Raw genomic sequence first — 71,201 nt, 5'->3', positions numbered from 1 at the left:
CCAAAAGAGAATCGCCCAAGATGCATTTGGAAGCCTCACTGGCAGAGCCGCAGACCCAGGCTGGGCCGTAACGCTGCCTGGGCGGGGGGTGGGCGTCAGCGGTTTGAAAGCCCCTCGGCGGTTCCAGTATGTAGCCAACGTTGAGAACCCCTGGTCTAGGGGAGCCGAGAGCTCGCATTTCCTGAAAGTCTGCCAGCCGCCTTCCCTGCCCTGTCTCTGGCCATCTTCGCAACAACCCTGCGGCAGAGACGTCACAGGTGCGCAGTGTTTTATCTAGAATTCTGAAATCCAAGGATCTCTGAGAAAGGAGAGCCTTTCCATAAATTTGCAGAAACTGATGCCACGTCAAAAAACCCTGACGGAACCTACAGAAGGCTACTTACAGTCTCTCCTAATGGCACATAATAGGAATATTCAGATCGCACCGCAGAAATCATTACGTGTTTGTTTCCAGGCTGCTCTCCTTACCTCGCGGCAGGGGCTTTATGAAGGAGAGCATGCATCTTACTTTCTAAAAATCTGAACCATTCTGACTTCCAAAGCACATTTGGCTCCAAACATGTCAGATAAGGGACGATGAACCTACATTTGTTTCCATTTTACAGAGAGAGAAGAAACTGAGTCTGAAAGGTAAGAGAAGCTGCCTGAAGTCCCAGAGAAAGGACTCTTGCCTTAGCTGTCCCACGTAGCCAGGAACACCCTCTGTGCCTCGGGGCAGCCTTCCCTGCCATCCTCGCTGGCCTGCGGCACGCACTGGCTCCTACGTGGCCTGTGCCCCCCTGCCGCTCCAAGCCCATCGCAGGCCAGCTCCTGGCAGTCTCTCACCCACACATGAGGGGCCTGCCCTGCCCGAGCGGGAGCTGGAACCCGAGCCGGCTTTGTAATTTGCTCTGCCAGCCACCCTCCCAGCTGCAAACGGAAAATCCAAGAAGGTGGTCTGCTTTTCTGGCAGATGTCAGCCCCAGCCGGCCGGAGACGGTGCAGCTCGGCGGGGAAAGGCCTGCTGCAGAGTCTGGCAGGGCGACTGTGGCTAGGCTGGAAACACGTTTTGGTGGAATTAGCAGAGGCGAAGACGGTTCATTCTGCAACACCAAGACTGCTACTAAATATCTTGTCTGCAAGAAACAACAGGAAAGGTGACAGATTGAGGGCCGCTCCTCTCACTCCTCCCACCCGCCAGTGGCATCTGTTAACCTAACCAACGGCCATAATAGAAGCTACTATGTAAGAGTCCCGGCTCTGGGCCAGGGGTTGGACTCAGCCCTTTTCAGGCATTGACATGCCCTGGGGTGTGAAATACTATTGTTCCATTTTTCAGAACCAAAACCAAGGCTCCAAGAGATGGTGTGCATTGTCCGAGGTTACAAAGCAAGGACACACCGGAGCAGGACTGGACCCACCTCCTCCTGACTGAAGATCAGCTTTTGTCCCCCACCCACACATGGAGGGTCACTTTGGCCAAAGGCTATAAAGAAGTCGAAGTCCATCTTTCCCCAAGTCAGACTTATCCGGGGCAAGCGGTAGGGCAGCTTTAATTCAGTTTGCTTCCCTCCCTCATACATTCCTCTGCAACTTTTCTCTCAAGAAGCTTCAGAGATGAGTTACCTGGCCCATTTCACAGAGAAGGAGACTGAGGCCCGCAGAGAGGACGCAGTTACACCAGGCCCAAACCCAGGTGTTTCTCCTCCCCGTGTGATGACTGTGTGCTCTCGGCTGGATACCAGTTCCCTGAAGCTCCAAAGCGGGGAGAAGCCGGCACTGGAGGAACCGCAGTCCCTTTTCTTTGGTGGACGGAAAGACAGTCTAAGACTACAGGAGTCCCAGGAACGCATGATGTGCAGGGATCTCACTCATTCATGCATTCAAGGAGCCTGGACACGCGCCTTCTCTGAGCTCCAGCTGGGCACTAGGGACACAGCAAGGGAGCAGTCTCTGACTTCCGGGAGCTCAGAATCTAGGGGAACAACCTGCAAACCCACCATTCCAGCCCCACACAGTACAAACTGCAGTGGGGTCCTCTAACACAGAAGGAGCCCCCAGCCCCCAGATGCCAGCGGGAGCCAGGGAAGGCTTCTCAGAGGAGGAAGCCTTTTGGCTGAGAGCTGATGGATGGATAGGCTTTGGTCAGGCGCCTGCAAAAAGGCTCCTCAGGCCGAGGGCACAGCATATGCCATGGTCCAGAGGTGGGAAAGACAGCAGGGTCCCCTACGCAGGTTGGGGTGGCTGAGGCATAGAGCAGACTTCCACCAAGGTCTGGGGACCCTCTCCTCTCCTCAGATAGCCACGGAGAGGCCATGGCCAGAAGGACCCCACAGGAGGGGCAGGGTTTGAGAGCGGCTATTGCTCAGGGCACCAACGGCCTAAGTGAATGGCCCCATCGAGGAGAGAACCCTACCCTGAGCTCCGAAGTCCGGGCAGCCGCTGTGGCTTTGGACCAGCCAGTGACAACGTCTCTTGGTCATTAATGGCAGCATGTGCTAATGTTTGATGAATTGCCCAACAGTTGCATTAGCTAATAACTCCCCGAACAAAACCAGAGAGTTCATCTGTTTTTATAAGACGCCCAAGAGCATCCTGGGAACAGGCACGGTGGTCGTGAATAAAAGAGAAACATTCATTTATGGTAATTGGTTTCAGCTCCTCACTTGGCTGCTTGTCCTGACCTAAATGTATCCAGTTGTTCCCTTTGCCTGGCTCTGGTTTGGGGGTCACTCCTAATGGTTTAATTCAACAAAAAATGTCTGCCATTTCCTGTAACCTCTGTCTTTTTTCACCCTCCTCCCAAACGGTTTTCTTGCAGGCAGCATCTCTGCAAGGCCCTCCCAGAGCTGTTTCCTTCTCAGGGAACAAAGTCAAGATTGTTGACAGAGAAAAAAGGTCTTAACTCCAGGCCAAGAAAAGAAGGTGGGGGGAGGGGTGAATGAAGGTAATAATCATTTGTTTGTCTTTTACCCCGACTTCACAAAGCAGGTTTTGTCCGAGGCCGGTGGTCAGGGACTCTGACACAGAACATGGCCCTGGTGACCAGGGGCAATTTATGGGAGGGAACGAACACAAATCCTCATTCATGGAGCCGCCGGCCACGGAGGAAGTGCCTGGGGAGGTGCGTTCCCGCCGGGCAGCCGGGCCCTCCCGCGGCCCCTCCCGCCCGTCTGAGGCTGTGCAGGGCTGCGGAGAGGCTTGCTGGGTGCTGTGAGTCTTGGCCAAACTTCAAAACCCCGGTGTGGCCCTGTGTCTCCCCCGGAGAGCGTTCCTACCCCAGTCAGGAGCATCGATGAGCCCCGCAGGAGCCGGGGAGGCGGTGAGAGCGGCTGGGCCGCGGCCGTGGGCTCCGGCCTCAGGTGGATTCGAGTCCTGCGGGCATCTGGGACCCGCGCGGCGGGGGCGGGGCCGGAGGGATCTGGAATACGTTGCGCCGTCAGCGGGGACAGCTTGTAAACTTTGTTGGGATGCATCTGGTAGAAAGGCGTTGTATAAATATTAGATCATTATCAGCGGATTGTGTTTCCCGCCTGGGCGGAGGAGGGGCTGGCGGGCCCCAGATGCCATTCGTCAAGAAGACAAGGATGGCACCGAGGAGGCCTCTGAAGGTCACCACGTGCCAGCCGGTGGCCCTCAGAGTCAGGGCTCAGGACCCCAGGGAGGGCAGAGGGGACTGGCAGCACGGCCGGCCCAGGCTCTGCCAGGGGAGGACTGTGGGCACCAGGCTGAAGGCGGAACAGGAGCCAGACCGGGTGGGTGGAACAGACGGGGCCAGCTGGTATGGGGGGGGGGGGACTGCTTTGTCACTGTGACAACCTGTCCCTCTGAAGGGGGTCCCTTTCTCCATCGGAATGGCCATGAGGGGCTCTGATTTTATGACATTTATGAATACCTGCTCAGTGCCACCATAGATCAGGCACAGGGGACACAGAGGTGGACACAGCTCCGTAGCGGGAAACTCAGCAACCTCAGGCCTTGCCCGGCTGGCATGCAGGCACAGGGCATCCTGGTTGTAGAGCTCCTTTCTGATTACCTAGAGCCCCGAGGGGCACCACTTTCCAGGGTCTGCACATCCCGACCTGAGGGAAGATGTGCCAGGAGATTGCAGGCAGCAGTCTGCGGGAAGCAGGCCTGAACAGCGGCACCCACAACATCGAATCACTGTCACACAGTCTTCATCATCATCATCATCACCAAAACCCTGCCCCTCCTGCGGGGCCCTTCTGGCCATGGCCTCTCCGTGGCTATCTGGGGAGAGGAGAGGGTCCCCAGACCTTGGTGGAAGTCTGCTCTATGCCTCAGCCACCCCAACCTGCCTAGGGGACCCCGCTGTCTTTCCCACCTCTGGACCATGGCATATGCTGTGCCCTCGGCCTGGGGAGCCTTTTTGCAGGCGCCTGACCAAAGCCTATCCAGCAGCTCTCAGCCACAAGGCTTCCTCCTCTGAGAAGCCTTCCCTGGCTCCCGCTGGCAGTCTGGGGGCTGGGGGCTCCTTCTGTGTTAGAGGACCCCACTGCAGTTTGTACTGTGTGGGGCTGGAATGGTGGGTTTGCAGGTTGTTCCCCTAGATTCTGAGCTCCCGGAAGTCAGAGACTGCTCCCTTGCTGTGTCCCTAGTGCCCAGCTGGAGCTCAGAGAAGGCGCGTGTCCAGGCCCCTTGAATGAATGAATGAATGAATGAATGAATGAGTAAATGAATGTCATCCTCATCATCACAGGGGCTACCATTTGTTTTACCCATTCTCAATATTAAGCCAAACACTTTATTTTCACTGCATATCCATGAGGTTGACTCTGTGGGTGCCTATTTTGCAGTTGAGAAAACTAAGGCCCAGGTTCATACGGCTAGGAAGGCATTCAGACCCACATATTTGTCCCCCACAGTCTGAAGAAGAGTTTCTGTCTGCAGGCATCACAAAGTGCAGGGAGCCAGAGAAGGGGTCAGGGGGGCTGCTTGTAGCTCAAGGAGGACTTCTAGAAGAGGCCCCCTTGAGCTAAGACCTGCAGGACGAGTGAGAACTTGACAAGGAGGCCTGCTGAAGACAGACGTTATTCCCTGCCCTCTCCTCGAAGCCCTGCCGAAGTCCTGCTGACTTCCCAGCCCCGTGCACCTGCAGACGCAGCTCTCCGGCCCACCCGCCCTGCGCTGCCACCTCCCCACGTGATCACATCGGATCGCCTCAGCCACCTGGCAGGTGCACATCACGATGTACTGAGAGGAGAACTAAAGCACAGAAGCGCAGAGCCAGGAAGTGACGACACAGCCTCGGGTTCCTAATCGTGCGGTCAGACCTCTTTGGTACCGGCATGTGCTCCGAGCACAAGACTGGACGCCAACAAACCTAGCTTCGAGAGCGGGCTCTGCCGCCATGCCATCTGTGGCCCTGAGCCTGTCCCCTCTCCCTGGACCTCGGCCTATCCTCTCCTCCATAGGAGAATCACTGGAGGGGAATTGGACTTCGTGGTTTCCGAGGTGTCTGTGGGTGAGGTCATCTTGTCCCGACACTGCTCCTCCAAGCTGGGGTGCCAGGCGTTGGCATCTCCATTTCGCAGGTGGGAAACTGAGGCCCCGGGGGCTTACATGCCTAGAAAAGGAGGCCCGGGTATGGCGAGGACTGGACCCTGGGCACTGAGGTGCAGTGAAGGTGCTGAGGCTGTCTGCTCTAGAGCACTGCAGAAAAGCCAGGGGCAGAGTCTGCCTCAGCTCTGGACAAGCCATATCCGCAGTAGAGGGAGCAGGTGACGTGTCTCTCTAGACAGATGACACTGCGGGTCAGGAAGTTCAGCAGCATCTAGTCTAAGCCATAGATGATTTCCCAGCCAGGTGTTGTCAGACTCTGTCTTGAATACCTTCAGTGACAGAAAGCTCACTATCTGTCAATGCAGCTCATTCCATACTTGGACTGTTCTGATTTTAGCTCATTGGAAGGAAGCATTTTCTATTAAGAAGCAACAGAGAACACCTAGAAGAGGCTGGGAGCCACAGGAAGGCATTGGAAACCGTGAACTCCGCAGAGAGAGCTTAGGCTTGTCCCAAACATGCAGACACTATGGTGAAATCTACCCCCCCCCCCCAGAGTGCCCTCCCTTTTGCAGTGACAACAGACATGTATGCAGCACCTGACAGTTTACATTTGCCTAAATGCCTCCTCCTAACCACCTTGCCAGATGGCCAGGGCAGGAATGACCATGCAGCCAGGGCAAGAGGAACAGTAGGAGTCCAGGGACGGTGTGGGAGGAGGCTGCACCCAGACGTGGCCCTGGAGCTTCCCTGCCCAGCGCTCCTGCCACGGTGGTGCCCGCCCAGTCACTGCAAAGCCACCCACGTAGGGTGCCTGCTGCAAAGAACACTCCGGGCCACTTCCAAATTTGGAATGTGGCACCCTGGAGCCCCTAGAAATTCCAAGCTATGCTATTTTTAGGCTGATCAGCTGTTCCACCTCTGCTCCCCTACCCCAGGCCCCCCAAGCAGATTTCCCAAGCAATCAAATCCATGTGTCGCCTGTTCCGGCCCTGGAGCTCTGCGAGGTGAGTGCTGAATATGCCAGTGCCACCGAAGGATGCAGGCCCTGCCCAGACTTTCCTGATGGTCCATTCCCCAGAATCCCCTGCCTTCCTCGATCTTGGGGCCAGGCTCTGGATACACCCAAAGCCCCACCGTACCTCCCAGAAATCTCCAGAAACTACTCTGTTGGACAGAGCAGCTGACTGAGGACCAGAGAGAGGTCTCAGGCCCTGCTGCCCTGATCCAAGTTCGCCCATGCCCTACAAGGCCCATATAATTGCTTCCTGTCTGAGCCGGGCTGGGAAGGGCCACTGGTGGCTTCTGCCCCCCCTGCTTCCCCGGAAGTGGCCTGGCACCAAGAGAGTAGCACACCACTCTGGGATCAAATCCCTGCTTGGCCACTTGTGCTCAGAAGACCTTGAGTCAGGGCCTCTACCCCAGGGAACCCATTTCTCTCATCTCTAAAATGTGGATGATAACAGGACCTCGTCCACAATGTGGTTGCAAGGTCTCAGTGACAACATGTGTATAGAAGACTGACACAGGACACGGCAAGAAGCCGGCCCCCTGGCTATTATTATTACCTGATGATAATTGATTATCACAAAAAGGGGAGAGAAACAGCAAGTTTGTTTCTACAGTTTTGCAGGGGTAGGGATATCTACATGACCCCCATCGCCCTCAGCACTGCCCTCGTGATTCTTGTCTGGAACCCCACTCCCTGGCATGCAGTCCCTGGGGACTCAGGCTGTGCCCGATCCCACAGGCACGAGACCCCAGCCTGGTGGTACTGACTGCCCTCGTTCAATGAGGGCAGGGACCTGCCCCCAGCCCCACAGGGTTGGGTATACAGCAGGCACTCAAGACTTGTAGGACACTGGACTTCTAGAAGGGCACAGAGAAGTTGAAATATCATGGGCTTATTAATATGACAGAACTGCTACGCCATTTTCTAGCTGTGGGAACTCCCAGCATGACCTTTATTCCGAGACTCTGTCTCCTTATCTGTAAAGTGGGTGTAAGAAAACCAACAGACAGAATCTGGAAGCTATTCCAGATGTCGTGGGTAAAAAGAGCAGATGCGAGGCTCTTCATAATCGGTGAAGATCTCCATGCCGGGAGGTAGACGCAATGACTTTCAGGACCACAGCAGCCCCACAAGGAAACGTGGAGACGAGAGGGCGCCTCCAACGTCACACAGAGAATCATCAGCAGAGAACCCAAGAACTACATCCCACACTTGACCCCTTCCACACGCAGAGTAGAAACTACCGGAGGTTTCTCCCTGGTCTAGAAAGGCTATGAGGCCAGTCAGGGAGGAAGGCTTTCTGGGCAGACCCTGCCTGCAGAGTCCCCTGGACAGGACCCACACTGCCAGCACCCACTTCCTGCAGCCAGCGCGCATACGCCGTGCCAATGTGTTAGGACTTATGCATGGTCCCCGCCATGGGAACCAGCCACCTCCCTTTGCCAGCCGCCCCTAATTCTTCCAATGTGGCTGAGAGCTAGCAAGACTCTGAGGAGGGAGGGGGGCAGAGCAGGAGGAGCGAGAGACCACCGCTGCTGACAGCTCGTTTACAGCCCGCCCATCAAGGGCACTTTCCCTGCGGGGACTGGCCCCTGGGAGTAGAGAAGCTGGGGGGCCAGCTCTCAGCTACCAATGACACGTTGCAGGCACCAGGGGAATGCCTGGTGCCCCATCATTCAGAGTGGCCCAGGGGACCGCCATCGCTGGCCAGAACCAGGAAAGAATGGGCTAGTCCAGCCAGCCAGAGGAGGCCTGGTGGCTCTGAACCAGGCCTGAGTCAGAAAATAAGAAACTCCGCACGCTCCCATCCCCACCCAGCCCCGGTGTCTGGCCAGCACGGCCAGCAGGCCTTGGTACTCCAGGCTTAGCTGGGCTGGCTGGGCAGGTCGGGGGAGGGAAAGATGGACCGGGAGATCAATGATTCAGAGCCGGCCGGCCATGTGTCAGGTCTCATGGGCAGCTCCTGAGCAAGTGAGGCCATGTGGGTAACCAGCTGGCACAAGAAGTTCGGGCTTCTGGCCCAAGGTTCCCTTTGCTGGAGAACTCTAGGTTGGATGCAGTCTCTCTGGATCTCTGAAAGGGGACCGACGTCTCTCTCTTAGAAGAATAAGATTATGATTCCGAAGAGAAGAGGCTACCAGAGGCAACTGTCAGCCATGCAGATACTCAGGCTCCTTACCCGGTTCAAACGATCCCAGAGAGCTGAGGATGAATTAGGATTCAGGTTGGGATGGGCTCAATGCTATGAAAAGCGGGAGGGAGGGAGGGAGGGAGGGAGGAGAAGGCAGAGAAGGTTCACTGATGCTGAGGGCTGGACAACGTTGAGGACGCTGACAGATCAGCCACAGTCCTCGTCCCTCAGGACCTCCCTGTCTGGGTAAGGACTCATTAGGACAAAAGGCAGACTGGAGAGTGTGATACTGGAGAGCCAGACATTGTCAGGGAGGAAAGAGGGATGGGTAGTCAGTTTCCACAGAGGAAGGTGGGAACTCACCTGGAGGTGATTAAGCTGGGCCTTGAATGGTCTGGTCCTTCTCTTGTTGTGCAAGGCACACAGCAGGGACACAGATGGAGGGATGGGCGGTTGGGGGGATGCATGGAAAGAAGGATGGAAGGAGGGGAAGGAGGGGAAGGAAGGAAGGGAGGGAGGAAGGAAGGAAGGAAGGAAGGAAGGAAGGAAGGAAGGAAGGAAGGAAGGAAAAGCGGGAGGGAGGGAGGGAGGAGAAGGCAGGAAGGGAGGGTATTAGTTGGTCAGATGTGAGAACAAAGAAATGTTTCATTGAATTAATTCTAACAATAAGTCTGCCAAGTAAAAGGCTGGAAGTGGCAGCCGCCTTCCCCAAATTATAAATATGAACACCTGAGGCCGAGAGGGGAAAAGTGAATTACATAAGGTGACACGGTAAATTAATGACATATCCAGGACCAGAATTCAAGGCTCCTGACTCCTACCCAGGAATCTCTCCACTTCACAATGCCCACCTAGTCTATTCTCCTATTCCCTCCATCCTCCACGTAAATACTTGTGGAAAGAAGGAAGGAAAGGCAAAGAGAGGGAGGGAGGGGGGAGGCGGTCATGATTTTGTAGTAAGGGTCCTGAGCTCTGGTCCTTGGTCTTGCACAAGCCATTCACCTGGCTTGGCCTTTTTCTCCATCAGTAAAATGGGCTGTGAAAGCCTTCTAGATCACAGGCAGGAAAAGTGCTGTGACAAACAGGAGAAGCCCTTACAGCTGAGGGGAGGGAAGAGAGTCATTTTGTCAGGGCTCCTCACAGACTAAGCGATGCCCCCTGGCTTCCGGATAGAATGAGTCTGAAGATCAAGTCAGAAGACCCAGCCCAATAACTCTGCATCCAGGCCCCTGAACCGGCATGGGGTTGATGGGGTTGGGGGTTTGCGGACAGGAGACTGAGGTGCAGGGAGATTTCGGGCACTGGCCAGGGACTGGCACTGGACTGTGTGCTCCTCGGGGAAGCCAGGGAACAGGGTGGAGCAGAAGCCACCAGCTCTCGCAGGTGGGGCAGAGCAGGAAAAGCCCTCCCCCATTCCTAGGCGACTTCTACACTCACTCACTCACTCATCTGCTCACTCACTCGTTTCCTGAAGGAAGGGAAGGAGTGTCCCGCCACTGAGCAGGCGCCGTGAGCCGGCCTGGCGCTGGAGGTTGAACAAAGGCTTTCCCGCCCGATTCTGACCCCGTGGCAGCGCCCAGGCGTCGGCGATGATGGCCAGCACCACCAGCAGGGAGACACCCCGGCCTCCGAGTCCAGAATCTCAGCTCCCAATTGCTATTTCGGAGACTGGTCCTTTACTCTCTTGCTGGTCTCCGTTCCTTCCCCTGCAAAGTGAAAAGAATGCCTCCCTGCCGGCCTCAAAGTGGCACCTGTCGCCAAGAGGCAGGGCTTGCCCAGCCACCACTGCCCAGACGGGGCCCCATCACCCTGGCAGAGCAGGAGGGGCCCAGGTGCGCCCCACACAGAGATGGCCTTCCCTGTCCTGGGCAGGGTAGAGCCGGAGCAAACATTTCCCAACCCGGGAGGACCGGGAGAGTATTGCCCTGTTCACTGGAGCATGGAGGGATGAGGGCATCCACCCTTGTTTTGTTAAACACGGTGAGCTTTGTCCCAGAGTCTAAGTGGGCCCTGCCCTCCCCCGTGCCCCCATCCCCCACTGCTCTTCCCCTTCTTATAATAGCAAAGTGGCTAGAGTGTGGATGCTGGGGCCAAGTGCCTGGGTTAGACTCCAGGCTTTGCCCCTCCTTAGCTGTGTGACCCTAAGCAAGTTACCTAATCTCTCTGTGCCTCAGTTTCCTAATGTGTAAAATGGGGATAGTGAGCCTCCCAGAGCTATTGCAAGGATTAAAGAGGCTTAACGTGTGCAAAGGGCCTGGAGCAGCGCCCTGCACACAGTAAGCACAATGTTCAGTGCTAGCAGACAGCACCACCGTCCCAGGCTCGCCCTTGGTGTTAGTCCTCCGGGAAGCTTCTCGGCCCCACAGGCTGCTTACATGCCTCTTTGGAGCCCTGCCAGACGCTAAGCGGCCCTCAAACCAGCTGTCTCTTCTTATAGTTAGGTCCTCTACTCCAGCCCACCTTACAGAAGGGGAAACTGAGGAGCATAGAAGTGAAGTGATTTGTCTCCCTGCCCTGCTCTGCTGTCCTTGGCTTACATAGCTCCAAGAGCAGGAAACTCCATCCCCAGCCAGCCTGGGGAGGCGGTACCAGCTGGGCCCGGTTTTGAGGGTAAGCGTTAACCAGGAGAAGTCGGGGTGGGAAAGGCAGCATTGCAGGCAGAGGGGGCATGATAAGGTCATGAGGTGAGGAACGCCTGGAGGCTCAGTAGTGGGGAGCACAGAGCGAGGCAGGCAGTCAAGGACTCAGAGAGAGGCTCTACCACACCACGAGGGCCCTGAATCCCAGGCCAGGAGGCTCAGACATGAAGCTCCAGCCACAGGGAAGCCATTAGACCATTTTCAGCAGACATGGAAATGGCCAGATTTCCATGTGGGGCCCTCAGTGAGCTATAAACACCGTGCAAAGCTAACTATTATGGCTAATAATGGTTTAGCACCCTGAGCCATAATTGCCGTTCACATGTCTGTCTCCCACGGGATCATGAAGCCCGTTAGAGCGGGATCTGTGTGTCTTGGTCATCCCTGTGTCCCCAGGCATGGCACAGAGCAGACACTCGAAACGTGGTCTGTGAAATTCATTAATCAAAATAACGTACGTGACCCCAACTGTCGTGAATCCCTCATGGAAGGAAACCCTTGGAGTCGGGCAGCCCTCAACCCAAACCCCAATGCCAGCTCTCACAGGAGCAGCCTTGGCAAGTCCCATGACGGCTCTGGGTCTCAGCTTCCTCCTCCTCAAAATAACCCCAATCGTTCCTTCCCCCGGGCTCGCGCCGGAGTTCCCAGCACCGTGCCCCCCTGCGTGGAGGTCTTCAATAAACGGCGGCAGAAGAACACCGCGAAGATGCCCGTGCATAAACTGCAAACGGCTGCAGAGCGCAACGTGAGCCAGCCAGAGGGACGGCGCGAAGGCACAGAAACTTAAACCTGAGGACCTGGATTTGAATCCCAGCCCTTCCCTGCCCCCAGCTGTGCAACCTCAGGGAAGTAGATCAACCTCTCTGGTGTCTTCATCCACTCAGTCAGGGTATTAACAATAATACCAACCTCAAGGATTTGTCACGTGGACCAAAGGAGATAACAGATGTGAAAGTGCTTCGTGTATACAAGCCTGGGCGATGATTATTATTATCATGACAGCTCATAAAACCTGGGTGGAGCTTCCTATTACAAACAAGCTCTCCCTCACCCCACCCGCAGACCCAGGGGCTGGCTCGATGCTTTGTTCCCAGGAAGGGCATAGCTGGAGGGGCCTGCTGGGCTGGGGCAGAGGCCAGGGCAGGCTCCTCGCTCCCACCATCTGCGCTGTGGGGTCGGCCCATCTGTCCAGCAGTGGGCACACATGTGGCGTCCTCTGAGGGCGCAGGGTCGTTGGGGTCAAGCAGGAGAAAATTGGGGGCAGATGAGGGGAAGGTTCCAGCTTATTTTTAGAAAAGGGGGAAAGAGAAGAAGACAGGAAGGCCCTTGTTCCTTGGCGTTTGCGCCATGTGGATGGCAGGCGGGAAGGCCGGGAGGCGGGCAGGTGGCCAGGAGGGACTAGAGGCAAAGATGCAGCCACTTCTGCGCCTGTCACACGGTCGCCGCAGGGCCTCAGATGACTACACGGCCCAGCCGGTCAGCAGAGCCTTCTCCCTTGCAGCCCTGGCTGCCCCCAGTGGGAATGCTCATCGCGTGAAGCCCAGGACCCTGAAGGAGGCCACGCCAGCCCAGAGGGCCTGAGCCCTCGGGGCCACATTTGGGCATTAGGAGAGACCCTGCATCTGCGGGGTGGAGGAGAGCTTGTGGGGCGCAATCTGATGGCAGAGGGGCCACTGCGTACTCTAGAATACGGCCCAGCACACAGTAGGCCCACACATCCTCTCCTCCTGGTCTCCCCTGGAGGTCTGAGGTCCTGGCACCTCTCCAGGTTACCCTGCCCTGTGTCCCAAGACACAGCACAGTGGAACGATGAAGATAGTGACTGCCAGCCTATTGCTGGTACAGGAATCCTGGCTCTTCCACTTCCTGGCTGTGTGACTTAGGGCCAGTTGCTTTACCTTTCTGTGCCTCCATTTCTTTGTCTGTAAGTCGGACACAGCCATAGTTCACACTGCATAGGTTTGTTGTGAAAACACGTCGATATATGCAAAGCACTTAGAACACTCTGCCTGCCCTCGGTGCTCGGCACTTAGCAAGAACTCGGCAGCAGATGCTGTCATTGTCAACATACAGTCAGAAGTGTGCAGCTGGGGTGGCCTTGTCTGGGGAGGAGCCAGCTGAGTGTGCACAGAGCTCTCCGGCAGGACCCCGTGGTGGGTGTGCAGCAACCAGGACCGGGGGTGGAGGCTTGGTGTCAGCAAAGACACTGGGCCGGGCCAGGGGGAGGCAGGAGGCCCGCTCTGCAGCAGTGGGGCCGGCCCAAGGCTGGACATCACAGACCCCGCTTCTGCTCTCGTCGGTGTCTTTGGAAAGAACTCAAAAATGACAGGAATTTTCCAAATTGCCTGTTTTTCCATTCTCAGGTCCCCCAGCCCCCCACCCTTAGCTCTAATTCTGAAAAGAACTTTGAAATGTGTCAGGAACAAAAAGGTAAAAGTCTAAAACCCAGAAAGAACTGTTAATCCTGAGTCTGGGTGGCAACAGGCCTGCCAGGGCTGCCAGTGGAAGCAGGCGCGAGGGCGTGCCTGTGCAGGGGGGGCACGTCCGCAGGTGTACGTGGGAGCACATGTGTGTCCTCCGACGGGAGCATGCCCAGACACAGGGCACTGACGGGCAGGTCGAGTGGCTGCAGGTATTGAGGGCCACACTGTGTGCACCTGTGACCGTGTGCTCGTCTCAGCACACACGTGCCTGCAGCCATCACAGACGGGCTCCGCGTGAACAGCAGGCATGAGAGCCAGCACGTGCTGGGCATTGACCAGCCTGACGCAAAGTAGGCTTCTCAGCCGTCCTCCCTCTGTGCATTCACCTAAGCGTGGACGTGCCGGGAATGCACCTGCCCGTGGATATGGTTTGGCAATGGCTGGTAGAAGTGCCACGGCAGTGGCTGGGTCCTGGCCAAGACGAGAAGAAGTGAGCCCTGCCCTGTTGGAGTCCTTTCCGGAGCGTGTAGCCAGCCCGGGGCTAGGTCCAGCTCTGGGTCCGCATGGTCTTGGACAGAGGGCTGAGAATGTGTCACAGGCTGGGGCCCAAGACATGAGAGTCCCATAAAGTCAGGCAGACAGGGGAGGGTGTGTAGAAGGGCATCTGGGCCACGGCTCAGCCACAGTGGAGGGATCCTCGAGTGGGCAGCAAACTCAGCATCCCAAGAGCCTAGAGAGCCCTTGGAGACCACCCACAGCAGCCCAGAAAGGCCAGGACCTGCCTGGGGTCTCACAACAAGTTCAGGGCTGGAGCTAGAAAAAGAGGTCATGATGAAGAACAGACTTTGAAATCCGACAAGCCTGGGCTTCATCTGGGCTCTCCTACGGACTGGCTGAGTGACCTTGGGCAAGTCACTTCACCACTCCTAACCTGTTTCCTCATCTCGAAATGAGCATTCCACAACTCAAAGGAGTGTGGCCAGGATCTTCAGTCAGGGATGGGTTGATTATCAGGTCCCCTGACTCCTCTTCCAGTGCTCCTTGATGGGTGCAAAGGAACCTCCGCTGGGGAAGCAGAAGGCAAAGAGGCACAGTCGCAGGTCTCTCTTCTCCAGACCACCCTGGGAGGGGTCCAGAGCCCTGTCTTGGGAGGCTAGAGACTAAGCTTCTAGTCCTGTCTGGCAATGGCTATCTGGCCTTAAGCAAGTGTCTACGCCTCTCTGGGCCTCAGTTTCCCTGTCCCTGCCAAGAGGGGTAGCTGGGGGATCTCTCAGGAATCTCCCCACTCCAAAGACCCCTGGCTCCACAGGGGAAGGTAATTGAGAGCAGCTGCCACCAGAGAAGCATGGGGGCACTGGGGAGGGGGGCCTCTGGGCTTCCCCAGCCACCGGACACTGCCCTATGGTTTATGTCAAAGTGTCAGCCCCAATCCTGCTTTCCTCCTGGTCAGGGCCACCTTCAGTGGGCCTCAGGAGAGGTGGCCTGTCCAGCCGCTGTGTTTACAGTGCTCAGACGCCACCGGGAACCTGATCTGGGCAGACCAGGGTGGGCCGCCCCGCTGGGCCCACGCCGTGTCCACACTCATTTCCCGGAGACTGAACACCGCCGGCCCGCCTGCCTCGCTGAGTCCAGCGGCCCGGCCACCCGCCCGTCGAGGGCCCAGCTTCTTGTAGGCAAGCACCCTGGAAAGCTGTGGCATGCAGCAGGGCCCAGGGAGCCAGAGCCGGGCCAGCAGGAGCCGGGTGCAGGGGGAGAGAGGAAGGGGTGTCCTCCCTCTAGACAGGTTCATGCTGTGCTCCCCGGGCAAGTGTGCATTCCGTCCCCCTCTGTCCAGGTGCAGGGACCCTCCCGACTTGTATCGATGGACTGGCTCGTCCACGCGCTCAGCCGTGTGTATCAGCGCCAGCCAATGATGGCCCCCGGGCCAAATCCAGCCACCACCTGAGAGTGAAGATTGCCTTTTACATTTTTAAGTGGTTGGGGGGAAAAAATCAAGACCATTTTAAGACACACGAAAATCATATAAAATTTCAATTTGTGTCCATAAATAAAGTTTTATTGGAACACACCCACACTTGTCCGTGTGTGGGTGGCTGTGGCTGCCGTGGCCTGACGGTGGCAGGGGTACACAGTAATGACGGAGACAGCATGGCCCACAAGGCTGAGACTGTTTACTCTCTGACCCTTTCGAGAAAACATTCGCCGACCTCTGATCTGAATCATGCATGAGTGGCAGTATAAACCTCAGGTCTCAATCTGGGGACTCTCTTACCCCAAGTTATCAGGGTGATTCCCTACTTGGGGAACCCTACATGACATTAAGGTGTTGGATTGGGGTCAGGTCACTTAGCCCCTGAGCACTGCTCCAAACCAGTCACACCTGAAGTTCCCCCCAACACCAGACTCTGCCCGCCTGGCCGCCCTCCACCACCCCCTGCACTGGGTCCTCGGTGCACCCCACAGCGCCACCTCCTGCGCGCCTCTCACCTCACCTAGGACGCGTAGGCCTGGTCACGCCCCTCCTCTCCTCCCCCTGACGCTTCCTCAAGACCCTGAGCTTAGCCTTCTTCTCCCCTTCACTTGCGCTGGAAACACTCTCAACTCCAAAGCTCAGAGATTTGGAGGACGAAGGCCAGAAAGGCTTGTGTGTTCTGTGTTCTGCCCCGTCACGTACCTCCCGGGGACAGTGAGCACAGGGCCAGGGGCCTGGGAGCAGGAGGAGGTCCCGGGAGGAAGGACAGGCATAGGTGGCACGCCGGTCCAGCCAGACATGCATGCCTTCCCCGCTCTGCCCACCGTCCTAAGCACACTCGCTCTCAGTAGGCCGTGCCTTGTGGAACAGCCATTCCTTGCCAGACACCGTGGAAGACAGAAGTGGGGCCCACATGCTGTCCCCTCTCCGGGGCGATGGCTGGTGGCAAGGCTTTAAAACCGCCTCTGTGGGAGGAAAACAGCCCCCGCCCATAGGGCTTGCTGCTCTCTGGGATGTAAATATTCCTACCCTGGTCAATTTTCAAGTCGCCCGCGTGACGCCACGAGCATGGAACTGGGAAGAGACGCACACCATCAAGTGTCCCAAGCGGGTCGGAGCCAGATCCAGCCTACCCCGGCTCCCGGGCACTCAGGCACATAAACAGCCGTCACACACAGAGAAGTAGGTGTGAAACATGAAAAGCAAAAGGGCACAGGAGCACAGAGGAAGGGCACCAAAGCTGGCTTGGAGGGTAGATCCTGCAGGGCTTCTCGGAGGTGGCGCTTACATTTGGACCACAAAAGAAAAGGAGGAGTTTGCGGGGCTGGGGATAGAAGGAAGGGTCTCCTGACCGGCTCGCTCCCTCCTGCCCTCCTTTCTCTGCACTCCTATGTAGGCCCCACAGCCCGAGTCACACTTTTGATGTCCAGTTTGGGGATCTGTTTTCTCCACAGGCACCACAGATTCTTAAACTTAAAAAGCCTGTGTCCAGGCCACACAACTTTGATGGAGGGAGCTGGCTTCAGTCCGCCTGAGGGTCCTGAGCTGGGATAGGTTGTGTTCTCACTCTGGATTATTCATTCCCCTTTCCCCGTAAGAGGCTTTTCCACCTCCCCACGCCCGTGGGAGGTCTTACTTTGGACTCCACCGTGGGTCTTGCTTTGGTTGACGGAGTATGAGTGAAGGTGACATTAAGAGCTATTGTGTGGCTCAGTCATTTTTCTTTTTGCTCTCTGCCCGGAGTACATCTTGTCCCAAAGAGGGACAGCTGCTTCGCGAGGATCTTGGAATAGAGAGGACACACGGAGCAGAGCCACAGTCAACCCACAGCCACCACAGACAAAATATAATGTGGGGGGAAAGTAAACTTGTTATTGTAAAGCCCCTATTTGGGGCATGCTATGGTGTGTCTGTTACCACAACATAACCTAGAAAAAACTGACGAAGGTTCAGGCCATCCCATCTAGAACTGGCTCACGGCCCGACAACCCCCCGTGAGCCCCCAGAAACACACTGAGTCACTGTGCCTTCCCCAGTTTTAAGTGAAGATTGCCCAGCCCAGGCTGATGAGGCGAGCCTAGCATCCCTGAAATGTCCAAAATGCTCTACAGTTCTAGGGTAACCCTGTGGTCTTAAGGAAAGCAAAAGAAACCCCTTGTTAGCAGTGTCCCCAGCTCAGCTCCCCTGTCACACAGCAGCTATTTGGAAGTGTCTCTCTTGGCACCAAAAAAAATGCTCTTAATCTCAACTCGAAGTCACTCCAGACATGGAAATTCTCTCTTTGAGGAACAGGCCAAATGTAAGGATCTTTCTGTGTAAAAGAAGAGGCAAGGTGAGGGGGACAGGGAGCAGCCTCCGTGTCAGGCAACACCAGGGACAGAAAGCGTCAGGCCCGCTCTTGCCCTTGGCGAGCTCCCAGGCTGGTGGGCCGACGGGCTCCGTCCGGTGGTGGTGCTTGGCTGCAGGCAATGGGCCGTGGATCACAGAGGAGGCGGCGACAAATGACCTAGACAGCCAGAAATCCCTCTGGCACAAGTTATGGGAGAAAAGGATGGATGGCAGATGATGGATGATGGTAGATGGATGGATGGACAAAATAAAAGAAAATCTATCTGGAAGGGTCAAAGCATCTTTCACAAAGGACAGAGGAAGCAGACCTGAAAACAATGAGAATTTCACCAGGTAAAGGATATGGACAGAAGAGAGACAGAGAACAGAGAGAGAAGATGAGGAGGGCCGTGGCTCACAACATCTTGGGAAGAAGGGAGGCAAGAAATGCCAAGAGCCACGGTGGCACCTGCAGAGAAGTGACTGCAGAGCCCCATAGACTGTTGGGATCCCAACAGTACCACTCTCTGACTGCGACCTTGGGCAAGTCGCGTCAGCTCTCCGTGCCTGGGCTACTGCCATCCAACCCAACCCCAGCACAGGAAACCAGCCTCCCTTACAGTGTTATGGCAGCATCTCAGTGAGAGAACACAAGCGTGGCTCTGACACACTGAAATCATGCAGTTCGTGATGGTCTCCTCTTGTCTCCCTTCCACCACGGTCTGGGCCCACCCCGCGCTAACAGGGCTCTGCCTCCTGGCTAAGACACCACCTCCCCCTCTTCTGGGACTTTCCTTCACAAAGCTCTTACCTCAAGGGATTTCTCTGCCCTGCTGCCCTTCAACCACTCACTCCAGCCTCGGCTCAACTGTGCCCCGTGCACCAGCCAGCCCCTCTTGCGAACGGCCTGTCCTCTGGAGCGAACAGCCAGATGTGGGACCAAGCACAGAGACTGGTGAGGAGGGCAGCTCTGGGAGGCGTGAGGGGGCCGGCTCTCATATCCTTAGGGAGAGTGGCGTCCAGGGGAAAGGCCAGCTGGCCAGGCCGAGCCTGGTCTGCCACCCTTGCCGTCTCACTTGTCCTGGACTACAGGGTCCCTGATGCTATTCGCAGCCCGGAGGCCAGTTTCCTGTGCCAGCTCCCTCAAGTGCAGCTATCTCCATGGGAAGACAGGAGAAGCCAAACAGAAATTAACTAAATTTAGAAACCAGTTCTTCTTAGAACTGGTTTGGGCACACAGGCCAGAGCCTAGGAAGGAAAATGATTTGGGATTTGGGACTGCATTCAAGGCCTTTCACAATTTAGCCTGATGTTCAGTAGAGCGTCAATAAGTATTTTTGAGTGAAAGAATGCTTGTCCCTGCCCACCACCTCCGCCACTCACACACATGGTAGTGCCCACAGCACCCCCTGCAGCTCCCTACCTGCAACTCACTCCGTCTCCCACACCTGGGTCTTTGCTTATGCTGTTCCCTCTACCTGGAGCATTAACCCCACACACACACACCCACCCCATCCCCCTGCCCCGCCTGCCAAGCTCTGCCTCATCCTTCAGGATTGGGCTCAGACATCACTTTTTCCAGGAAGACTTACCAGGAAGGTTCCCCTGCATTCCCATGGGACCTCCACTACCCCAGTCACAACACATGCTGCCTTTGGGGGGTCTCCATGCATTTCTGCCCCCTGACTGGACTATGAGCTCCTCCAAGGGCAGGGATGGGTCCCCAGCACTCAGCAAGGGGACCGGCCCACAGGAGGGTGTATTTGGGAAGTGAATACACATGTTTTCAGATTAGATAATCCCCAGGAGCTGAGTACCAAGTACTGGAGGACACAGGAAGTCAGTCAGAACTGCAGTAACCCTCCAGGCCACCAGGGGGGTCAGAACAGAAGGCAAGCAGGAGTCATGCAGAATGCTCCCTCTCCCCCTGGTGGTCCAAGCGCATTACTGCAGCTTCCCGTGGGCCTGGCTCCCTCCACGGAGCAGTGGAGTCTAGGGAGAATTTGGGCTGAATTCTGGGACCACAGAATCCTAGAATATCGGAGCCAGAAGGGATTTTACATCTCGGAAAGCTTGAGCACCATGCCCGCCCTCATTTACAGATGGAAAAATTGAGGTCCAGAGAGAAGAGGTACACTACCAAAGGGAAAGACCTAGAACTAGAACCCAGAAGTCCTGAGGAATATAGAAAATATTTTGAGGACAAGAGTGTCCAAAGTGCTGGGCTACCAGCCTGCCTTGCTGTCTGGTTGATCCCTGGATTCTCTTTTATCTCTTCATCCAAACTCCATGCAGTCAGAGGTAAGCATGTGGTTCTTAATTATCAAATACTTGTTAAATAATCCATTCTAAGTCTTCCCCTTTAACCTCATTGTATGCTCTGGAAGGTGGGCTCCAGATCTCACTCTGGCCACGACTGGTGGTGTGACTTCAGCCAAGCTGCTTCTCTCCCCCTATGCTAGCGGTTTTCTCAATTGCAAACTAGAAGGTGGACTAGATCCGCAGTGGCCAATAGGCCTCCTGTCGCTGCTAACGTGGATGGGCCAGTAGTGGCTGCTGGGGAACTCGAAGGGCAGGAGCGCTGTGGCTCATTAGTGAGGCTCATCATGGGCTGGGAAGAGCCGAGCAGACACCAGAGGTCTGTGAACCCCGACCTAGGCTCCAAAGCCCCTGACGCCCTTCCAGCTCTAGCCACCTAGATTGCTTGTTTTTCCTGTCTCAGCTGTGACCATCAGCAGTCGTCTCAAGCTCTGTCCGGGGTACACAGTATTCCGAGATCATCAGACAAGATCCCTGCCTGTGAGAAGCTCACAGTTTGGTAAAGGATTCTTGCCCAGATTCACGCACAAACAAGTGGAGAAGTCGGAGCAGAGGTCTTAGGGAGAAAGGGGCTCTAGGGGTCCAGGGTCTGATGCCTCTGTGGCTGCAGGAACCCTCCAGACCAGCAGTGCGTCGTCGTCGACCGTCATCATCTGCTCTCTAACCTTACCGGCATCCCATCACTGAACACCCGTTTCTGCTGTCGGCACAAGCATCCCCCGACGGTGTGGTGGTGAATGCGGCAGGCCCTACAGCCTCGGTCCACGTGGCCCTGCCCCTTCCCCACAGATCAGGCTCCTCAAGCCCTCTGGCTCTGCATTTCCCTCTGTCCCGAGCCCTGCTGGGATTGCTGGGGAGGGGGGGGTGCAGACAAGTAAGTACTGGGAGATCATGTGGTACATAGAAGCCCCCAGGAAAGGTGGGCTGGTAGCAGGGCTCCGAATTAAAGCCCGCCTCCTTAGCTTTCCCCTGGCTTTGCACTCTGGGGAGACGCCGGCAGGTCTGTTCCCCTCCCAAGGACAGCTCTGTGGGGAAGTGAGGACATGAACAGGACCCCATCAGGTCTTCCCTTCTTGGGACCGGGCGTGGGCCCTTCCACCCACCATTCCTGACTCCAAAGCCAGCGCTGTGGGGCAGCCCCTCCAGGGAAGGTCCAGGTCCCCCCAAAGCAAAGGAAGGGACCATGGCCCCGAGCATGCTCCCTGCCTCCCAACCCTGGCTGCCACCCACCCTCCCGGAGGCCTGGCCTGGGACCTGTCCTTTCCCGCCCCAGGAGGGCCCACCTCTATGCAGCCGCTCCGCCCCCACCCCCATTCTGGTCTGAATGTTTGCTCTTCCACCTCTCCCGGAATCATTAAACATTCTGCAGTGGAAACACAGCCGGTCACGTGGCGAGCACGGCCCGCCAACCTTGGCACTTCTCCTCTGATCCCGTTTGTTTTTCTAATATAAAACTAATATGACATAATGTATAATCTAATTTGGAAATTACCATTTGTTTGGCTGGCCCACACTGCCAGCCAATACCAACAGCAAGAGAAATTATTTAAGAATGTTTCTTTTCCTTCGGAACACTGCTGATAATTTATTTTTCCGTCAGAAGATTACTTTTCTCTTTACGACATTTCCTGCCCCGGTGATTTGCGTTAGCGTTCAATAAAATGGTCTGTGCCTAATGTGGGGAGTGAGTCAACATGACTTTCCTTGAATGAAGGGAGGGTGTCAATTGTGGTCAGTAGTGGGCTCAGACCTGCTGCCCAGGTACCGGAGGCAGGCGCCAAGGGGCTTTTAGTGGGGAGGATCGGGCAGATCTCAGGAAGTCGCCTGCCCCCCCGTCCTCTTAGCCAAACCTCAAGGCCGCCTGTAGGTCCAGGTCCCCCAAGGCCCACCGGCCTCTGAGTGATACCTATTTGGCATTCCTGGGCAAGAGGGGTTAGCCCCAGGGCGGACTCGAAGGTGAGGGTGTGCTTTCCTGAAATTCAGGCTCCTGACCTGTCTACACCTGAGCCTCCACCAGAATGAAGGACCTCTTCTCTTACGGCCACCACCTAGACAGATGCATCCGGGGCTTCTAACGCACTTCCACCTTCGAGGGTGTGGCACCGTCACACCATCGGCATCCTGCAGCGCAAGCCGACTCCTTCCTTCACCCCTTCTTCCAGCAAGTGTGTTGAAGGGCTCCTAAAGTCTGAACTGGTTTCAAATCCTGGCCCTGCCACTCAATAGCTCTGTGACCCCAGTCAACTTTCTTTACCTCTGTGAGCCCCCATAACCTCATCAGTAAAATGGGAGTCATAACAGTGCTGACCTCATTGAGTTTTGTAAAGATAGCGTGTGCTGAAGTCTGCAAAGGACTTCTCAACCCAGGGCCTGGCAAGCAGGAGCAGCTCAGCGGTGTGACTGGCATTAGTAAGCCAGGCACGAGAGATGACCAGAGCTCCTGGAATTGATAGGAAAGTTCTGGTGCCAGTGAAGGGCTCTGGCCTTGGAAACCAAGCTCATGCCATGGGGCGAATGCCTCCTGGCTCTGAGAATTAACGACCCCAACACACTGGCCCATGGCTCACCACGAGGTCACTGCAGCAGTGGGCAGTCTCCCCCCTTGCCGGTTCAGCCCCTGGAGAAAAGTCTCCCTGTCCCAAACACTTTGCAACGAGGGACATGGGTAGGGGCTTTTTGCACCCTACTGCAGGCTGGGGGCAAGGACAGGAACAGTCTTCTCCAATCTTCTCCCCTCCACCCATTTCTCCCCAAGAAACCCAACTCCACGTCAGAAAGTTTATTTACCCAATCGAGGCACAGGTCTGATTTCTCTCTGGATGTTCTGAGACGGAACGGATGGGCGTGCGGGTGACGTCCAGACAAGTGAGCCCTCCGCTTGGCAGGGTCCACCCTCTTTTCTGGCGTCACTTGCCTGCGAATGCTGGACAGAGCAGAGGTGCTCTCTAAGTACTTGGCCTTGTCATTAATTCAACCAAGTTAAGTGGTTGTTTTGGTTTCACAGTATCGAGACAACTAGCTCTTCATAGAACTGACTGAATGTTTAGACACAGCCTCTCCCGCTTGAGAGGTTGTTTGACAGAATGGAGTGGGTGTTTTGTTACTGCTTGGTGACCAGTGTGACCTGTTGCTTTTGCTTCATTTGGGTTGACTGCTTGTTTGGCTGTGGTGATTGGTGGTTTCACCAAGCTGACCAGTTGTTCTGTCACGGCTCGCGCCGTCTGACTGTTTAAGTTGGATGGGTGTTTTGGCATCCATTAACTGAGTTGACTGGGTTTGCTCGAACTGACTGGATGTTTGAATGAATTAATCCAAATATTTTGACATTGTTTGAATCGGGAGATTGGCTGTTTACAGCAGACTCGGTGTGCTGCTATCATCTGACCCAGCTGACCTATTGTTCTGGAATTGTCTAACCCAATGGCTAGATACGGAGTTGGATCGGTGTTTTGGCTTCGTTTAGCTCTAAAGACAGATTGTTTGAGCGTTGTTTGATCAAGCTGATTGCTTGTTTGACTAAGTTGAACAATCGCTTTGGTATGATTTGGCTAAGTTGACTCGTTATTCAAACTGAATCGATGTTTTATTATCGTGTGACCCAGTTGCTTTGAAGGTACCCATTTCTGGGGCCATGTTAATGGGTTATTTTAGCACCATTTGGACCAGCTGACTGATATTTAACCAAGTTGACCAGGGGTTTGGGCTCTGCTTGCCCGTTTCAGCTGTTGTGCAGCCGGCTTGACTTAGCACCGACTGAATTAGCATTTAGACGGGGCTTCCGAAGCCCACCAGGTTTCCGCCGCATTGCCCAGCTGTTTGGTCTCTGAAGGACAGGCGCAGCAGTGGCCAACACAGGCCTGCATTTGCCAAGAAGCGACCCTAGGCAACTCCCTCGGGTGGGCATGGGAAGGAGAGGGGTTTGGGGGACCCCGAGTCTCGAGCTCACGTTGAGGCAGGTGACAGCAGAAGGGCTGGTGGTGATACAGCTGCCGTGTGCAAGAGTACTCAGGAGCTGCGGTCTCCCCAGCCGGGAGACGAATGCGTCTGGCAGAACACTTCAAGAATGCAACCTCTGGGTTAAGTGGTTGAAATTAGGCCCAACGGGGCTGTTTTACTGAGAATTTACAGTTGCTCATAGAACTCAGCCCTGATCAAGTAAGAGTCCCTCCTGCCAAGATGGAGATTTGCTCCCAGGCCAAGGGGATTCACCAGCGAAAGCACACGTCCCCCCGCCTTTGATTAGACCTAACTGCTGCTCCTCCGAGGGGTGAGCACGTGGATGCTAATGTTTGTTCTCCCCGTGGGCGGGTGCCTCTCCCTGAAATCTGCTGGGGGGGGGGGACTTTTCTCCCCATTGACCCCGATGAGCCTCCTCCACCGTGTGTGATGTGAGTGGTGCCACGTGCCACCCAAACACCGATCCTACTGGCGGGTCACGGGAGGGGGAATGCCCACATCTCACACTCGGCACATCAGATAGCAGGGCCAGGGGGTTCTGGAGGGGAGCCAGATGGGCCTCCTCATTTTCCAGGTGCGGAACTGAGTCCTAGAGAGAGAAAGTGACTTTCCGATCCCAGCCTCAGGGCACTCCAAGTAATTAACCCTTTTCAACGTAGACAGGTTAAAATTGGAAAGCCCTGATCAGTGTGTCAGAGGGAGGAACAGTTCTGGTACAACAGCAAGGAAGATGGGGAAAGGAAAGGCTGTAGCCAAGTTGAGGCTGAAAATGGAGCCCAGCTATCTAAATCACCGTGTGATTTTATGCAGGTCCCTTCAGGAAAGAATGAATAAGCCATTGCTTAAGAAAAATTTAGGGTCACAAGCTCTGGTCACTGAGGCTTAGGGATTCACAGTACTTGGGCCTCCCACCTCTGGTTGCATCAATAGGAGTATCATCATCAGAACAAGAGAGGTGGTGATCTCACCAGACTCCATATGGAGTTCAAGACAAAGATTAATGGGAGAATGATAATGTGGGTCACAAACAAAAAAGAAACATTTGCCAAGCCATGTCCTAGGAAAAACTGGTGAAGGAGGAAGGGCTGTCCTCCCTAAAGAAGAGAAGGCCTGAAAGATGGGATCACTGTTTAGAAAACAGAGGACTTTCAGAGAATAATAGAGCAAATAAGTTTAATGAGTGTCAGAGAGCAAAGATAAAAACAGTACGGCACCCAGTACATACTTGAAAAATATTATTGAATAAAATCACAAGGGGGCAGAATACAAGGATGAACTTTCTCACAGAGCCAGCTGGGGAGGGGGAGAACTCCCCATCATTGGAGGCTTGCAGGCAGAATTCCTATGTTGGGTAAACAGGGAGTCAGATGAGTCAGAACAACAGACTTGCCTCCTTGCTCAAGAAACCATAGCTACATTAATGCAACCTCGGTTGTGCTTCCTTGCCCTGGCACGGTCAGCTTGCACTGTGCTTGGATACCACTGTGACCTCCAGATTCTTTTCACACAAAGAACTACGAAACATACCTTGCCACCATACACTCAGGCAATCACTTTTCAAACCCGTGTTTTCAAACACTGAACCTTTCTAAATTTGGTTCTGCCAACCAGCATCTTCACTGTCCCTTCAGCTCCGTGAAATTAACAACTGAGAGTAACTTCCAGCCCTGGCTGAGGACAGAGCCTTGTAGCACCTCGCTGGAGACCTACCTTGGATACAGTCTTCAAGGCGCTGAAAAGCAGGGAGGCAGAGGAACACTCTGCAACCATCTGACAATTGTAAATTGTTGGTTTTAAGATGTTGCTGTCCATTTGGTGCTAAGTGGCCTGAGTCCCAGGGCTGGCTCTCAGAAAGCACTGGAGGCAGGCAGGAAGGGAAGTCAGAAAGACAGCTAGGGTATCAAGCCTCCCACTAGAGACCCCAAGAAAATACTGGTGGGGCATGTAATCAGCCTCCATGGTCCTCAGAAGCCCTGGCCAGACAAAGACATATTGTGCCTCTGCACTGTGGGTCCAAGGGCCACAGGCCACCCATCCAGGCAGCCTGGGGAGGCCGCACTGGAACTCACAGGATACCAGTGGGGCCTACTCACTGCTCCCTCCTTCAGGAAGATGCCTTTCCAAACAGCCAGTCCTCATCTCACACACACACACACACACACACACACACGCACGTATGCACACACAGCACCAAGGCCACCCAGGGGCTGAGAAGAGAGCATCAGAGGCAGGGATGTCAGGCTTGCTGGGGACCCAGTTAGGAGGCACTGCGGGCAAAGGAGTGATCACCGTGCAAGGAATGAGGGCTGCGTTCTCAGGCTCACTCCCTGCGTCACCCGGGCTGGGCCCCCAACCCAGGCTGGGCCCCCTCTTCACTTCTCCTAAGAAAGCACAGGTTAGAAATCTTGAACCCCCACTCTTTTGGTTCACAAGCAGGCAGGCGGAGCCCAACAAGTGAGTGGCAGCTCTGGGATCAGAGCTCCGTTCCTGCCCCCCGTCCACTCTTGCCGCCACAGTGTGCGGCCCCTTGCAAGCTTGCACGCAGTAGGTCCTCACCTCTAAAGCTCTCGAAGCCTGCAACCACAGCGTTGATTAGGTTCCCCAGGCCGCCACAACAAAACATCACTGAGTGGCTTCAACAGCAGAAATGTGTTGTCTCGCACTTCTGGAGCTCGAAGTCCGAAATCAAGGGGCCGGCACGGCTGCTTCTGACGGCTGTGAGGGAGAATCTGTCCCAGGGCCCCCTCTTGGCTTCCGGTGGTTTGCTGGCGACCCTGGCGCTCCTTGCCTTGTGGAAACATCACCCATGGCTGCCTTCATCTCCGTACGGTGTGAGCCTTCGTCCCCCGATTTTCCCCGCGCTGCGAGGACGCCAGTCAGATGGGACTGGGGCCCACCCTACCGACTTCACAGTAACCTAATCACCTCTGTGAAGACCCTCTCCCCACACGAGGCCACACTCTGAGGTAGCGAGCTTAGACTTCAATATACGAATCGTGGGAGGACGCAATTCAACCCACAGCAGAAGGGTTCTGCGGTTCCCGTCGGGACACGCGCGGACTCCCGCGCGCACGCACGCGCACGCACGCTCACGCGCGCACGCGCACACTGGCGCCTGGGTCAGAGAAGCGATGCCCGCCCCCACGTGGCTGCCGTGCTCCGTCGCCGAGCTCCGGCCGCGCAGACGCTGAGGGACAGCGCTTAGACCCGGATGCCGCCGGCGCAGGTGCTGACTCTGTGTGTGGCCGCCGGCGAGGCGCTTCCTCTCTCCGGCCGTGGGGTCCAGCCGTGAAAGGGAATGGCCATTTCTCTGCCCCGAGGGAGGGCCACGGGAGCTCAGGGATGAGAAAAGATCGTTCCTGCCAAGAAGGGCGTGGTTGGTGGCCTGGGTGGCTTGGTTGGTTAAACGTCTGCCTTCAGCTCAGGTCATGATCGCAGGGTCCTGGGATTGAGTCCCTCATCGGGCTCCTTACTCCGCAGGGAATCTGCTTCTCCCTCTGCCTCTCCCCCCACTCTCTCTCATTCAGATAAATAAATAAAATCTTAAAAGGGGGGGCATGAAGAAGACATTGGTGCCGTGCGGGCCTGGGAGAGGGTGTCCTTGGCCTCCCACCACCTTCAACCTGCTGGGGTGTGTGTCCTCCCCCCCAGTCTCTGACGGGCCGTAGGATGCTCCCTCGCTGAGGAGAGGGCTGACAGCACAAGCTCTGCTGAACTCCCACTGCACCATAGATGGACCCCACTTTATCCATCATCCCCCACGGGACCACCAGCGCCCTGAGTGTGGCGACGGGTCTGGCTCACTCAGCACGCCTTCTCAGAGAAGCTGGTCAGTGACGATTTTTCGGCTGTGTGAGCAATTCTTACAAACCTGCACTCACAACTAGGTGGCTGACAGGTGTGCCCTTCCCAGGAGAACTTTCCAATAGAAAATGCTCTGGTGGGAAAAGGAGCTGCTTTGAGGAGGAGAAGCCAAGGTCCAAAATCCGAACCTGCAGGCGCCACCCTGTGGGGCAGGAGGTCCCTCCTTGCTGACCTCCACCAAGAGGCGAGGGTCTGTCACAGCGCTGCACTCTGCCCCCGTCCCAGATCTCCAGGACCTCCCGTTCCAGCCCCCCGACACACACACACACTAAGGACCCTGCCTCACCTCCTGGGTTCCCATTCATAACTTCTCGACCTTTTGGCTAAGACCAAGTGCAGAAGGCCACTGTTGTGCCAAGGAGACAGTCAACTGTGTTGTGCACTGAATGTTCAAACAAGCCCACACCCCCATTCTCGTAGTCATTCACTGACTCCTTGCTTCCCTCACACATCTTCCCAGTCATTCATTCATTACAGATTTGCCAAAACCCACTCCCCCTTTAAATTCATTCAGATTTTTTACTTGCCAATATATGCGTTCATTCACTTATGCTACTCACTGATTCGAACATTAAATCCATCTTATTTATAAATTCCATAAACATCTGTAGTAAGTGCCTGCTCCGTGTGAGGCACTGTCCTAGGCGCAGGGGACTCAGAAGCAAGCAAGGGAGACAAAGGCCCTGCTCTCTCAGACCCTCCACGCCAGAGGAGAAAGCCAGACAAACGTTTCAAACCCTGGTAAGTACAATGAAGGAAATCATTCAGGGTCAAGGGATTGAGGCTCACCAGTGAGGAGTTCCCCTTGGCTAAAGCTGACTCCTCTCTGGGAAAGCTTCTCTGAGGAGGTGCCAGTCAGGCCGAGAGCTTAAAGTTGAGAGGTCGTTGCTGATGTGAAGACCAGAGGGAAGAGTACAGCAGGCAGTGGGGACAGCAGGACAGAGGCCTGGAGCTGGGTGGTGCCTCGGTCAGCCTGGCCGCAGGAAACAGCACGCACAAAACAGGAGAATGCGAGGAGGCCTTCTTCACAGAGCAGGTATGAGAAAAGGAGAGGCTGTTCGGAAACCTAAGGAACAGCAGTAGCCCGGGCCGGCGGCCAAGCTGTTACCACCGTGCAGGGGGTGATGGTGGCTGGAGCTTTGAGTCGGCCTCCTTGAGAGAAGTGAGTGCCTTTGGTCGAGAGACACGGCCAGCCCAGGACACCTGCAAGGGGAGAGCAACGGGAGCAAACACCCTGACCCGCTCTGCTCCCTTCTTGTGATCTCCTGGGGTGCCTCCCGTTGGACAAACCCAACTAGAAGCCCGACTACTAGGGAACCCACTGATGGAACACACACAGGTCAGCTCGGGGCCCAGGCAGGCCTATGTCCACTGTCCCCAGGGGTCCGGGCAGGCCTGCGTGGCAGCAGGGCCAGCAGGGAGGGCCCAGTGGTGTAGGACTGGGTGAGGTGAGGCTTGGGATTCTATTCCGCCTACAGTGGGAAGCTGCTGGAGGGATTTCAGCAGGACAGTGATATGGGCTGCCGGCTCTTAAAAGGCTCACCTGGTCACAGTGAGGGAAGCTATTTATGCTTGCAGGAGACACGTCCGTGCATTCGTCACCTGTTCACACACGGTTCACCCATGGGCTCTTCCTTCCTCTCACTCACCTTCTCTCGGCCCTCTTCCCTTTCAGCAACCCATCCCTGCTCCGTCCTCTGTGCAAGGCCCATCGCAGGCCCCATGCCACGCGCCAAGGCAGACAGAGACGCAGAGATGGTCTTGGCCTTCCAGAAGCTGCCATCCGAAAGCAGCAGCCGGGTCCTTGGTCACCTCTAACATGGGTGGAGCCTGGAAAGAGCCTGAAGGGAGCCCCAGTCCAGGGAGGTCCTGGGGGTAGGGAGAAGTGGCTGGGCTGCTTCCTGCTGAGAGCACAGGCTATAGGCCATGGTCTCACCCACCCATGAGTGACTGGGTCACTATGTGACCTTGGGCAAGCAGGACAGCTTCTCCAAGCCTGTGAAACAGGGGTGCTAAGTCTGCCTGCCCAGCCCTCAGTCCTGCCAAAGGTAAAGGAGAAGTCTCTGGAGGCCACGGCTGGGGCTGACGAGCTGTTCGGCAAGTATACTTCAGCCTCACCCTAAGCACCCGGCTGGACTAGGTCTCCCAGCTTCCCTTAAAGTCCCACGTGGCCGCAAGACCAGGTTCCAGCAAATGGGACGCAAGAGGAGTGGTGTGTGCCTCCCGTGGGCCTGCGCCAGAAACCCGCCCCGTGCTCCGTCAGGCCTCTACCCCCACGGGCCAGCTGAGCGCAGTGGACCCCAGCGCACGAGGGATGGCTGAGCCACCAGATAGAAGGCTCCTGGGTCCCTGAGTCACCACATGGGCCGGGCGAATGTGAGCGAGAAAGCAGCTGCCGCGCCCAGCCACAGGAATCTGAGAGTGCGGTCAGTCACTGCAGTCCGGGTCGCCTGCTGTAACACAGGAGTCACAAGGGCTGCCTCAATGCCAGGGGTGCTGGGAGCACTGGGAGTGGGGGGAACGTCAGAGGGTAAGCAGGGGCCCGGTCGTGTGGACGTGGGAAGGACTCCGGGTTACGCAAGGAGTAGAGGACTTCATCGTGAGCCTCCAGGCCCACCTGCGGAGCGCGGGTGCCAGGCGAGCAGAGTCCCTCACCGCAGTGAGGGGGCAGAGAGAGGCCCGATCCAGGGACAGAGCTGGAGGCACCCAGGCAGGAGCAGCCTCTACCCACAGGGTGAGGGTGAGGACGATGAGGAGGACGATCCCTATGATCGAGGGCAACGCCAGAAGCAGTCCCCGTGCTTCCCCCCACCCCCACCGCAGCCCCCTGGAGAGGAGCTCAGAGAGTCAGGCAACCACACACTATCCAGGTAAAGTGACCCTCGGGGGTACCTGGCCCTCAGGGTACAGATGGGAAAACGGAAACCCAAGACCACAAACATGCCCGAGACTGCAGGAGAGCGCAGCCATCACGGGCGAGCCGGGAGTCCAGGGACCTGGCCAAGAGCCATTCTTCCCTAGTTGGCCATGACCTCGAGAACAAGTGAGCCACCTTGAACGGAGGTGGCGAGGTTCCGTGAGTTTCGGTAGGGCACGCCCAACCCGCGGCACGGAGAGGGCACTCAGTAGCAGACCCTCAATACGGCGCAGCCGCCCTTCCGAGGGGTGCCCCGGGACCCGCCCTCCCAGCTGCTAGGCGGGGACCACTTGCAGGCCGACTGAAGCCCAGGCCAGGGCCCGTCTCCCGGCTGCAAGTGCCCTGCCGTGTCCCCCAGGTTCAACCTGAGCACCTCCTGTGTCCCCAGGACGGCTTCACTCACCGTGCGCGGGCAGGAGAAGGCGGAGAGGAGAAAAGAAAGGTGCAACAAAGGCAGCAGGACAAGAACGAGGGAGAGGAGGGAGAAAGGCCGGCTTAGGCCGCTGCCGGGCAGCTCTGGCGGACACCTTTGCCTCGTGTTCAGAGATCACAGGGGACTTTTCTCTCGGGCCTCAACACCACGGGGATTTGCACTTCTCCTAAGCAAAGGGCCTGTGTTTATCTCGTGCACGCTTGCAAGGGCCTTCTTGCTTGTGTCCGCTCTGCTGGGAAACCAGGAATGAAATGCAGGCAGGACCTCAAGGCAGGAGTCCCTCCTGAATCCATTCGACCCCCCTCCACTTTGCCATCTTTGCCTTGACGGCGTATTGCTAACTTTATTTTCTCCTGTGTTAGTGTATGTTTTCCTGTAGCATGCTTTCTGTCCTTCTGGGAAGAGGCGGGGGCGCCATCCCTGCCCTGCTTGGACCAGCACGACTCCTCCGTCAACTGGCCCTCCTGCCCCCATGAACACGGCCGCTGAGCTGGCCAGCATTCTCGAATGCATGTCTGGCTGTCAGCTTGCTCTGGACTGAGGGCCCAGACCATCAGTTGAGCTCGCGGAGAACCACACTGCAGGAGACCTTCAAGGAAACAGGGGAGACAGGAAGTGGGGGGGGGGGAGTGGGAAAAACTCAGCCGGGAGACCGGAAGCTCCCCATTCCCCCATCTACCTCCACAACCTCCGAAGCCAGCCCCGTACCCTTACCTGATGCCGAGGGATGTGGGATTTGGCTGGGCTCCCCTGCCTCCTATTTTTGGGTGTTATCTTAGTTTGTGCTGTTACAACAAATTACTAAAGAGTGGGTCACTTAAGCAACAGAAATTCTTTCTCACGGCGAACCTGGGCCAGTCCCTTCCCCACTCCAGCAGAAACTCCTACCTTTAAATGCAGGCCAGGTGACAAAGAATGTCAGAAGTTCACACCGGATGCCAGCTATTCTCCCCATGTGGCATTTGCTGATCATGCCCTGAGCTGCGATTCTGGGCCCGGCCTTGGTGACAGAGCTACGGGGACACCACAGGCTGGCAGGGTGAGAAAACAGTAACAGACCTGAGCGTAAGGTACTGTCAGGGCAAAGAGGACTCACTGACAGGCTGCTTAGGAGAGCGGAGAAGGCTTCCCAAAGGAGGGAAATCTGGGCAGGGCCTTGAAGGATGAGTAGAAGTTTGCCAACATCGTAGAAAAACATAAGAGTTTTTCTTTTTTTTTTTTTTCAAATATTTTATTTATTTATTTGACAGAGATAGAGACAGCCAGCAAGACAGGGAACACAAGCAGGGGGAGTGGGAGAGGAAGAAGCAGGCTCATAGTGGAGGAGCCTGATGTGGGGCTCGATCCCATAACGCCGGGATCACGCCCTGAGCCGAAGGCAGACGCTTAACCGCTGTGCCAGCCAGGCGCCCCAAAATAAGAGTTTTCTATAGCACTTTATTTGTTCAATTCCAGTGTCTCATCTGGTCTTCCAGACTCATGACTCAGCAAGCAGGGATTTAGAAGATACAAATGTTTAGCTCTGAAAGTCTCTTTAGAGATTCTCATTTTCTGCTGGAGATGATGGGGGCCCAGAGAGGGGAAGGGACTCTCCCAAGGTCATACAGCAGGGGACTAGTGAGCAGATCCTGAAACTTGAGTTTGGATTTCTAGTCTAACGTTGTTCCCACCACAAGAGCTCACTCACCGCCTTTTCCTTTTCCAGGCACCATCTGGCCTGACCAGCTGCCCTGTCCCTCCCGGCCACAGACCCAGGACGAGTTTTATAGGGAGGTAACTGATGGAGGTGGGGATGGGGAGGAGAGGGGAGAGTTTAACCCCACAATGTTTTCATACTTGAGATCTGAAAACACGATTTCCCCAGCAAAGAAGCTTAGCGTTAAGCGGAAAATCGGCTTGGAAGGATGTGATATCATTTATAACAGTACATTAAATGCAAGCTGAGAAGCTGATATATTTTAGGAACGTTCAGCACACTCTAGACTAATAAACATTTTACAATATTATTGCACATGTTCATTTCACTTTGTACAAATAATCATTCCCTTCACATCTAATAAGTCTGTTTGACACGTAAGTGGTCTTGGGCAAACACCTCGGAGGGCCTTGTTTTTCTGTGCATTGGCCATTTATTTGTGTAACCCGCCGGGACAGTGACTAATGATTTTGAGGGTTTAAATGTCCTCAACATCGTCTTTGTCTCCTTGCCTGTTATCGTATAGATGGAAAATAATTTCATTTTGGCCCCAGAATGTATTGTTTTTCATGTATGAAAAATGCCTGCCCCTTCCCCGCCTGGCGTGGCATCAATCAGTTTAAAACAATATTTGGAGGAGCCCTGGTCTGCAGGTCCTCCAGCAAGCTCTCCAGGTCACTGGGTGACAGGCCCAAGCATCCCGGTTACTGGAGAATTTCCAAACAAACCTGCCGCCACCACTGCATAGGCCCAGAAACCTCCTTTCCCTGCGAGCTGAGCGTCAGTCCTTCCCCCTCGGAGGCCCAGAGAACCGAGATTGGCTACTGAGACCTTCTTCTCCTTTTCCCCCTCCTTTTCCTCCTTCTTTCTTTCCAAGAACATTCACAGAGGTCTCTGAGAGCCGGTGCTGCTATGCTAGTTGCTGGGAGAACACAGAACCCAACATGATCCTGGCCTCCAAGAACTTAGAATCAGGGCGGGCCACCACGAGCTCAAATAACTCCTGTGTGGGATCATAGAAAAACGTGCCCCCGGTGGGTGGGCTCAGTCATTTGAACCTATCACTTGGAGAGTAGATACCTTTGTATGAATTGGGGCGGGGGGGGCGGGGGAGAAACACTCTTTCCTCCTGGCAGAGGCAGCCCTGATCAGGGCACATCCCTCAGATGGGTGTTCTTGTGCAGCATGCAACCTAAACAACTGTACACAGAGGCCACCCTGGTAGAGTAGAGGTGGAGGTCTGTGTGCCACAGAAAGAGCCAGAAACAGTGCAGTGATATACATGTCCCATCATGAGACCAGCCATTAGCAATGGAAACCCAGAGGGAAGACTGTTGACAAGGCTTCATGGAGGAAGTGACTTTGAGTTTGGCTTTGAAGAAAAAGTAGGAAGTAACAGGCAAAGAAGTTTTCAGATCTCAGCAGCCCCCACCCCAACACGATAGGAAGAGCCTGCCCCCACAGGCATGCGGCCAAGGAAGCTGGCCATTTGGAAATACTGAGCATGCAGAGAAAGAAAAGTAGTAGGGAAAGGTAAGAAAAGACATCAGTGTTTGTTGAGTGAATAAGTGTCTGGATGGACAGATGAATGGAGGATGGACAAACAGATGGACAGGTGGATGGATGGAGACAGAGATTCTATCAAGTCTGGGATTTCCTGATTGCCTTACTAACAAACCTGCACTTTATTCCACACGCAGGGGGGATGGAGGAATTCCCCAAGGCTCTTGAGGGGATGACACATTCAGGACTGTGTTGTAGTCCCTCTGACCAAAACGACCTGGAGAAAGCCCGTCTCAGTTCTGAGGGGCGTCTCCCTGGTACTCAACCACAGTGACCACTGGGAGTCGTCTTAGAAGGCAAAGAGAAGGAAGAAAAATAATGTTTACTGAGCATTAGCAGCACTTGAGGATAAATGATCCAGCGCCAACCAGCCACAGGAAGATGACACTGTCTACCCTCCTTTCCGGCTCAAGAGCAGGAAATGTAGTTGATTCATTTCTAGGTCCTCAGCTCCCAGCGCAAGGCCTAGCCCAGAGTGAAATCAGAGAGTACTGGAAAGATAGATCAGTGGATGGTGGATGGATGGATGGACGGACGGACGGACAGGCGGGTGGATGAACAAACAGCTGTCTCTTAAGGGATATAAACTTTGAACTTAACTCCCCTACCTCTAGGGAGGGCCTCCTGACCTGGGTGTGGGACGGTGGGGATTCAATCTTGGAAATTGAGGCTTTTGATGGCACAGCATGACTGAGGATAACAACTTACCTGTGCACAGACCTACAATCCGATTCATTCAAATTCACTGAAGTGAAGAACAGAGGATGGCGGCCATTCATGCGCAGGCTGTGGTTCAAGGAGAACCCCAGTTGGAAGTAATGAGGTCACAGAAAGTCTCGCACATGGATTTAAGGGGCTTGACCTTTATCATGAAGCTAAAGGGGAGCTGGTGGACGGCTCTCTGGGCATTACAAGGAGCCAACAACATCCATTGAATCCTTTAGGTGGAAATGAAATCAAAGATTCAGATACATTAACCAAGGTATTTCTCCTTGTCCTTTCTACAAAGGCTGATCAAAAAAGCAGAAGTTACCTTAGGTCTCCATTCTGGGGCAGAGGTAGGTATCGTCAGACTGAGTGGAACCTGTACTCGAGCCACCCAAAAATTACTGCACAGCCCCATCTTATGTTCTCCCCCAGATCCCTATAGTTCTCTGGCCCCTTCAGACTCCCCTTGGACATAATTGAACATGCTGTGTCCGTGAGGATGGGGAAAAATATGGTCCTAGAGTTTGAACCAAAGTCCTCTTCCACCTGCTCCAGCATCCGAGCAGAGATAGATGTCCATTAGCAAGTACCACATATCAGAGGGCCAGTCATATAAATCATTTCTTAATTCACTTAATAAGTGTTTATTGAATACCTGTGTTTAATCAGGATTTGATCAGAAGATAGTAGAGGGGTCCCTGGGTGGCTCGGTTGGTTGGGCATCCAACCCTTGATTTCAGCTCAGGTCATGAACTCAGAGTCGTGGGATAGAGCCCCGTGTTGGGCTCAGCACACTGGGCAGGGAGTCTGCTTGAGATTCTTTCTCTCCCTCACCCTCTGCCCCTTCCTGCCTCCCACCCCCCACCCCTGCTCGCACATGCATGAGCTCCCTTTCTCTCTGTCTCAAATAAGAAATAAAAATATATTTTTGGGGGAAAAAAAAAGAAGATACATAGAATAAGGGATTTATTGTAAGAATTCGATCTTATGCAATCATGAAAGCTGGTTAGATCTTCTGTATGCTTCCAAGTCTGGTCTAGAGCCTAAAGGCCACAGGGCAGGCAGGGAGGAAGCGAAGTCACCGTGAATTAGGGGAAGGAAGGACAAACTAGAGCCACGAGGATTCTTAGCACTCTACGCTTCTAACTTCAATGACCGGATGTCCTCTAGGAGAAGCTGGTGCTCTTTGGCACCCAGCTGCACACCCAGCAGGCCCAGGAGTCAGGGACGCTGATGCAGGAGGTGGGGCCAGAGCTGGAGGAGCCCTGGAGCCCAGGAAGCCCCGCCAGCAGGGGAGTGACGGAGAGTGAGCTTGGGCCCTGCCCACAAAGAATATGGCTGCTGTTGCACTGCCCTCTTCCAAGCCTCAAGCAAAGTACCTCCTCCAGGCCCCCTTAACCTCGAACCAAGCAGGGAAGGGAATTCTGGGAAAGGGGACTCCAGCGTAGCTAAGCCGTTATGATCACTGAACCTGCTGGGTGCCTGGCAGGGGGAACCAGTCTGTGGAGACCCGCAGTGAGAAGTCAGCATCCCTGCCATCACAGGGCTTGATCTTGTGACAAAGCCAGTTCATTTTTAAAACACCACAGTCTGATCACTGTTAGGGCAGGACACGTCGAGTTGTTGGCAGTCTACCAAGGAGAAGCAGTGAAGTACTTAGGATTATGTTCAGACCCAAAGTCACAGTGGCTTACACAGAGTCAAGTTTCTCTTTGGCTTTAAGAACAAGCTGATATGATGGTCCTGCGTTGTCAGGGACCCAGTTCCTCCTGTCTGCTCGGGATACCATGTAGGTTTCATTCACCTGCTGTCACTTCATGATCCCAGATGCCTGATGACTGAATCGCAGCCGCTAGAGAGGAGGGTGGGGAAGGGAGGCACACGCCCACTCCCCTTCAGGACACTTCCAGGTCATTCCCCCACAGCTGCAGTTATGGGCCAGAACTCGATTACGCACCACAGCCAGCCACAACGGAGACTGGAAAACATGGTCTCTTCTTGCGGGCCATGTGCTCAACTAAAATTTGGGGGTCCTATGGCTCTGAAATAAGGAGAAAGTGGGTGCCGCAGGTCAGCCAGGGATCTCTACTTCAGGGCACATTCAGTAGTGGTCAACATCTCAGATTCCAGAATCAGAACACCCTGAACTTCATTCCTCACTCTGCCACTTTCCAGCTGCGTGATGTTGGGCCCTCGCTGAGACTCCGTGCCTCTGGGCACAGGACACCGTTATCAGTACACACCAGGCCTCTCCTCAGTACTTGCCATCATTCTTGTCCCTAACCTTCACAATAAACGAGTTAAAGAGTGTTATTATCCCCATTGTACAGATGAGAAATGGAGGCTCAGAGAACTGAAATAACTTGCCTGGAGTTGTGTTCATTCAGAAACACATACTCAGTGGGCGCCCGCTCGCTGCCAGGCTCCGTGCTGGGCTCTGCCGATGTAGGGCGACGTCACAGGGGCCTAGCCCCCTGCGGGGCTCTCAGATGAGAGAGGTGGAGCCTCTTCCCGGCTCTTCCCGGCCCAAACTTGGCACAGATTGCTCACAGAGTGGGTGGCTGGGGCGAGGAGAAGCCAGTCAAGCGACCGGTCCCTCCACGGCAGCTCCTGGCCAGACTTGGAACAGCCGGCTGGAAGGAGCAAGAGGGGCAAACACCTGCCATCCATCCGCTCGGACTCGTGGTCACAGAGCACGGCCACCATGGTGGAAGGTCCCCCTTGCGTAGAGGACACTGAGATCACTTGCCCAAGATGACACAGGAAGTCCTCCAGAAGGTTGAGCCAGAGGTGTGGAGATGCCTGGTCTGTGTGAGAAATGACACAAGGCTGAAGGAGACATGGCCCTGCCTGGGACACAGAGGACGTTACAGAGCTTGAGTTCTTCCAGAACTCTGGCAGCAGAGAGCCAGCCTCAGGGGTGGGTAGTGCCCAGTGGGAACCCAGCACAGGGGCTGCACGTGAAGGGGCCTTTGGATAAAAATCAAAACATTCGAGTCTGGTTTCTTAGGCAGTACCTCCAGGGACTGGCTGGGCCCTCCTAGACACAGGCCTCAGTTTGCCCACGTGTGGCCCGTTGGCCCCTCGGTAACCATGAGAAGCTGGGTAAAAGACTGCCACCTGCCAGTTCTCGGGGTCCCCGCCTGCAGAGCACTTCTGTCACCTCAGCGCCATTACCGGGCACGCGAAGGCAGGCCACACCACGCTCTGCACAGACCATGTTCTCAAGCAGGCCTTCCACTGTCCACAGGAGCGACAGCACTTTGCCAGGAGGTACCAGGCGCTCCCATCCTGACCTTGGATTCCTCACCTGTAAAAGGGGTGAACAGGGAGTAGGTCTCAGAGCAGTTGTGACAAGTGAATGAAACAGTCTCCACAAAACGCCAAGCACAGTCCCGGCCACACGCAAATGCCCTCCATATGCGGGTGTTCCCCCTGTCCCGCTTGCTTTGCCCAGGAGAAAAGTCTAGAATGGGCGTAAATAGCAGCAGAGAATGCCAGGGCTGGAGCTCAGTCACCTCTGTGGTCCCACAATGGTGGAGGCCAGAGAGAAGGGACTTTTCCTAGCTCACGGACCCAACCAGGCCTAGCACTCGAGGGCTCTGACACCTCCTGAGGGAACCCTGCCGCCAGCCATGACGCTCGGTGGGGCGGGGTGGGGGTTGTAGGGCGCTGAGCACTTATTGCTGAGACCTGCCAAGTGGGGGCCGGGGGTCTGAGTTTGTACTGTTCATTCAAGAAAGCCACCCAGCCACATCTCCATCACATCTCCACCGCCTGTTGCTTTGAGGAGCAATTGTGTTATTTGTGATTCCTGACATTCCCCCCCTCCAGAGCCCCCATCCCTTTCCTGTTTGGCCTGTGAATTGGAAAGGGCTGTAAACAGGCAGGCGGGCTCCTCGCCCCCAGGGCGGGCCTGTCAGCCAGCCAAGGGAAAGGTAGGCCCAGGAGACCCCTACCCCCACCCGCCCCGCAGCCCAGCTGAGGAGCTTGTGAAGATAGGGTTTGTTTGTTTTTTTGGATCTGGCCCAGGATCTGGCTGAGGCCGGGCCCTTTGGGGAAAAGCAACTTTTAAATAAATGCTTCAAGATTGTGCAAACATTTCAGTAGTATTGGAGGCCTGGCGTTCTGGGTCAGGGAGGGAAAAAAAATACCCGTCAGTCACTCTAGAGATGAAAACCTGATAGAGCGGGTTGGCAAGGGCTGGGGCTTGGGTTGCAGATCTCAGCTGTGGCTGGCTGGGACCAAGCTACACTTAAGCCCTCTCTCAAAAAATCATTTGCATGTTAATCAATAGAGCAGCCCTGCTTGACAGGCCCAGGGAACACAAGCAGCTAGCAATTCGATCTGTGTGATGTGTGCAGAGGGACGGGCCTCCAGGGCGCCTGGAACTGGATTTGGGCCCTGGCTCTGCCACTGATGAGCTCTGTCGTCTCGGCTGAGTTATTTCGCTGACCCTGGCCTCAGTGTTCTCATGGGTAAAATGGGTTTGTGATATCAATCTCATATAAAGATGTTGTGAGAATTCAATAAAAGATTGCAACATCAAACGTGGCCCAAAGCAAGAGCTTAGTGATAAATCATGACACTATCAGGAGCTGCCATTGATCGCAGTTTTTCTGAGTGGGGACTTGCATACGTCTTCAGTGATCCTCAACGCATGCCCTCCGTGGCCAACCATTCACAAGCATATCCCGTGCCCCTGGGCCCAGCTAGCGCTCTCTTGACCAAGAGTGGGCCTTGGCCCGCCCTCAAGGGCTCATGGTCTTGAAACAGGGATCTCAGAGCAACAGACTATAAGCCAGGTGGGAGAGATGTGCACACTGCATGGAACAGAGACAGAAAAAAGAGGGTTCTGAGCAGAGATTGCAGCCAGCTTCTGTGGAGTGGGGACATCTGACCCAGGTCTTAAAGGATGAGCCAGTGTCCATAGGCAGGCATCGGGGAAAAGCATTCTAGATGGAACCCAGCTTAAGCAAAGGCTCCAAAATAAGCCTTGTATGCAGAAAGTTAGGATGTAGGGAAGGGGGTCACTTGGGACACAAAACTGCCAAAGTTAGGTCAAATGAAAAGAACCCTGCACTGAGAGGGTCCAGCGAGGCTCCCTCGGCCAAGGCAGCGCCACCTCCTGCCTCCCAGGGCTCCCTGCCCAGCAGCTGAGGGTCGCAGACAGCAGCCGATCTGTGTCCATACATCCCTCTCACCTCGTCCCAACCTGCCTCAAAGGGCTCCTGGAAGTGAGAGAGTTCAAGAAGGGTAAAAGCCCCCCCAATGCTGCATGCCATTATTTTACACCCGCACACACAGACACACACATACGTGTGCCCATGCGCACACATGCACACAAACATGCACGCATATGCACAGCCTCGGGGATTCGGGTGACTTGGCTTCAAACCCCAGCTTCTCCGTTTACCGCTCCGTCGCCCGAGCCGCGCACGCCTACGAGGCATCGACAGCGCCAGTCCGATGCCCGGCAGGTGGTGGGCACATGCGGTACAGTTATCACCCAAGCCCTCGACGATCTCAAACTATCTGTTTCTACTTCGGGAAGAAATTAACACCCAATAAGGGTCAATTCATGAGATGGTGTGGCCCAGAAATCAGCCCCCTGCCCCCTCATCAGACAGATGGAGAAACTGAGGCTCAGAGAAGGAAGAGCGCATATCCGGCTTGGAAACCAGGCACAGGAGTGCTTGGAGAGAAGACTTCCTGCGATGCCCCGTCACTGTGCTGAGGTGTGGAGACTGTGCAGGACTCGGAAGGTGGGTCCGCGTGGGAAGGGCACTTCGAGGGGACGAAACGGGGTGAACAAGCAGCTCGGCGATATCACTGAAGATGACCTTGGGGAAAGATGAGTCGCCTCGTTTGTCAGCGTCTGTGCTGGAGTGTGACAGAGACGGAGCTGGAGAGATGAGGCAGGTCCCTGAGTCCTGGCCGGGAAGGCCCTGGGCAGCACGTCCGGGAAGCTGGACACTCCTGAGAGCAACAGAGGGCCCCGAACCAACCAGCCATGTTGGGTGGGCATTTTAAGAGGAGTCCTGAGGGGTTAGAAGCAAGCCTGGCAGCCTTCCCCGGAGCCATGCAGGGGTGGGGGGCAGTGAGAGGGGTGGATAGGAGACACCCTGAGGAGATACAAGACTCCTGGATGAGCCTTTATTTTTTGGAAGAGAAGAGATGGAGACAGCAGGGACACAGAAGTAGAGATGATTTTTGGTCTGGCTGGCTGAATTACAAAGAACCACCTTCACTTCAAGGACCTGTGGCTACAGGATTTCAAACAGAGAGGACTCAGAACATGGGGCTTCCAGGGCCCCATCCCTCCCAGCCAGCCAGACTGCCCCACCTACAAGGTCCCACACCACCTCGGGTCCCCATAAGCCTGCCCACCCTCCACTCCATCCCAATGAGGAAGACAAAAGTCTCAGGCCCAGGCAAGGAGGCCTATATAACACAGGATGGAGAAGAAAGTCCAATTTGGGGGGGGGGGATGGGGGGAGCCGGGAGGGAGACAAATCAGATGGCAGTGGCCCAACTTTATCTCCTTCCCCATGTCTTTGGGTCTCCATCTTGTTCTGTGCCCAGAGCTGTCCTCAGCCTCTTACTGTGTGCCTCGGGGCCAGTCTGTCACCTCTCTGACCCTCAGTCTCCTCCTCTGCAAAGGGAAGGTAACAGAAATTAGCAAGCAAGGCTGCTGAAATTGTTGGCAGGTGCCATGCCCAGACGGGGTGCGCAAAGGGCATCGGTCCCTTTGTCACGATAAATGATTCCACTTGTTCCGTGCATGGGATGCTGCCCTGTCCTATTTACAAATCCCCTTCATTTGTTTCAGCACACCAACCCCTTGAGTATTAGGGGGCAAAGGGACCCGAAGCAGGATTTGAACCCCCGGGCGGCTGGCTCTCCAGCCAGACACCGTCTCCTTCTCCGGCATCCCGCTGTCACCTCCTCCTTCCCCGATTTCCGCCCACTCCCCCACCTCCCCGGCTCCTTGGGCCCCCCACTCCCTCCTCCCCCACCTTCGCCTCCGCCCCCGCGCGTCTTCCCCTCCCCTTCCTCTTCGGCGCCGCCCCCTCCTCCTCGTCGTCCTCGGAGCCCAAATGCGCGACACCTGGAGCAATAGCAGCCGCCCCGCGGCCTGGGCCTCATTACGGGCCGGCCCTTATCGCGGCGTGCATCACATTATTTCATTTCAAAGAATCCGCAGAGAACCCGTCCCCGGCCGACAACAGAAAGTAAAAACACAGCTGACTCCCATTAGGGCCCTCTCACAGGCTCCGCGTGAGGTAATGAAATATGGAAGCGGTGAGATATGTAATGCTTTATTAAGCGGTCTCAGCTACAACGGCGTGCATGCCAATTACGCCTGCAGGCTACCGCCCGCCCCCGGCCGCCGGACCACCCAGCGCGCGCCCGGCCCGCGCCCCGGCCGCTGGGGGGGTGGGGTAGGAGGGGAGAGGGGAGGATTGGGGAAGAGGCTCGGAAGAAGGGGAGGACAATGAGGAAGGAGAGGGGACGAGGGGAGGGAGCAGGGAGGAAGAACACAGAGGCAGAGGAAGGACAGTGGCCAGGCCCAGTGCCACCAGTGCGGCCTCTGGGTTAGGGAAAGTAGCGGAGGCGTCATGTTCTCTCGCCAGACCCATGGGGACCTGGGAAACTCAAAGTGACCTGAGCAAAACTGAGAGGACTCCCGTTCCTAGAAGACTGGGAAGAAGAGTGGCCAAAACTAAGGCGCAGAGAGGGAAAGACACTTCAGGAGGGTCACACAGACCACTCCTGGCAAGACTGGAGGGCAGCCAGGCCTCCTGTTTCCTAAACTAGATAGTTTCCATTCTGCCACACGGCCTCTTCCATTCCTCCGCTGGTGTCTGAATGGGAGAGTTCCCCCTGTATTGTGTGGGTTTTTATGTCTGACTCTAAATCTCTGAGGTCCTCTGCCCCCTCTAACAGGTCCTACATGTTTTCCAAACTTTGCCCAATTTTCTGACTTTGCCACTGGCTTGGCTAAGCTATTAAGCCTCTCCGAGAGAATCAGTTTCCTCATCCGTGCAATGGGGATAAGAATCCCCATCTCCTTAGGTTATGGTACAGATGAAAGGGGATCCTGCAGCCCGTGGTAAGCCCTCTGCCCTGACAGCCCTGGTTCGGTGCCACAGTGAACCTATCCTGTCAGTCATTCAACAAGTGATTCCCAAGTACCCGCCCGGTGCCAAGGAATGTACGCGCTAATGTCCCCGCACAGAAAAGGCCAGCAAGGTAATCAGACCCCCATCAGGAAGCTCTGGGAGAGGCTCAGCTGCAGAGAGGGAAGTGAAAATTACTGGCTAATATGGAATTTGGGATTATCTGGGGATTTGCATTATCCATTCCAGGAGTTCTCAGCCGTATTACCACCTCAGTACAAACAAGCAATGGTTCACTGCTTGGGGGGGCGGGGGGGGGCAGTGTGCTGCAGCAGATAACCCGGCCTGCAAGGCCTGCATAAATCCTGGTGCACACTCAGGGCCCCATGCCTATTCCTGACGCCCACGCAAGCATTGCAAGCGGCAAGGGGGTTGGAGAGCAGTATCTTAGAGAGGTGATCTAGAATTACACCGAGTTTCTTAAAAGAAAGTCATTTGCGAACCTGGGTTCTTTCATTAATTTTAGCAGCCCGTTCCTTGTGAATCCAGCATGCGAGATTCCCAAGTTAAGATCCGCGGGAGAGTGTGCGCTGGGTGCCCCGTCTCCCACGGGGCCTCACCCTCTGTCAAGCCCCCTCTCCTGATCTCCTCAGATGCCTACTGCTTTCCTGCTACCTCCCTCCCTCCCTCCACCAGGAGAGAGAGAAAACACTGATGAATACTTATGCAGTGCTCACCGCATGCCAGGCACTACTGTAAGTTATAAATATATCCTCTATACGATAATATTATTGTCTATAATGCAATATACTATAGATAATGTAATGTAGAATAGAATGTAGAATGGAATATATAATATACTACTCTTTTTTTAAAGATTTTATTTATTTATTTGAGAGTGAGAGAGAACGGGAGCAGGGGGGAGGAGCAGAGGGAGAAGCAGACTCCCCACTGAGCAGGGAGGTCGATGCTGGACTCGATCCCAGGACCCTGGGATCATGACCTGAGTCGAAGGCAGACGCTTAACCGACTGAGCCGCCCAGGCATCCTATAATATGCTATTCTATTAAGTATTAGAAATATAGAGAAAATAATACAATATTACATAAATATATACTTATATATCATGTTTACTTAGTCTTTACAAAAACCCCTTCAGGTCAGAGCTCACCATTTTCCAGATGAGGAAGCGGGACCACAGAGAAGTGAACCGACTCGTCCAAGGTCAACAGCTAGTGAGTGGCAGGTACCCCAGCCAGTTCGATCCAAAACGCCACACTGTCAATCACTGTACAATCTGAAACACGCAAAGAGGAGGCAGGGACAGGGGGCAGCTTAAGGGACACAGCTCATAGCACTCATATTTCTACAAAAGCTTAGGAGCTGCTCCTTACACATGAATTTGATCCTCCCAACACTGTTGGGAGACAGGGTTTTTTGGCCTCATTTTACAGCTGAGGAAACTGAACCCCAGAGGAGAAAGGTGACTCCATCTCGGCAAGTTTCTCCAGCAAGTAGGTACAGAGCTGCGGTTAGAAGCTAGGTCTGTCTGAGTACCAAGCCGGCCTCCTGCCTCCCGACCTCCCACCACCACTAAAAAGCATTTTCAGAAGGCCACGAGAAGAACTAAGGCCTCCTAAATGACACAGCTCAGGCACTGATGTATGAATGAGAAGCAATGTTGTTTTTTTACATTTGACTTTCTAACATCCTTAAAATCTACCCGTGCCCCAACTGACCTGGCATATTTGCCCAAAAACACCTTGTTCCTTCAACGAAGTTGAACAGAGCTCCTACTCTGGTAGGGTGCTGGGGCAACGAACGTGAACCCTCGTGCCCCCCCCCCCCCCGCATCCTGGAGGAGCTCGCAACCTAGCAGGGAAAACGGACGCCTGAACCCGTAATAGGAGGGAATATACAGCTTGCTGGAGATGCCTGTCACACACAGACCGTCAGGCAGATCTGCCCAGAAGGTCTCAGCAAACACAATGTGGGCGCGGAGTCTTACAGGGTGAATACAGGGAGTTACCTTGGAGGAGAGAGCACCGAGAAACCTGCTTATCAAGAGTCTGGAGCCCTGAATGTACAGCTCCTTCAAGGGACTGCTAATACTTCTTAGGGCCCACTGAGCAGGACAAGTGTTAGCTAGAGCTGAGTAATGGAAGAGCCCCAGAGATTTTGTTAAGTTAAATTATTTAAATCAATGGGAAGGCAGAGTACTCAGTTGTTCCTTGGTAATTATTTCTCTTTTAAACCTTGCTCCCAATAGATTTTCCCCCAAGTTATTCATACTATCTTAGAACAGAAAGGTCCATACCTCTGTTTCCATCATACAAGTGAAATTATCCCCGTTTTATAGATGACACCCTGAAAAGACAATTAGACAGAAAAAAAAGTGACTTTCATTTCAGGTACTGTACTAAGCACTTTATATACATTTCTCTCATTTGGACCTCAACAATATTCTGTGAGATATTTTCCTAAAACTTTCTAACTTCTTTCACATTTCCTGTTTGGACATGCTCTTTTTCTGCCCTAGAAGTATTCCTTGTTCTTTGTCTACTGTAGTCTTTAGTCTTCCGACTAAAAAAGAGGCTTCAGATAAGAAAGCCAACAATACAGTGATTCAAATAGGACAGCAGTTTCTGCCTCTCTCATGTAATGGTTTGGACACAGGCATGTGGTCCAAGGTGAATGGGATAGCTGTGCTCCCCCAAGGTCGTCCGGGGACCCAGGTTCCTTCGGGGTTTTTTTTTTAATTTTCCTTTGGTGACTTTTACTTCACAGAAACCTGATTTCTTAATTGAGTTACTTTTTTTATTTAAATTCAATTCATCAACATAGTATATTGCTAGTTTCAGAGGTAGAGATCAGTGATTCATCAATTGCAGACATCTTAATTGAGTTATAATTGACATAGAACATTCTATTAGTTTCAGGTGTGCAACATAATGATTCCATATTTATATATATTGCAAAATGATCGCTACAATAAATCTGGTTAACATGTCACCATCCATAGTTCAAAAGATTTTTTTTCTTGTGATGAGAACTTTGAGGGTCTACCTTCTTAGCAACTTTCAATTATGCAATACAGTATTATTAACTATAGTCGCCATGCTGTCCCTTACCATTGCTGTGATTTATTTATAACTGGAAGTTTCTACCTCCTGACCCTAGAGGTGTTTCCTCTATACCCCCTTTGTTAAGATTGTCTATCATAAACGGATGTTAAATTTTGTCAAATACTTCTTCTGCATCTACTCAGATGGTGATAGGATTGTTATCATTCATTTTGATAATGTGGTGTATCCCATTGATTTGTGGATGTTGAACCATCCTTGCATGCCTAGACTAAATCCCACCTGAGCACGGTGTATGATCCTTTTAATGTCTTGAATTTGGTTTGCAAATATGTTGTTGAGGATTTTTGCACCTACGTTCATCAGGGATGTTGGCCTATAATTTTCTTTTCTCGGGGGCATCCTTCTGGTTTTGATATCCGGATAATACTGGCCTTGTAAAATGAGTTCGGAAGCATTTCCTCCTTCATAATTTTTGGAAAAGTTTGTTACTAATTGATTGGTACTAATTCTTCTTTGAATGTTTGGCAGAACTGGCCCGTGAAGCCATCTGGTCCTGGAGTTTGGTTTGTTGGGAGGTTTTTGATGACTGATTCATTCTTCTTACTAGTAATCGGACTGTTAGATTTTCTCTCTTCACAATTCAGTCTTGGTAGGTTGTATGTTTCTAGGAATTATCAGTTTCTTCTAGGTTGTCAAATGTGTTGGTGTATAATTGTTCATAGTAGCCTCTTATGATCCTTTGTGTTTCTGTGGTATCAGTTATAACATCTTTCATTTCTGATTACATTCATTTGCATTCGTTCTCTTTTTTCTTGGTGAGTTTCTCCCTGTATTTCGTTGCTCTGCCAGCCCCTCATGACCAAACGAGTTCACCCACACTATATCCACACTCCAACCACAGGAAGCGGTGGCAAGCAATTTCACTTCCACTCACATTAAGAAGTAGAAGCCCAGTTCCATGGCTTCACTGGCTGCAAGGAAACATGGAAATTATCATCTCTAGCTGGGTGGCCATGTGTCCTGCTATATCTGGGAAGGGTGTTCCTATTATTAAAAGGAAGAGAAGTGGGGACCCTGGCTGGCTCAGTCAGTTAAGCACCCAACTATGAATTTTGGCTCAGGTCATGATCTCAGAGTCCTGACATTGAGCCTCGTGTTTGGGCTCTGCACTGGGTGTGGAGCCTGCTTGAGATTCTCTCTCTCAGTCTCCCTCAGCCCCTCCCCCATCTCATGCATGTGCGCTCTCTCTCTCGCGCGCACGCTCTCTCTCTCTCTCTCTCTCTCACACACACACACACACACACACACACACACACACACACACACAAACACACACACACACACACACAAAGGAAAGAACCAAACTGGAAAAACAAGCAACAGCTCTGCCATCCCTACTCATCCTTTATTATCCAGCTTGCACGTTGCCTCCTCTGCAAAGCCTGCCTGGATCCCTCACCAAAAAGAGTTCATTGTCCCCTCGTCTGTGCTTCTCTAGCCCTTGTGCTTTGCTGCTTTATACTTCTCAGTTTACAGGCCTGTCTCCCCTCCTCCGTAAATATTAAGCACTATAACTAAGGAGCACTTGCTATGTCCTAGGCACTGTGCTAAGCAGGTTTTATGCATTAACCCATTTAACTATTCCACAACCCTGGGGATTTCCTCCTCTGTAAAATAGGCATAATAATTATACTGATGTATAGGGTTGCCATGAGGATTAAAATAACTGGTATTGAGATGGATACATGCTCAGTAAATAGTAGCTAGTGCTACTGGGCAAGTATGGATTGATAAATGTCCAAGTGTAAAGGGTTGGTCCAGTATAAACCATGCTCCCTGCCCTCCACGGCTCATAGCAGAGCTGTGGACGTTGACCTCATGCCAGGGTGTGTAGGCATCTGGAGGCACATAGCCAGAGGACGCTTGTTAAGGTGGGAAGTGATCTACAGAGAGAAAATGCCTAAGTCCTAGAAGGCACTCCTTTATCCCCCTCTCCTCAGATGAGAAAGTAAACTTACCCAAGACCACACAACTAGTTAAGTGCCAGAATCATGGCTCACACCAGACTTATTTTAGTGGGTGAGGAGAGCAGTAATTGGCTAGGTCCAGTGTGTCAGTCTCTGATACTTTATAAACCACCAGGAGAAAGTTCAGACTCTTTGGCCATTGGAGACACTATCACCACCTGGTGGCAGCAGCAAGCATTGCAGGCATAGCACCTCATGGGTTCAAATGAGGCAAAAGTATCCCAAGTATTAATTTTTAATTGTTTTAATATATTAAATAGAATCAAGGCCTGTTCAAAACACTTGGTTTTCTCTCTCTTATCAATAAGCTACGCCAGGCCATTTCCATTGCACTAGCATTTCCTAGATCTGTCCTTTACAGTTTAGAATTTCTGAGTTCGGAATGTATATTACAAGAATGGGCCAGCCTCCGAGAGGAGGAGCGAGTTGTCAGAGTTGTCATGTTTAAGCAATGTGACTTCAGGTGTGAGTTTTACAATAATAACACAGACTTGATTGTTAACTTAAATTTGGATCCCTAATTACTATTGTAAATGTCTTCAAAAAGATTTCATTGTGATACACAAAAAAGTTAGCATTTGCGCAGAAAATGGCCTGCCACACACCAGTCAGGGCTGTCACTGGCGGTAAAAATTGTCCAGTCTTCCTGAAGAGGTCAGAGAATTTTCCGCATGCTGTGAGGTGGGTCTTCGACAATTGATCCATCAAGTCCTATAACTTAGACCCTTAGCACCTATCTGTCAAAGGCTTTTCGCTAACTTTCAAGAAAAGCTGTTTAACCTCCAGCAATATGCAAGGTGGTCAGTGGGAAAACGAGGGGAACTCTGTGTTTATCCAAAGCAGAAATGCACATGAAATGCTAATATGCTTCTGTATGTCTTGAGATCATACTTTAATCTTAAAAAAATAAATTTCATATGCACGGGATGCAAAAAAAGCAGCACTGTGCTGTTCTGCATAATTGCTAAGTACCTGCGGAGCTTCCACACGATATAGATGGCCCAGTATACCCTCAGACACGGACTGTGAGCCCGAAGACAAAGTGAGCCATTGTAGCAACAACTGTACACTGTCAGGTATTTTTCTCAATTATGTACCTGTAATGTGGCAACTCTCCCCCACCCCGAAGTGTAATTAGGTCAATGAGGCATCTTACCTGCGGTAGCATCTTACTCTCAGGAAACTCCAGTTTTCATTTGACACTAAGCTGCTCATCAGAGACGAGGTGTTAAATGTGTCATTAGCACCTGTTCTGATGCAACACTCTTTTCCAGCATTAAGTTCTCCTCCTGTGACATAAGAATTATAACACCATCAACGTTATCCATGAATATTTGTACAACACCTTAGAGTTTCCGAAGTAGTCACACGGATTTTCTCATGCCATCCATAAGATGGTCCTTTTTTATTGATGAGGAAATAGGGCTCAGAGAGATGAACTGACCTAGCTAAGGTCACACAGCATCGCTAAAACCCTCCTCCACCTCTCCTCCTCCTTTTCTCTCCCTTTCTCTCTCTCTCTCTCCCCTCCTTCCTTCCCTTCCTCACCTCTCCTTCCCTCCCTCCTCTCTCACTCCTCCCCTGGTTTCTTAGTGCCTGAAGGTGAATGATTTTTTTCCCCTAATGGCCAGCATCTCTCTCTTCTCTGAGGACAGACACAGGCAAGGAAGGAGGGAATGGAGGAACTTGGGCAGCAGTGAGAAGGCACCTTGGCCTTTGTCGCCCCCTAGAGTCTGTTCATTTTGCCCAAACCTCCTGCCCCACAGACGGATCCCCTTCAGTGCCAACCAGTAGTCCCAGAACAGGGATTCCTGGGGAGAACCCAGCTAGGGACCAGTCTCCCATATTCTGCCTATGAGTCTCTGAAAAGAACAAGTTAAACAGAAAGTTCTGGGCACCTTGAGAGGGAAAGTAAAACTAATACCAAACTTGGAATTCCTTGACCTGAGTTTGAGTCCCAGCTCTACCAATGACCAGCTTTGTGGTCTCGCTGAACCTCCATTCCTCACCCATGAGGTGGATTTCCTTGCAAGGGCTGCTGTTAGGGAGGAATTCAAGCCATCATGGGGAAGCCACCTGCCACAGAACAGGTGCTCAAGAAATGCTGATTTAGACTCGGAGGCTACGAGTGAGGACATGGAGGAGGAAGGGGCATTCAGGACAGTGGGAGCTCGTACGTGAGCCTCGCATTCTGTAATTGCAAAAAGTGGCCACCGATTCTTCCCCAGCTGTCAAGCGATGGAGTCTGTCTCCTCACCCTCCAGTCCGGACCGGCTCTGTCATGTGTTTTGGCCAATGGCTTTTAAGCAACTGTGACGCAAGCAGAGCATCACCATGGGGCTCAGCTCCCCTTGCTGCTTTAGGAAGCCTGTGACAGCCACCCTGTGAAGAATCCGGGCTGGCCACCTACACGATGAGACACGTGACCAGGTATCGCTGTGGCCTCAGCCCGCAGCCAGCCAGCGGGCCATCGCCGCCATCCGATCCCCGACCTAGAGGAGTGCTTTGGCTATTTATAGCTGCTTAACAAATCACCCCCAAAGCACCTCGAGATAACATTTATTATCTCGCTCAGTTTCTGAGGCTCGGGAATCGGGGAGAAGCTCAGCTAGAATGGGAGTCTGGGGGCTGGCAAGAGCAGGGGAAAACCGAGTCAATACCCACCACACCCCGCCTTTACTACAGAGCCGCCTAGCACAGCCACAGCTCACCAGGCGTGCAAGCCTGCCTCCCCTCCCAGAACACCGAACCTCAGAACCCGGAGGGTCCTCGGCAGCGAGCCTCCCCGACCCCTCATTAAACACTGGGGAAGCTTGCCCAAAGTCACACCAGCAAGCTGCAGCAGCAACGACATTAAACCAGGCACTCCTGCTCCCCGCCCTGGGCTTGTTTCTTTGCAATATATAAAGAGCACATTGCAAGCCTGCTGACACTTCTGTTTGGAACAGAATGTATTTCTAAACACAGGCATACCTCGTTTCATTGCACTTGGCCGTATCACGCTTCGCAGATACTGTGTTTTTTACAGATTGAAGGTTCGTGGCGACCCTGCCCCGAGCAGGTCTATGGGTGCCGTTGTTCCAACAGCATTTGCTCACTTCTCGTCTCTGTGCCACGTTTTGGAAATCCTCAGTACTTCAAACTTTTCCGTTATGATTATATTTGTTACACTGATCTGTGATGGGTGATTATAACTTGCTGAAAGCTCAGACGTTGGCCAGCATTTTTTAGCAATAAAGTATTTTTAATTAAGGTATACACATTGTTTTTAGACACCACGTGATTGCACACAGAACGGACTATAATATAGTGTAAACATAACTTTTATATGCACTGTAACCAAAAAATTCACATGACCCACTTTATTGCAATATTTGCTTAATTGCGGTGGTCTGGAACCAAATCCAGTGTCTCCGAAGTATGCCCGGATTGCCCATCTGGGCTCAGAGGCCAGCCCGGGGCAACAAGGAGAAACCAGCAAGAACAGGAAAGGAAGAGGGGACCTCATGACCTGATCGCTTCTCCCAGCGCACCGTCCTCGTACCCTTCGCCACACCCCGGGGCAACCAGGACTCCTGCCCCCCCCCAGGCCAGACCTCACTGAGGTGCCCGGCCCAGCCGCACTTCCCAAGAGGCACATGCCAGTTAGAAAATATCCAAATCAGAACCTAGTTCTAGGCTAGACCTAGTCCTAGAATCTTGGCAGCTCAGGACAAGAAGGAACCTTCTTCTTTTTTTTTTTTTTTTTTTTAAGATTTTATTTATTTATGTGCCAGAGAGACAGCCAGCGAGAGAGGGAGCACAGCAGGGGAGTGGGAGAGGAAGAAGCAGGCTCCCAGCAGAGGAGCCCGATGTGGGACTCGATCCCGGAACGCCGGGATCACGCCCTGAGCCGAAGGCAGACGCTTAACGACTGCACTACCCAGGCGCCCCAGGAACCTTCTTCTTGACCATGCTCTCTCCGTGACAGGGGGCCATTCAGCTTCTGCTTACTCACCTCCAGAGCCCAGGGACTCACTACCCCCTGAACTGGTTGGAAAGAGCTTTGGAGACAGATCTACCTACATTCAATCTCTATGACAGACAGCTCTGCGACCTTTAATGTCGTTTGGCCTTGCTACACCTCCAGCTTCTCTTCGGAAGGGAATAGTGCCTCCTGAGCAGCGTTGTCATGATAATTGAATGTGTGCAAAGTTCCCAGAAAGTACTGGGCACATGACAGTTTTTATTACATCGGCAGAAGGTGAGAACAGGAAGGAACACGGGGATGCCACCTCTCTGCAGTGCCTGCTTCCCACCTGGGCACCCACCCCACACAGTCGGGGCTGCCAAGGGTTTAGGATCCCCTGAGGATTCGCCCCAGACAGAGAAAATCAGAATTCACCCATCATCTCAGAGATGCAGGAAGGCACTAGGCAGCAGAGTCTCCGAGGGTGAGGGTGTGGAGGGGAAGCTCTCAGATGGATAGGCTGGGCCTAGAATATCCAGGAATGGGGGAAGAAAGAGGGAGGGAGGGAGAGACAGATCACAAGAGTACAGAGGAGGTGAGGAGAGGTCCAGCCGGAAGTCGGTCACGGGGGCACAGCTAAGAGGCCATGGCCCAGGTACTGGTGAGGGAAGTCAAGAGATACCTCTCAACCCAGCCACGAAAAGTTAAACAAAGGCCGCCCGTGGCTTGTTCTTTCTTCAACATCCAAGTTACTCTGCAACTGTGGGGTGCAGGCCGGGCGGGCAGAAGTCAGCAACGCTGCCCCACGTGGAACCAGAACGGCACAGGCCACCGGGATGGGGGATCCGAGACCTGGCGGGGGCGGGGGGGCACCTCGCAGCGCACAGATCATCTGCCACAGAGCAAACCAAATTTGCAGGCAAATCACCGAGTGTGCAAAGTTGCTAGGGAGCGAGGGACAGGAAATGGAAAGTCACTACGCTCCCCCATGGTCATTCACACAGGACGTACGAGGTGCCACAAGAGCTTCTTAAGTCCCGCTACCTCCCTTCTTATTTTAGTGCCATTCAGTAGTTCTGAGGCTTTCCATGGGCTTGCTTTTGAGCTCAGCATCTCCCGTGGCCCCTCCACTCACACCCCTGCCCTCACCCTGTGCCCCTGCAGGCCGCTGCCTACCTTCCCTCTGTAGGTCTGGGGAGGTAACTGCCTCCTAAGTGACCAGCCCAGGCTGCTGCTCCGTCCCCGTGCCCCGATGCTCCTCCTGAATCCCACCCACACTTTGGTATATAGTGCCTCTCGAAGCCTCACCTCCAGACCCAGGACAGGCAAATGCATGGAGACAGGAAGTGGAACAATGGCTACCCGGGCGGCGGGGAGTGGGCAGTGGGCTGTTAGTGTTTCATGAGGACAGAGATTCTCTCCGGGAAGAGGAAAAAGTTCTGAGATGGATGGTGGTGATGGTTGCCCAAGGTGTGGATGTACGTAATGTCACCGAACTGTACGCTTAAAAAGAGTTCGAATGGTAAATTTTATTTTATGTCTATTTTAGCACAATTTATTTTTTTAAGATTTTATTTATTTTTTAAAATAAAATATATTTTATTTATATTTTTTATATATTTGTAAGATTTTATTTATTTGAGAGAGACAGTCTGTGAGAGAGGGAGAGAGGGCACAAGCAGATAGAGGGGCAGAGGGAGAGGGAGAAGAAGACTCCCTGCTGAGCATGACCCTGAGATCATGACCTGACCAGAAGGCAGACGCTTAATTGACTGAGCCACTCAGGTGCCCCTACTTTAGCACAATTTAAAGAATAAAACCCTCACACCTCCATTACCAGCCTGAGGGTGCCCTCTGTTTTTTCCTGGGACCCTGCCAGATAGATATGTTCCCAAGCAATGTCTTTCCCAGTGTGTCCAAAGTCCCTGATCCTGGACGCCTCCCTTGGGGGTTTCTGGAAGCTGACCCTCGAGGTTGGACAGGGCAGCTGGATGCCCCCTGGTGATGCTCTTGCTGAATGCCCATGGAGATCATTTTTACTGGGCCAAAGAAAACTAAGACTCTTGAGCGTCCCCCACACACTGGGACAGAAAGCTTACACACAAGGCGGTCATGACCGGGACCGCCATCTTGCATCCAGAGTAGTGTTTCCTGGTCTCTGACAGTTTGACATACGGGCTCTGCCTCCTCACACAACTAGGGGCAGGAGCTGGGTCCTTACTCTACACATGTCTGGTGATCTTGGGCAAGTCTCTGCTCTCTCTGGACCTCAGTTTCCCCTTTTGTACAATAAAGGAGTTAACCAATGATACTCAAAGTTTTCTTTTAACCAGCTGAATCCTTTCATCAAATAAAATCTTACAAAGAACCCCAAAGTAAATGTAAAATAAAATCCGGCTGCCTGGTCTGAGGATGGCATGAGAGGCCCAGAGTATCACGATCCTTTTCTACCTTCTAAGGAACCCTGGGGTTCTGTGAGGTACAATTTGACAACCACTGTTCCAGATGATACTCAAAAGCCCTTTAAGGATCTGGCCATGTATACAGTGGAGTCAATGCCCAGCACGTGTACTCAATATAAATGTTTGCTAAATGAATGAAAATACCCAACCTCCTTCCCTCTCCCTCTTTGCCTCATTTCTGTCCCCTCAGCACTAAGTAAAGGGAGCCCGGCCCCAGGCCCACAGTTCACTAAAACCAGGCTCTTAGTGTGTAAGACTCACTCCCTCCTCAGCCTGCCAGTAACACTCTGGTGGACAAGAAATTGTTGAGCCTTTGTGCCCACCACCCCCAGGATGGGAAGTTTGCCATCTCTGGCCAGGCCAGCCTGTTGCCTCTGAACACAAGCAGAGGGGCTGAGCTGGGGCCAAGACTAATATTGTGTCAGTGAGTGTATTATGAAAATAATGGAATAAAAGAAGCGACCCTCCGTAAGGGATGTGCAAGCTTCCCTCCGCTCCGCCATGGCCGGACAAAGGCTGAGGTGGCCCTTCCAGGATGGGCATTCAGCCAACAGCTTTAAATAATCGTTAAAAGCACGGTCATGATTTATCATTGGGGACCAGCCGGCCAGGGGGCGGCTTGCAGCCTGGGCTCTTCCCACTTCAGTTCGGGCATCTGGGGAGATGGGCATGGCCCCCCTCTCTCCCCCTGCTTAAGCCCCAAGCTGTGGACTTCCTCAAGGCCAAGAAGAAAACATTTGTCTTCCTCTCCCCCAGCCAGGAGGAAGCAAATCGTGGTCGTATCTAATGTTTCTGGGGTGTTTCAGGGGATTATTTCATTTGACCCTCTTGACAACACAGTAAGCTAAATACTATTATGACTGTGCCCATTTTAAGTCCATGAAAACTGAGGCACAGAGATGTAATTTGCTCCCGGGGGGGGGGGTGGAGGAGTGGGCATTGGCACGTCCTGTGCTTGGCTCCAGGGGGTCGGAACTGGCCCTGAGACACTGAAGTCCCCACTTAGCCAAGCTTTACCTGCAGAAAACCTCTATTTCAGACCCCTCCCCGAGTCTCCACCGAGTTGAGGGACACAGGAAATCCTCACAGAGGAAGCTGGCCACCCAAAGAGTGCAGGGATAACCGAAAAGGCACTGACCCCCGTGCACTCGAGGCCTCGGGGCTCTCCGGGACACGGGAGGCAACCAGTGTGTCTGCTTGGCCGCAGAGCCCCCTCCCACGGGCGCAGGGCAAAGAGGCCTGGCTGGGAGTCCAGACAAGGGAGTCCTGGAGCCAACTCTGCCCGGGGCGTGCCTGCACTTGTGACCTTCCGCAAGTCATAGTCCCTCTCTGGACCTCGGCTGCATCTTCTGACGAATGGCTCTAAAAATGCCCTTTTACCTCCCAGGGCTTGTAACGGAGCGGAAGCGGGAAATTAGTTATGCAGTGGCACAGGTGGGCGACGCTGTTTGCTCCTATGGCCCCTCGCCCAGCTAGACGCAGTCCCCAGACACTGACTTTGTGCCCTCGGAGGATGGAGGGGCACCGGAGGGCCTGCCGTGGTCAGCCCCAGCCCCGGCCATTATCTTCCAGGCACTCCTGTGGGCACTTGCTTTACAACTCTGAGAAATAGGGGAGCTCAGGCCCATTTACACATGAGGAAACGGGGGTTTGAAGAGATGACACCATTTGCGTAAAGGCACCTGGCCGGTCGCGGTGAGCCTGGGATTTGGCCTCCAGCCTGTCTGATCCCAAAGCCGGGCCCTGATGCACGCACTGTGCACAGCTGAGTGGGCTTCGAAACTAACCCAACAATCCACCGTTGGTCAGAAGACAGGGCGGTTCGAGACACGGGGCCTTGGCCCTGTGCTGGTGGCACAAGGTACCCAGCCGGTCCGCACCGAGGAAGTGAAGGGCCTCCGATGGCTTCCCTGACCTTCCACCGATCCATGTCTATTCCTCAACACCTCCAGGTGCCTCTGTCCCAGGAATTCGTCCAGAAAACACCACAGGATCATCCTCCAGTGAGGTACTGAGCTCCTTGTCGCTGAATCGTAGAGGCGAGCAGCTGGGGAGAGGCTGGGGGAGATGTCTAGTGAGTTCCTCCCCGGGATCTCCATCCCCTGCCACCGCACATCCCCACAGTCTCTCTCGCCAAGCCTCCGCAGGTGTCCGGCTCCCAACTTTCAGCATCCAGGGGCTCCACTCCAGCTGAAAAGGCCCCTCCATGGACCCCGGACATCCTCTGACTTCTCCTCTTGCCCCATGTTTCAAGGCGAACTCAGCTCCCAGCTCTCAGTACACTGTCCGGGTGGTTCAGAGACAAAAGAGACCAGGAACACCCTAGACACTCACCATCTGGACCCTTCACGGGGGGGGGGGGGGGCTCGCAATATTCGACCTCGGCAGCCTCATCATTCTGATTAATCCAGCTTTCACTGAGCACCTTCTCTGGGGAACAGCTCAGCCAGGAAGGCAGGAGCCCTGCCCTTGAGAAGCTGACAAACAGTGGAGGCAGACGTGTCGATGAAAAATAAAAAGGCAGCATGAGCAAGAGCCACGGCCTGGAAGATGAGTGACATTTAGGGAGGTGGGAGTCCAGCAGCTTGGGTGTGGTTATCACAGCCATCAGAACCAGATGTGAATCTCTCGAACTTTCTGGGGGTGTGACCTTAGGCAGGTAACTTTACCGCTTAGGGCTTCAATTTCCTGATCCATCAGAGGAAGATTGAGGGGACTAAATAAGAGAATGCCAGCGTGCCACATGGTGACTGCAGTTAGCAACACTGGACTGCATACTTGGAAGCAGCTAGGAGAATAAATCTTAAAAGCTCCCATCACAAGAGAAAAAAACTGTGTAACTCTGTGTTGTGACGGAGGTTAACCAGGCTCATTTGGTGATCATTTCACAACATATACCAATATTTAATCATTATGTCATACAGCTCACGCTAAGATAATGTTGTATGTCAATTGTGTCTCAATAAAAGGGGAAGAAAATTAGGAATGAAAGGAGTTATAATTAAATATCCTACAAACATTAAAAGAAACTATTATAACAAATTTTTGCACACAAATATAAAAATAGACTTGGAATGAAGAAATTACAATTTGCCAAAACTGCCTCAAAAAAATTAAATACCAGGGCGCCGGGGTGTCTCAGTCGGCTAAGCGTCTGACTTTCGCTCAGGTCATGATTCCGGGGTCCTGGGATCGAGTCCCACATCGGGCTCCCTGCTCAGCGGGAGTCTGCTTCTCCCTCTCCTTCTGCCCCTTCCCCCCCTCATGTGCTCTCTCTCTCTCTCTCAAATAAATAAATACGATATTTAAAAATAAAAGAAAAAAAGAGAAAATTTCTAGGTAGCCCTATAGTGATGAAATATTCTAAATTTGTAGTTTAAAATCTTCCCTAAAAGAGATTCCAGACCCAGAATTTTTCCTGAAGTAACAACCAAATCCAGTCCTTTTACAGCTATTTCAAAATACAGAAAAAGAGGGAATATTCCCAACTTCCCACATGAAGCTATCACAAACATGTTATCAAAACCTGATAAGAACAGTATGAGAAAGGATTATTATAGGCCAATTTGACATAGAGGCAAAAGATCTAAACAGTATTCAAAAGCTGAATGCGGGGGCGCCTGGGTGGCTCAGTCATTAAGGGTCTGCCTTCGGCTCAGGGCGTGATCCCGGCATTCTGGGATCGAGCCCCGCATCAGGCTCCTCTGCTATGAGCCTGCTTCTTCCTCTCCCACTCCCCCTGCTTGTGTTCCCTCTCTCACTGGCTGTCTCTATCTCTGTCAAATAAATAAATTTTTAAAAAATCTTTAAAAAAAACTGAATGCAGAAATCTAAAAACAGGATAATCCATTATAACCAAGTTGGGTCTCACTTAGTCACGCAAAGATGATTCAACACACAGAAGAGCTTACGGCCAATTTGCCACGTGAACAGATGAAAGGAGGAAGTGCTCCTCTCGTTAGATGCCACAAGTTATTTGATGAGATTTAACACCCATTCATGATTTAAAATGAAAAACTTTTTAGCAAATTAGAAATAAAAGAGAACGTCCTTAACCTGGAAAAGATGACTACCATTCTATTAAGACCTAGAACAGCTCTGTTCCCAAATGAAGATTCTCTCAGTTAACTGATACACTGAGCCAGGACCTCCTGGAAGCAGTGACTTGATCCACGAGTGAGTGTAATCATAAAAGTTTCTGGACCACTGTGGTCAGGCAGGGGAAATGTTTTGGCTAAGCCTTGCTGTGTTCTTCAAATCTTATTAATATGCATAGACTATTGTTAATGAATTTTCATTCACCCAATAAAAGCTTATTAAATATCAAAAAATGAACAAAATGTCAAGCATATTGTACATTGATACCTGATCTATGCTCCTCAAAATGATGATAAAAAGCCTATCCTGGGGGGGGGGGCCTGGGTGGCACAGCGGTTAAGCTGCCTTCGGCTCAGGGCGTGATCCTGGCGTTATGGGATCGAGCCCCACGTCAGGCTCCTCCGCTGGGAGCCTGCTTCTTCCTCTCCCACTCCCCCTGCTTGTGTTCCCTCTCTCGCTGGCTGTCTCCATCTCTGTCAGATAAATAAATTAAATCTTTAAAAAAAAAAAAAAAAGCCTATCCTGGGGCGCCAGGGTGGCTCAGTTGGTTAAGAGTTTGCGTTTGGCGCAGGTCATGATTCCAGTGTCCTGGGATGGAGCCCCGCGTTGGGCTCCCTGCTCAGCAGGGAGCCTGCTTCTCCGTCTGCCTGCTGCTCCCCCTGCTTGTCCTCTCTCTCTCTCTCTCTCTGACAAATAAACAAATAAATAAATCTTAAAAAAAAAAAAGCCTACCCTTATATTAGAAAAAATCTACAGGATGAATTCCCAGAATCCCTATGTGGTAAGATTACAGGTAAGTGTTGTTTTATTATTAGAGGTTTTCCTCCACTGATTAAATAAATATTTATTGAACATACTTATTAGGTGCACGACACTGTGCGAGGTCCTGGAATAAAAAGGAAATACAGAAAATGGTTAGAAATGTGGCCTTTGCTGCCAGGCTGGGTTCATGGCGAGGCTCTGCTACCCGCTAGCTGTGCAACTTTGGGTAAGTTGTTTAACTTCTCTGTTCCTCAGTTTGCCCATCTATAAAATGAAGGTATTTTTTAAAAGGAGAAGAAAATGCATGTAAATTGCCTGGCCTATAGTATCTGAGCAAAAATAGCAATTATCACCTGAAAGGAAAATGTAATATGTAACAAAAGGGGGGGCAGATGAAATGCTCTCAGTGCTCAGAGAAGAGGGTGAGAGGACATCAGAGACAGGAGGAGGACGAAGGAAGGCTTCCTGGAGGAGGTTAGCACCAGAGCTGTGCCTTGAAAGCTAAGTATTTCAAAAGGCAAAGAAGAGGTGGAAGGATATTCCAGGGAGATTGCCCAGCATGAGCAAAAGCCCAGAGATGAGAAAGTGTCTGGGGGTAAAGGCACCAGTCAGTGCAGCTGAAGCACAGGGGTCTGATTGTACTGGGGCCTGGGGCCGACTCCAGAGGACGCAGCGCACACTGTGCCAAATGGTGCGCGGCAGCCGCCCCTTGCCCCTCAGTTTCGCCATCTGTAGGATGAGGCCACTGGACTCAATCACCCCGGGGCCCCCAGCCCCTCCAGGACACTTCATTCGACAGAGCCCGATCTCTAAATGCTTCCACATGTCAGCCCTGCCCCGGCCCCTGCTCTGTGCTTGCAGCACGCAGCTGGCCAGCCCTGCTTCCAGGCCTTGGACGGCCTCCCCACGGGTCTGGAGTGCACAGCTCTCCCAGGGCCACCGGACCCATGGCCCCCCGCTCCAGCAGGAACACAACACCCAGGGTGGTGGGCCCGATGGAAACATTAGCCTCTCTTCCCTCTCCGGGCCTCACTGCCTGAGGACAACGTGGGTTGATTTGGGGTCTGCGGGATGCAGAGAATGTTATCATTCTCAGGGAACTCCAAGTCCTGTTCTCGATGCTTATTCTGGCCTCTCTCCGCGGGGGCTTCAGGCGCCATGGGGCCAGGAGGCCTCCCTCCGGCTCCGGCTCCGGTACCACCAAGGGCTCCCAGTTCCAAGAGAGGTTTCAGGTTTCATAGAAACGAAGTAAGGGCCTGAAGGGGCAGCTGTCCATAACCGCTGGAGCACAGGACCAAGCAGGGCTGAAGGTTCAAGCTGTGTCATCCCCCCTTTTGTCTCCTGACACCCCCCCCCCCCGCTCCTGCAGATGGTAAGCCTTCGCTTTTCCAACCTGGAATCTGAGAATTCTAGAAACTTGGAATCTGAAAAATTTTAAATCTTCAAACTATGGACTCTTAGGCTACTAGGACCTTAAGAGTTGTGGAATCTTAAACTTACTAGAACACTGAAATTCTAGAAATTCCAAATCAGAATCATTGTGTCCAAGGAAGGGATGGGTTCCAGCATTTCCTAGCTGTGTGACTTTGGGGAAGTTATTCAGCATCTCTATGCTTCCATGTCCTCCTGCGGAAAATGGGGTAATAATAGTACCTACTCCTTTGGGTTATTATGTTGAGTTATGACGTTAACATGTTATATGTTAGTATGTTATGTGTAAAGCACCGACAACAGGGCCCAGCACATGGAAGCCACCACAGACATGATGGTTATAGTTCTAATACCACACTGCAAGGCAACAGTGGTCCCTGGGCTTCCTGTCTAGAATGTTCCCCCAGTCAGCCATACCACCTCTCAAGAGAATGTGGAGGGGACCAGCCTTGGGACCAGAGAGACCCCTCAGTGATAGCCCCACCACACCCCCTGAAGAGAGACACTACTGTGGACAATTTCCACGCAAGGGACAGGTTTCCCATCACCCAGGAATATAACGGGCAAAACCATGTTTCCTCCCAGAACGAGGAGCTGTGCAGGTGGAATTGGTGAAAGGCTCTGGGATCATTCACAGCTCTCAGTGTGTTGACTGCGCTCAGCTGGGGCTGCCGCCTTCAAGGGGCTCCGTTAGACTGGAACATCCGAGATTGCTCACTTGTATGTCTGGCGTTTTGACAGGGATGGCAGCAAGACGGGACTCAGCTGGGCCCCCTCCAGTTTCAGGGCTGCCCCCTCTCCAAGTGGCTTCTCCACCTGGTTTCTCTTTCAGGGCACCTGGACTTCTTACCATAGCTCGGGGCTCTCAAAAGGACATGAGTAGAGTTGCCAGCTTGGGCCGGTGTGATAGGCAGAAATCTAAGGCGGCCCCCGAGATTCCCACCCACTGGCGTACGTGCCCCGTGTAATCCCTTTCCCTGGAGCGTGAGCTGGACCTGCAATATGATAGGTTGCACGGGTTAGGTTGCACGGGTTAGCTTGCACCATAACGCAAAGACGATAGCATAGATTACACTGCATGATTCGGGAATCCATCACAGCTGACTGGAGAGGATTCTCTGACTGGCTCCGAAGAATTAAGCTGCCATGTTAAGAGAGGGCCATGTCGCTAGGACCTGAGCACAGGCGCTGACAGCCAGAAGGAAAATGGGGACTTCAGTCCTGCAACCACAAAAAGATGAGTGCTGCCAACAGAACTCAGGAGGAGGACTCCAAGCCTCACTTGAGACCACAGCCCCACCTGACACCTTGATTTCAGGCTGGAGCGAGAACCCACGCCTAGACTTACAGAACCGTGAGCTAATGGGTGTTGTTTCAAGCCTCTGAGTGATTTGTTAGACGGCAATAGAAACCTTGCAGCCGGAACTGGAAAAGCATCACTTGCCCTACACTGTATGGTTAAAGGAGTCACAGGGCCAGCCTAGGTTCAGCATGAGTGAGGACCACGCTGGATGGGAGTACGGAGAGAGATGGGTCATCTAGGGCCATCTTTGGATACAAATGATTGCAAGTATAGTCAATTCCCTGAGGTCTAGACACCGCCTGGAGCCAGTACACAGCCCTGTGTCTGGCTACCAAGTTTCTAGAAGGTAAAGCGTACCCCCACAGGAGGTAAACGGTTTTACTGGAGGTTGCATATAATATCTTACCTGATTCCCTCTTGCTGACCTTGCAGCCTACTTCATGTCAATTCAAAGTAAGCATGCTTTGGGGCACCTGTGTGGCTCAGTCGGTTAAGTGTCCGACTCTTGGTTTCCGTTCAGGTTGTGATCTCATGGGTCATGGGATCGAGCCCTATGTCAGGCTCCACACTCAGCGGGGAGTCTGCTTGACATTATCTCCCTCTGTCCCTCCCCCCATGCGTTCATGCTCCCTCTCTCTCAAATAAATAAATCTTTTTTTGAAAAAAAAAAAGCATGTTCTAACTAGAAGTATGAACAAGAGTCATCTAGTCTAAACCATTTATTTATTTATTTATTTATTTATTTATTTATTTGAGAGAGAGGGAGAGAGAGCACATGAGCAGTGGGGGGCAGGGGGAAGGTGCATGATCTCACGACCCTGAGATCTCACGACCCTCATGACCTGAGCCAAAATCAAGAGTCCGTTGCTTAACTGACTGAGCCACCCAGGTACCCCTAAACCCCTTAATGTAGAGTGAGGGTCTCAAGAGAAGAGGGCATTTTCCCAGGTCCCATAGCAAACCAGAAAGTACAGTTTCTAGTCCAGGTGTCTGGACTCCCAAACTAGGGCCGCCTCCACTCAGCTTGTTTTTATGCTCAGTGCACCATTCCCTCCTCTGGCCCCAAGGGAAAGGCACTCATTTTGCCCTGGCCCTCTACCTCTCCTGGGCCTCCCCCTGCCCTGACCGCTTGGGTGTTCTAAGACTCACCATTTCTACTCCCCTGGGTCTGAGAGATTAAGAAGAGAAATCAGGATTCCCCAGGTACTGGACCCCAACATGCCTTCACCTCCGGAAGAGGACTGACAGGGTGAGGAGCCTCGCTGACACAGCCTGCCCGAGGCCAGAGCTTCAGAGGGTAGGCTGTGCACCGGGGGCTGGCCTCCACACTGCGTCCTGGTGGGTATCTTCCCCTAACCCACCCTGGGGCCTTGGGCAAATCACACCCTGTGCCTTCTGTTTCCTCACTGTAAATGGAGCCAGTGCCCTGACAGTGAGGGGGACTGAGTGAATGCCCTCCGAGGACCACAAAGGGGTAATTTCCTGGGCAGAATTTTTCTTCCAAGGGAAACCTCAGCTCCTGCTTCCTGATGAGCCATCCCTCTCTCTCCAACTAAGAGTCCCAGCCTCCCTTCATTCCGGTCCCCTTGCCCATCTCCTTCCCTTTCTCCAGTGAAAATAGAAAGCCAAAGGTGGGGGCCTCCATCCCTAACCCTGCCCAAATGTCACCTCCTCAGGGAAGTCTTCCCAATTTTCTTATCTACAATAGCATCTTCCTTCCTCTGTCCTTTTCTCCTACTCTTTTTTTTAATGGCACTTGTCACTGTCAGAAATTACATTAGGCATTTATTTGTTTATTTGGTAATCATCTGTTTCCTACACTAAACGATAAGTAGGCATCTGGCTGCCGTTTGCCATCGTATCTGAAGAGTTAGTTGTTAAAGCTCAGAGAGTATTTGTTGAATCGGTGAGTGAATGAATGGAATCCAAACTAAGCACCGTACAAACTTCAGTGTTCATCCAGGATCATGTCTGAGATACCAGTTCGCAAAGTGAAGACAACAGCGTGCAAGATGACCAGTCTGAGCAGCACCCCCACACACACTGGTCCCTCTCTCCTCTGGCTCCTGCTTAGACTTAGAGCCTGAACCCCTCACTCACCACTGAGTTACAAATCGCCAAGACAGTCCCTACATCAACGATGTTTTGAAATGAGCAAGTGCTGTAGGTGTGAGTCTGGACTTTCTCTTATTGAGAAATCTTTCTCTTATCACACTTATGGAGGGCATATTCATCTTTGTGTCCACCCTCAGAGTGCTTAACAAAAGCCATTTGGGTCACTGCCCCTCAATAAATTAATGAATGAGTGAACAAGTGAGTGAGTAAGTGAGCGAGTGAGTTAAAAAATGGGTGGATGGGGGCACCTGGGTGGCGCAGTCATTGGGCGTCTGCCTTCAGCTCAGGGCGTGATCCCGGCGTTCCGGGATCGAGTCCCACATCGGGCTCCTCCGCTGGGAGCCTGCTTCTTCCTCTCCCACTCCCCCTGCTGTGTTCCCTCTCTCGCTGGCTGTCTCTCTGTCAAATAAATAAATAAAATCTTAAAAAAAAAAAAAGAAAGAAAATGGGTGGATGGACTATCAGACGGATGGACGTTGGATGGATGGATGGATATTAGATAGATGGATGGATGTTGGATGGATGGATGGATGGATGGATGGATGGATGGATGGATGTTGGATGGATGGATGGATGGATGGATGGATGTTGGATGGATGGATAGATGGATGGATGGATGGATGTTAGATGGATGTTGGATGGATGGATGGATGGATGGATGGATGGATGGATGGATGTTGGATGGATGGATGGATGGATGGATGGATGGATGTTGGATGGATGGATGGATGGATGGATGGATGGAGAGATAGGAAAATGAAAGGAAGAGTCAATGTAGTGGATGGATGATGAGTGGATAGCAAGGAGACTGGATAGATGATGGAGAGATGGATAGAGAGATGAATAATTAATGCATAATGGGGGGGAATGGATGGATGAATGGATAAGTAAGTAAACAGATTTGATTTACTGTGTCTCAAAATCTCCAAAGGCATGGAGCAAAGGAAGCAGATTTGCTCTGTGTCCCTATAAGATAGAGTTAGGATGCTTGAAGTTATAGGAAAGCAGTTTTCAGCTCATTAGAAGGTAGAAGCGTTTCCTCCTAGAGATGTGCAAATAGAAAATAGGCACCCCTCTCCCCCATCAGGGGGCTGAGTCAAGCAAGAATCTAGATCCTATGCCCTCATTCTGTACCCTGAATCTTGGGGATTTTCTACCTTGATACCTTTTCCTAGGGCAGAGGACAGAGTCGATGACAATTGAGCCCCTGTGAGCACTTACCAAAGGCACACCCCTAACAACAGCCCATGAGGTTGGGACTGCTTCTCACCCTGCCATCTGTCTGCTTTTCCCACTTTGTCTAGACTGCCTTATGGGCAAAAATGCTAAAATCCCAGAATCTTAAAATGGAGACCGACCACGTAGCCTTGAACAAGTTGTTACCCTCTCCGATTATCAGTGGCATCATGTGTAAAGTGGAGACACTGATGCCTTCCTACAGAGCTGCTGGTGAAGGGAGCTGAAAGAATCATGTAATGGGCTGCCTCGTGTGGTGCTGGGCATTGAAAGCCTGCGGTAAGTTACAGTATTGGAACTGATACTGGTTTTAGCCTTGATGTCAGGATTCAAATCCACATCCGTATTTGTATTCATATTTATTAGAAATATGATCCTAGTATGACATGTATGACATATCATTGCCATAGACTCATAAATCTAGAACCACAGATTCTCGGATCGAAATAACAAATTATTAGAAACTGACAATCTCTGAAGCTTAGAACTGTAGAATTACCAAACCTTAGAGCCACGGATGGTTCATTTCATCGACTCCCAGAAACTCCCAGGACCTCTGAGGTCATGAGTCCATCCACCCCAACGAGCCTCTGCCCAGGGCAGGTGCCCCTCTCCAGTGTCCTTCACCCCAATCCTCAGGCCACTACACCCTCCAAGCCCACCTTTGGGTGCCTGGCTGGACCCCTTGGCCCTTCACTCCTGTTCTCAAACAACCCAGAATCCCAGGAATTTGCGGCCACAGCGAGTGGGGGCCTGAGGTTGGGCCTGGGGGATGGTGAAATATGGAAGCTCCCAGAGTTGGGCCTGGTGGGGAAGGCCACATTTTCTGTGTCATGTTCTATTGCACGCCAATCAATTACAGTGCGCCCTATATAAACACATCATGAGGGCTTTGACAGGGGGCCGGGGTGAAGTTGGGTGTCAGGGTAAAACAGGGGATAATAAAATCACTGGAGATTTATTTCTCTAAATTGGAAACTTCATGCTTACACCTGACTAAATCATCAGGCTGAAATTGGAGCCGACTCCCACAGAAAACACATGCAACCTTATCCCATCTTTGTTTAACGGCGACCCATCAAGACGCCTGATGGATTCTGCAGATGCGGCCAGCGTCCTCCTTTGGCTCCTTGAGTTCTGGGGTCTCAATCAGACCTGTCTTCACTGTGCCCACCCTGCTCTCTGGTTGCTCTTCCAGGGCTGGCCAAAGCAGCCTCTCCTGCAGGCGGGCGTCCATGTGGGTCTCCCGCCCCTCGATAGCTTCCTTTCGCTTCCTTACCCAAGAGGAGCCCGTCTGTGTACCTACGATGCCTGTACCTAACACCCTCCTTTTGCATGAAGCCATCCTCTCGCTGCAGAGGAGAGGAAGCTGGGACATCAAGAGAGCAGCTCTAGGCTAGAAATCGTCTGCCCTGGGATCAAAGCACGGTTCTCTGATAAAATCCCTTTTCTCTCTGGGTAAAATGACTTTGCTAAAAATGACTTTTATCCTGTCTCTTCTCTCATAGAACTTTTCTGAGGATTTGAGGAGTTAAGGGATTAACGGTGCTTTATAATTTATAAGTTGATGGTATATATATGTATACCACTCTCCACGTGAATCATGAAGCACTGTATGCAGCACCAGGAGGTGGTATGAAGCCATCCACCTCCTGTGTTAAGGAATTCCCCCTCTACCAGGAGTGACCAGCCCACCAGGGTTGGGAGGAGGAATCGAAAGGGAAGCTAATCAGTAAGCCCCCTCTGTGTGCTGGGCACGGTGTTACCGCGCGAATACAAATATTTCAGATGATGCCCACATCCTAGATAAGAGTTACGCCCACTCCAAAGAGGACAAATCAGGGTTCAGAGGGGTTATCTAACTTCCCCAAATCACACAGCCAGCGGCGATCGAATCCAGGCTGTCAATCTAGGTTTGCCTGACTCCAAAGTTCATTAAAATGTATGACAAGTGCTCTGTGAGGCCTGAGGGAGAAAAGATGGGCAGTAGGTTTCAGGGCTCAATACGGACCCTCCCTCTCTCCCAGCCCCCCCTTCCAGTCCATAAATTCTTACACACACAAACACACTCACCCCAGTGCACACCGCAGGTGGTCAGTGGCTGGGAGGCTGAGAGCTGAGGCTCGCGGGGCGCAGGGCGCGGGGCTCACACCTCCACCACTGCCCTGCCCTGCGGATGGAGCAGGGAGGGCCGGGTGGAGCAGGAGGAGCCCTGTGTGTCATTTTCGGCCCCAGTCAGCAGAGCCTTGCAAAGTGCAAGATGGCTTTTTTAGCCTGCATAAGGATCTAGTTAAAAACCAATAAATCAGCAGTGAAATGTGCATAGCAGCCTTCTCCGTAAAATCAACATGGCTTGCTCCTCTGCAGGGAGCCTTCTGACCGCCAGGCTGAAGTGGAGGGCTCAGGCAGAGCCCTCCTCTGTCCCATAGGGGTCTCGGGGGAGAGGGGTCTCCCCCATCCCCCCAGAAGATGAGAGCCAGGCCACCTGGGTCCTGCCTAGGCGGCGCCTGCACTTGAGACATCCCCTTTCTAGCCGCACAGATCACGAAACGTGTGAGCAGGACCCAGACTGCCCTCCGCCTCCTCCACCCCACTCCCCCTGACACGGAAAATCGAATTAGGAGATGGATGAGCTGGGGAGTGGATGAGAAGGGGGAGCCCCGGGGCGTCTCCCCAGCACAAAATACAGAACGCCATCTGCAGAGCGGGCTCGGGACCCCGTTGGGATCGCGTCCCGGGAAGACACACCGCTGACCTCCGGTGGGCTGAGCGCGCCAGGCCTGCCTGTGCCCAGGCCAGCCCCCAGACCGGGGGTGGGGATTTAAGGAGGCCCCGGATCCCCCTCAGGACGGTATTTAATATCTGTAAAACTGCCACTCGGGCGGCCAAGGTAAACAGCGTCCCTGGCAGTTCAAAGGTGAGCGAGTTTAAATGTTTCCCCTTTGCCTGTAAGGAATCGGCGCGGGCCTGCGGCAGGGCGGCCCCGGGGAGGCCCCCCGCGCCGCCGACCCAGGCATCTGTGCGCACAGGGGCTGCGTCTCCCACACAAATACTCAAAATTTCTCATTAAAACTTATGACTGTGTCAACAGCGCAGGCCGGGCCCCTAATCTGGAAAAGCCATTTCGCCACCCGGCCGGCCCGCCGCCGCACGCCCGGGAGCCGGGGCCCCGCGCTGTCCCTTCGCCCGCGGCGGCGCTCTGGCCACCGCCGCACTGCGACCGCTCCTCGGGCCGCCCCGGGCTGGGCGGGCGACGTGCGACGCCGGGCCGGCCGCTCAGGTGAAGCGCCGGCCACCCGCGCTCCCGCTGGACTTGCGAAGAGCTCTCTCTCCGGCCGGGGGGGGGGGGGGGGGGGGAGCAGCCGTGGCTGGGGAGGGGGCATTAACAACACTGCCCAGCTGCACCCCCTGCGGCAATCCTGCTCCCTGGGGTGTCTTTCTGCTCCTGCAGGGAAAGGCGTAGCTCAGCCCCGCCTGGTGCCACCGTGCCCCCCCCCCCCCCGTGTGGGAGCACCTGCGCCAGGCTGGAGGACCAGAGAAGGCTGCTCTGAGGAGGAGAGGATGAACTCCACTCTCAGTCGGTCTAGGCATGCCCACCCCAGGGGAAGAGGGAAATCAGAGAGAGACTTGGGCATGGAAAAAGCCCAGCCAGCTTCAAATCCCAGCTGACACTTGTGAGACTTCCCCTTCCTCCTCCATAAAATGGGGTCAATAATGAGAAGTTAACACTTGTGCCGCCTACTCCAGTTCCTGGCACACCAGAAGTGCTCTGGACACAGCAGTCAGCCTGTTATTTGTTAAGGCCCTCCTCTGTACAGCCATGAACAAAACAGGGGCAGTCTAGGGGGAAACAGGCGAGCAAGTAGAACAGACAGGCTTGAGGGTTATGAAAAGGGATACCGAAGATCCTGAGTGCGTCCTCAAAGAGGTCCCAGAGGAAGAGATACATGCACTGTGACTCAAAGATGAAGAGTGGCGAAGGCAGTGGTGGAAGACATTTTAGGAGCAGAAACAGCCTGTGCAAAGGCCCTGAGGCAAAAGAGAGCATGTGATCATTGGTAAAGGCCAGAGACAGAAATGAGGCTGATGGAGAGGGGCTGGAAGAGTGTACATGCTTATAACTTACAACGAGCACTTTTGGATTTGAGTCTTTGGTGTGTGTGTGTGTGTGTGTGTGTGTGTGCGTGCATGCACGCTTGTACCCATGAGTATACACTTAATGTATGTGAATTCCAGTATCGCTCAAAATTTGCACCCATAGTGGGTACCTTATGCTTGTTTACAATGTGTGTGTCATTTCGGATGTGTGTACAATTAAAAATGGATGAACGTTTAGATATGAATATGAATTTAGATATGAATATGAGTGTATTCATAGTGTGCCTATACCTGTGATGGTCCATTCATGCTTGAGAGTCTGAATGAGGACTTGTATATTAGTGTTTGCACACGCATTTGTACCCCTTGATGTCTTTGTGTATGAATGCACCTGTGCTCACACACACATTAACCGATACTGATTCCCCACTTCCCACAGCCTCTCTGCTATCTGTGTGTGGGAGCTGGGGTGGTGGGGGCTGAACATACCTTGCCTTCCATTGAGAGCACACATTCCCACAGACAAGCCATGCCTGCCACTGGCACTCATCGGCCTGACAGACCCACTTCCTTTTGAGGCCACAGACATTCCGTTTGCTCCACCCCAGGAAAACAAGACAAGAGAAGCATGTCCAGGTTTTTCTCCAGAAAGCTGCAGTCCAGGCACCTGCCCCACCATCCTACCTAAGTCAAGGTCTGTGGAGACCCTGCTGAGTGGAGAGCAGGAGCAACTCAGCACTGGGAGTGGGAAACTGCTGCCCAGCCCAGCCCAGCTGCTCTGCCGATGTGCTGTGTGACCTGGGAGAAGTTGATTTGCCTCTCTGAGCTGCTGCAAATGAACACATGCTCCCAACTCCTTCATCTTCGGCAGAAATGGAACACAAACGGGAGTGTGGCAGATGATGACCATCCCTCCAAATTTTTCACTGGACTGGGTTAGCTGTCTAAATAAACAAATAATTTTTTTAAAAAGCAATCCTCAGAAAAGCCCCAGGAAGTCCTAAAGGTCCAGTGCACATGTTGCTTCCAAAGGGACAAGGTTTTGCC

General features: G+C 53.1%; 1 long non-coding RNA gene across 1 annotated transcript; it reads right to left on the bottom strand.

Annotated features, from left to right (window-relative positions):
• Window positions 1-36,293: 36,293 nt before the first annotated feature.
• On the bottom strand, window positions 36,294-68,558 carry LOC123793718 (uncharacterized). The gene is made up of 5 exons (XR_006780052.2): window positions 68,130-68,558; window positions 49,857-49,989; window positions 45,905-45,954; window positions 44,759-44,884; window positions 36,294-38,774 (listed from the first exon to the last, which is right to left on the bottom strand). It is a non-coding gene; the product is annotated as an uncharacterized LOC123793718 (long non-coding RNA).
• Between the last annotated feature and the right edge of the window lie 2,643 nt (window positions 68,559-71,201).

The sequence above is a fragment of the Ursus americanus genome, chromosome 12 (genome assembly GCF_024610735.1).
Source record: "Ursus americanus isolate L20-20 chromosome 12, mUrsAme1.1.p, whole genome shotgun sequence".
Taxonomy (NCBI): Eukaryota; Metazoa; Chordata; class Mammalia; order Carnivora; family Ursidae; genus Ursus; species Ursus americanus.
Note: the sequence above shows the minus strand (reverse complement) of the source record. Positions and strands in the feature narration are given on the sequence as shown.